We start from the raw sequence: 72,089 nt of genomic DNA, 5'->3' as shown, positions 1-72,089 counted from the left end.
GAATTAGTCATAGACATCACAACCAGAAGAAAAGAGGCGGCTGTCCATTCATCCAAAACTGTTTTTAAGATCATGATTACTTCCATCTCATGAGCAGATGAAGCAAGAAGAGTGCAAAGACCTGGACCACACAGGACAAGGGAAAGAAATGCCCCAAGACAGAACCATTGGAGCCACTTGTGTTCGTAAAGGAACAAGCCTGCAATCCTAGGAATGTTTGATCATTCCTCCAATGATAGAAGCCTCCCAGGATATGAAAATTACCTGTTAGAAAGGATTCATGTTTGTAATACATTCTACCAGACACTACAGCCTTTAAAACATAGTCCTTGTTCAAGGGAAGGGTGTAAGCCCTCTCCAGGTTGCTTGTGTTCTATGGCCATCTCTGGTAAAGTTGGTCAACAGATCGAATCATCTTTCTAGAATTTTTCCAGCAAAGCACACACACACACACACACACACACACACACACACACACACACACACACACACACACATGGAGATGGGTAGAGAATTTAGTGTAAAAAGTATAATTTGATCAGGTGAAAACTCTCCGTTTTTTAAATTTAGCATATAGATGATAGAAGAAGGGGTGTTTTAGAGGCCCTGTGGGATTTCACAACTCCTTGCACGTGTTTATAAAGAGTGGGTAAAACACTTCCCATCTGTTAGCTTTCCCCAAGTGCTGACAAGAACATTCCATTATCCAGCTTGAATGCACTCCCCCCCCACCCCCACACACATTTTTTCCTCAGTCTTTTCCCTATTTACTCTGAACGGGCAAGAAGCTGTTGTAGTGATTAAAGGCAAAAGGCGATGCTTGAATCTTCTAATGTGGCATTATAAGCAGAAAAAAAATCTCAGCTTCAGGTACTTAACTGATTCACCCAAGACTGCCTCCTCCTAGGACTGGTCTTGAGCTTGTGTTGTCCTCAGAGAAACTCAGACCCTGCAACAAACAGACAGATACCCTTGAGTTCTTCAGTCAGAAATGGAGGAACTATTGGTTTACAGATAATTCCACTAGGCTTCTCCCAGGAACCTAGGCCTAGCAATAGCTTACATCACCTGCCACTAGGTCTGGGCCAACCTGGCATATAAGAGGACGATCCCAGCTCTCTCTCCATCTTCGTTCTCTCTGTGTTCCCCTGTTCCTGGCCTCTCTTCCTCTCTCCTCTCTCTTTCTGTCCTTCTCTTCCCCCATCTTTCTAGGTCCCCCACCCTTCCCTTCTTACCCTCACAATAAATCTTTATTCTAGGATTGTCACATTTCTGATTCCTCAGGGAGGACATCTTGGCAGGGCCCCTGCTGAGATGCTCTCTCCCCGCTGCATTATATCAGATTATAAAGCATAACATTGGTGCCGAAAGACTTGACAGGTTCTCCCAGTGTTAATTTGATACACACAGGCCAGAATCCTGGGAGCCTATCTTTGCCTGCCCTCTCCTGCTATCCCGTTCTCCACACACTGACCGATGGTGTCGGTTCCTCTGGGCATCCCTTTCTTCCACCAATGTGTTCTCTCTCTCTCCTTTCTCTCTCTCTGAAAGAAAGGAAGGAAGGAAGGAAGGAAGGAAGGAAGGAAGGGAGGGAGGGAGGGAGGGAGGGAGGGAGGGAGGGAGGGAGGGAGGGAGGGAGGAAAGGAAAGGAAAGGAAAGGAAAGAGAGAGAGAGAAAGAGAGAGAGAAAAAGAAAGAAAGAAAGAAAGAAAGAAAGAAAGAAAGAAAGAAAGAAAGAAAGAAAGAAAGAAAGAAAGAAAGAAGAAAAAACAAACAAACAAACAAACCAAAAACCCCCCCGCAACTGTCTCCAGGTAAACGGTGTCTGTCGGGCATCTGTCCTCAGTCCTCCTCCCCAATCCAGCTGGTCTGACTGTAGGGACTGCATCACACATTCCCTAGTCATGTCTGTGTCTTTGGGATACCTCAGGTACAGCCTACTCTTTCTCACTCCTGGGAATTCTGTACAATTATCACCAACAGTCGGGTAAATACAAATAAATTTGACACTCCCCATTTCTCTTGGCGGGATATGACACAACCGTTCCCTCCGATGGCTGCTCCTGAGCCAAACCACTGATCTCCTAACTTTTACAGATCGTTTGTCTAAGATACAATTCCAAACTCTACTAAAATCAGTTCTCTCAACATGACGCTGGCTCTCAGCCCACCCATGTGTACCTCCATACCCCTCTCACCTCCTACAGCTCCACACTAGGAGGGTTCTCAGATTTTATTTCTGATTTGCAAATTCTCACTACCAGAGACAAATGATTCTCAAACACCTTTTATACTCACTTAAACTCACTCTCAAAACTTTTTCCCTCCCCGAACCAGACCCAGCTCCACACTGCATGGACTCAGTGAGGTAGGGCACGCTGAAGCCGGCCATGAAACTTTCCCATTTTAATATGACCATGTAATATGAAGCAACAATTATACAACTTCTTGATCCTAACTAACTCTGTGTTTATTTTTGAAATCTCCTTTTAGACTAAGAAAATAACAAGGCTCATATTTTAAGTTGGTATGGATTTTTTGTGATAATAGAAATCCAAAGTTATATTTTTACAACATGCTGTGAATGCAGAATCAGAGCGGTTTATTCAGATTAACAGACGCTGATTTGGAATGTGTGTCTAACCATCTGTCTCCTTGCTAACACACAGCCACTGCATGCTTGTGTAAATGAATGCTGCTCCTTTCTCCCGCCGTTTGCCACAGGCTCGCTTCACCCTATGTTTTCTGGCCACTGGATCTTTGAGAATACTGTCCATGTTCTTCCATAGTGCGAATACTCAACCTTACTCCCAGACACTAAGCATTTGGGATACTTGGGCAAGCCAGAGGAGTTTGCCGGGCTCCTTGTTGACACTAGTTCTGAGCCCTGTCACTCTGCCTTCGATCCCCTTTTGCCTCTATGCCCACCCCCTCCCTGCCCTTGACAGCTCAACTGACCCAGACTCATTTAACAATCTTTTCCAAATACTCAGAGAAGCAAGATCCTCCCTGTAACACGGTGAAATCTGTGATTCTCCTTCATGACGTTTTACACAGTTTGGGTTCTTCAATTTTCTCCCTATAGTTAGTTCCTTAATATCTATAAAGATCCTGCTAGGATTCTAAAATGGCTCCCAACATCTCTATTTTGTGATAGAGAGACCCTTGTGTTAATCTTATTTCCTTGGTATGGACATGGCCTGTGGACACAATGGAGTGCCATTCCTGTAGTTATGAACTGTTCTGGGTTAAAGGTGAAAGGATCCTACAGACATAATTAGTGTTCCTAATCAGTTGACACTAAGTTAATTAAAGGAATACCAATTTGGGTGGGTACTAATTGGGTGAGCCTTTTCTTATTCTTTTTTGTTGTTTGTTTGCTTTGCTTTGATTTTTTTTTTGTTTTTTTTTTTGTTTTTTTTTTTGTTTTTTTGTTTTTTTGTTTTTTTTTTTTTTTTGAGGTCATTTCTCTGTAAGGCTTCTGTATAGTCCCAAACTCACTCTATAAAACAGACTGGCCTCGAACTCAGAGATCCACCTGCCTCTGCCTCCCAAATTCTGGGATTAAAGGCATATACCTGGCTTGGGTGAGCCCTTTAAAAGAGGACCTTCTCCTACTAACCTTTAAAAAATCAAACTGACCTGAGTTTTGTCACTACAGAAAAAACAATTTCTGTCGACAACTCAGTTTAGAGGCTGACTCAGATACCAGTTCCCTGCCGTGCAGTGATGAGGATCCCATCAGAGGTGTCGGTGATGCTGTGGTACCAGCACATCTCGCTTGGGATGCTGACAGTGCTAACACAGAGGCACATAAGCAAGCAGGATTATCAACAGAGGTTCTTCCTAGCAGCCACACTGAGTCTTGTTCTCCATGTCCTGCAGTCACAGCATACAGGGTTGATAGCATTAGGGACCTGCCGCCAAGTTCTCCTGTACAACCAGCACCAGTAGAAAGTATGGGGAGAAGAGCTCAGGGGTTTTCCTGGTCAGGAACTCGTGATGTGGTAGCTTAACAAGGACATTGAGTTTTTTATTTTTTAATTCAATTGCTTTCTGTACTGTTTCCCTCCTAGTCACAGTGCCACCTTTTATTAAATCGTCTACCTACTGGCTTTTAGGTAGAAGGAGGAGGAGGAGGGGGGAGGGGGAGGGGGAAGAGGAGAAGGAGGAGGAGGAGGAGAGAGAGAGAGAGAGAGAGAGAGAGAGAGAGAGAGAGAGAGAGAGAGAGAGAATCTTTAAAATACTCAGGGGCTAACAATCTATAATATAAACCTTTTTCAGAGAGTGAGCAGGGTCTCTGAATCACTACTATTGTCCCAAACAAATACAAACTGGCCCTGGGGTTTGGAAGCTGAAGGGATACAAATTAACAAAAGTAACAACTTTTTAATTAGCAAGAATGTGGTCCATGAATGAAGCTGTGTGAGATTTCTGAGACTTTATGAGACAATTCTGCGTAAAAAAGAATCTTGTAATCTTTGTTTCTTCACAGCACTGGTTGGTGTTGGAGTTTGCTTTCAAGCTCCTTCCAGGTATAGGAGATAGGAGTGAGTTTACTTCAGATTATCCATTACAGATGGCCATTTGTTTATATTCCTTCATGGGGAAAAAAAAAACATGTTTTTGCCACATGCGGCTTGTCCTTTTTTTATATATAAATATTTTTATTTTCTATATTCTTTGTTTACATTTCAAATGATTTCCCCTTTCCCAGATCTCCCCTCCCCATATGTCCCATAAACCTTCTTCTCTCCATACATTCTCCAATCACCTCCCTCCTTTTCTTCTGTCATTATATTCCCCTCCAATGCTAGATCAGTCCTTTCCAGGATCAGGACCCTCTCCATACTTCTTCATGGGAGTCATTTGTTATGTGATTTGTGTCTTGGGTATTCAGGGCTTCTGGGCTAATTAATATCCACTTATCAGAGATTGAATTCCATGTGTATTCTTTTGTGATTGGGTTACCTCACTTGGGATGATATTTTCCAGATCAAACCATTTGCCTAAAAATTTTGTGAATTCATTGTTTCTAATCGCTGAGTTGTATTCCATTGTGTAAATATACCACATTTTCTGTATCCATTCCTCCATTGAGGGACATCTGGGTTCTTTCCAGCTTCTGGCTATTATAAAAAAGACTGCTATGAACATAATGGAGCATGTGTCTTTATTGCATGCCGGGGAATCCTTTGGGTATATGCCCAGGAGAGGTATAGCAGGGTCCTCTGGAAATGTCATGTCCAGTTTTCTGAGGAACCGCCAGACTGATTTCCAAAGTGGTTGTACCATCTGACAGCCCCACCAGCAGTGGAGGAGTGTTCCTCTTTCTCCACATCCTCACCAACACCTGCTTTCTCCTGAGTGTTTGACCTTAGCCATTCTGACTGGTGTAAGGTGAAATCTCAGGGTTGTTTTGATTTGCATTTCCCCAATGACTAATGATGTTGAGCACTTCTTAAGGTGCCTCTCGGCCATCCGAATTTCTTCAGGTGAAAATTCTTTTTTTAGATCAGTACCCCATTTTTAATAGGGTTATTTGGTTCCCTGGGGTCTAACTTCTTGAGTTCTTTGTATATATTGGATATTAGCTCTCTATCAGATGTAGGGTTGGTGAATATCCTCTTCCAATTTGATGGTTGCCATTTTGTCCTTTTAAAGAAAGAGAACTTCAGGCCAATTTCCCTTATGAATATTGATGCAAAAATACTTAATAAAATTCTTGCCAACCAAATCCAAGAACACATCAAAACGATCATCCACCATGATCAAGTAGGCTTCATCCCAGGGATGCAGGGATGGTTCGATATAAGGAAATCCATCAATGCTATCCACTACATAAGCAAACTCAAAGAAAAAAAACATATGATCACCTCATTAGATGCAGAAAAAGCATTTGACACAATTCAGCATCCTTTCATGCTAAAAGTCTTGGAAAGAACAGGAATTCAAGGCCCATACCTAAACATTGTTAAAGCAATATACAGCAAGCTGGTAGCCAACATCAAACTAAACGGAGAGAAACGTGAAGTAATTCCACTAAAATCAGGGACTAGACAAGGTTGTCCTCTCTCTCCATATCTTTTCAATATAGTACTTGAAGTTCTAGGTAGAGCAATTATACAACATAAGGTGGTCAAGGGGATATAAATTGGAAAGGAAGAAGTCAAATTATCACTATTTGCAGATGACATGATAGTCTTCTTAAGTGACCCGAAAACCTCCACCAGAGAACTCCTACAGCTGATAAACAACTTCAGCAAAGTGGCTGGTTATAAATTCAACTCAAGCAAATCAGTTGCTTTCCTATACTCAAAGGATAAGCAGGTTGAGAAAGAAGTTAGGGAAATGACACCCTTCACAATAGCCACAAATACAATATAAAGTATCTTGGTGTGACTCTAGCCAAACAAGTGAAAGATGTATACGACAAGAACTTCAGGTCTCTGAAGAAGGAAATCGAAGAAGACCTCAGAAAATGGAAAAATCTGTCATGCTCGTGGATTGGCAGGATTAATATAGTTAAAATGGCCATCTTGCCAAAAGCGATCTACAGATTCAACGCAATCCCCATCAAAATCCCAACTCAGTTCTTCACAGAGTTAGAAAAAGCAATTCTCAAATTCATCTGGAATAACAAAAAACCCAGGATAGCTAAAACTGTTCTCAACAACAAAAGAAGTTCTGGGGGAATCAGTATCCCTGACTTCAAGCAATACTACAGAGCAATAGTGTTAAAAACTGCATGGTATTGGCACAGTGACAGACAAGTGGACCAATGGAATAGAATTGAAGATCCAGAAATGAACCCATACACCTATGGTCACTTGATCTTCGACAAAGGAGCCAAAAACATCCAGTAGAAAAAAGATAATCTTTTCAACAAATGGTGCTGGTTCAATTGGAGGTCAGCATGCAGAAGAATGCGAATTGATCCATTCTTATCTCCATGTACTGAACTTCACTCCAAGTGGATCAAGGACCTCCATGTAAAACCAGACACACTGAAACTAATAGAAAAGAAACTGGGGAATACCCTTGAGGACATGGGCACAGGGGAAAAGTTCCTGAACAGAACACCAATAGCTTATGCTCTAAGATCAAGAATTGACAAATGGGACCTCATAAAATTACAAAGTTTCTATAAGGCGGCTTGTCCTTGTGATTGTAACTCAGGTGACTCTTTTCAACCCCCAGAGTATAAATTGTCCGATGCTTTGAGTAAAGTTGGCTATTGCCTGGGCCTTCAGTCAGCCTCAGTTTTATCACCCAGATTCATACCACCAACTAGAGCAATCAACAAGCAAGATCTACTACAGCAGGAGGAGATTCCATAACAGTATCATTTGTTCAGTCAAAATAGCATTGGTACTGCAGTACAGACGGGGGCTTCTAACTTCTCTGTTGAAGAGACCTCAGATAAGTGAATAATCTCTATTCTTATTGGGGTCTCATTTGACCCAACCACACATGACTGTCTTTTCCACTTCTACCTCCTAAAAGAACTCTCCTATGGTAGTATGCAGGGTGTGTTTTGGGAACATATCCATTTAGTACACACAGCTGCAGGGAAGACATGTCACAATATGTTCAGGAGAAGTTACTGCCTAGTCCTTGAGAAAGCATAATCTAATCATCAACAATGTTCTAGCTTCATATTGATCTGTCTCAGCCTATTGGCGGTGGGACTCTTGGGGTACTGCAACAAACTGAGGTATATTCAAGTCCAGCATCCATCAAAGCCCAAGTATTGCACAAACCTGCCAAGAACCAACAGCTCCACAGTTCAACTTATGATCTCTGGTGACCTTGCACAGGGTGCCTCTGCAGGGAACATCTCCTTAGCGGCTGAGGTAATCCCCGCCACACATGACTCCCCCTCTTCATAGACGCAGGACAATGTGCAGAAGGAAAGCTCTTTTCTGTCATTCATAAGTTTGGTGAATGTTGCCTGAGCTTTAACAATGTCCAGGGGCTCATGAGAAGCACGGCCTTTGTCTTTTTGTTCATTTATTCTCTGCAGGAAACACAACTCAACACAAATTCTGCTGTACTTGATCTCAGGTGACCCATACCAGCCCTTTGTGTCTGTTTCTCTTTCGTCTCAGACCCTCTTAGTTACTTAGAACTTATAAACCCAACTTATAAGCTACTCCAAGCCACCAAATCAGCCAGAGAGACCATGCCCCACCAGGAAAGACACTAGCAACCTTCAAAGAGTTCCAGGGTTCTACTAAATTATCTTTACTCTCCAGCCAAGGCGGTCTATCTTGTCTAGTGAAGCAGGCACCAAAGGTACCTTGTCATACCACAGTTGCGCATCTTATCACCCACAGCAAGAGCCACACAACTGTCACCACAGCATGAAGCCGTGGCAGCACAGCGGAAAGTGGTCATATCAGGACTTCCCCTGGAAATGTTCTACCCTGGCTTTCCCTCAACCTTGCTGTCTGTATTATCTATCATCCCCAGAAGGAGTCCTGCAACGGCCACCAAAGCAAGGACGCAAGTCACCCCATGTCACACATAGGGAAACAGCCATATCAGTCGCCTGCAGACATTTGACACCGGTTTACCTTCTAGGAAAATATAAAGAAATGCCTTTATATCCCAGATAGTACAAACCAAGAGACAATAATAATAATAATAATCCATTCAACTTAGTGAACCAATGAATTTGTGAATTTATTGAGTTATTTCAGAAGCATGGTGTCTTAAAGGCTATTGCATCAACCAAAAGTCTCATCCTAGTGTGGATGATGACTCAAAATTGCTACATTATGGAAGAGTCTGTACCTCCAGGAAATAATTTATTGTCTTTCCATATGTTAGGTTTCTGGAGGAGGAGAAAGGATCCAAGAGAAAGGTCCTGTACAAAGTTTCCTTCAGGGGACAGGTGTATTGACCCAGCAGTAAACAGTGTGGCAGGGGTCTGGAATGAGACGCATCAGTCTTGGAAGATAACATTTGGTGTTTACACGGAAAGTTTTCTGGCGGAAATGGGGGTCCTGGACCGTGAGGAAGCAGCTTGGTTAATATGTGACTGTGCTACAGGACAGAGGTCACAAAGACTCGGGATAGGGGAGTGGGGCTGAGTTAATAGGTGACCAAAGTTAAGCTCCCGTGGACCCTGAGGTAGGGTGGGGTTGAGATCTGGCTCTTGGGAGAGTAGTGTTAGCTTTTGCAGTAGCTATGAGGAGAAAGAAGCTGCCAAGGGTGAGGCCACATCTGCAGGCTCTGTGCAGCACAACCTGGAGGGTCTGGGCTCTAACAATATAAATTCTAGAAACCTCAAACTTAACCCCACCCAAGACTATATACGATTAAAAGACAAGAGACGGGACTGGAGAAATGGCTCAGAGGTTAAAATCACCAGCTGCTCTTCCAGAGGTCCTGAGTTCAGTTCCCAGCAACCACATGGTGGCTCATAATCATCTTTAATGAGAGCTGATGTTCTCTTCTGGCCTGCTATATGGTTTAGCTAATTTTACTGCTACAACTGTGGGCCGAGGTCTTCCGTAAGCCCAGCTCGTGTGGTGAAATGGCTGGAGGAAAGAGCTCAACCAAAGGTAAACCCCCTCTGGTTTCTCTCCCCTTTTCAGTTCATCTGATGAATTTCAATTTTTTTCTCGGAAACCTCCCTGCATTGATTGAGTCTTTTAAATAATAACTCAACCTCCCTATTGCCACACGCTACCACTCCCGGCCCCTCTGGAGGACCACTTGTCCTGCCACACTGGACTCAGCTGTCAGCTGCGGAAACCCACGGACACTGGGCAAGTTACCTAAGCAGAACCCTGCAAAGTCCCAGGCCAGGCTCATGACTCAGGGGGAAGCAGTGTTTCTCCCTGAATCAGCCCCAGCCAGGCCACATCTGAAGCTTAGCGCAGTCGAGATCCTAACCACTGCCCAGCTGCCTGTGGACACACGGGCCCTGTGCTGTCTCAGCTGAGACGGGCCAGTCTGCTGATTCACTTGCACCTGGGGCTTCCTGGCTGGTCATCTGGAAAGGTACCAGCTCAAGCTTTATTTATCAAAGGCAATCTTTTAGAAGTCACCCTACATTTCTTCCAAGTGTCTGGACGCAGCGTGGAGCGTGGTTTATTTTGTTCATGTTGCAGCAGCGGTGTTGGAACTGAGGTTTGAAGCCTGTCATCCACATACAGACTGACATGAACTTTCACAGGGGAGTCACAGAGGCCTGTACGGACAAACAGGAGAAGTGACAGGGTACCAGAGACCGCCCTGTCAACTGAAGGGCACCCTGGATGTGTGTCTCTGAGCCCTCGCACTCATGTAACTTGTGAAAGGCATGTATTAAAGTGGGTGGCTTGAAGCCAGACTTGTCTGAGATGCCACAAACTAAATTTTGCCCACACTGTTTGACAGTTACAAAATATTTTGTAGGTAATGGGTCGCGCATCTTCCTGACACACCGTGAAGAAATGGAACAGTAGCTCTGTGTCACATGTGAGGAGCAAGAAGCACCAACATGATCAGGAAGAAACTGAGATCTGGGTTTGGGTGTTGGCTCCGTCACATGATGGGAAGATTAACCCTATGACCTTTATATGGATTTGTGTGAAAATTGTAGTTTGTAATTCCTTCCCCACAAAATTAGTCATTAGGATAAAAGCCAATATATGAAGCACCTTGGACTCAATATACCAATTATTCAATTTTCTTTTTCCTTTTCTTTTTCTTTTTCTTTTTCTTTTTCTTTTTCTCTTTCTTTTTCTTTTTCCTTTTGTTTTGTTTTCCCAAGACAGAGTTTCTCTGTGTCAACCTGGCTGTCCTGGAACTCACTCTGAGACTAGACTGGCTTTGAACTCAGAGATCTGCCTGCCTCTGCCTCCTGAGTGCTGGGATTAAAGGTGTGCCCACCACGCCTAGCTCACTCAATTTTCTTAAGTTAAAGACTCAATGATGTTCAGAAACATGTTCAAAGACACTCACTTTGTAGAAGAAACTGGGGCCTGAGTGATGACCTTGGCTGGAGATGCATTTGTTGACCTCTGGGGATTTGATCTTTTGACTATAAGAAAAGTGAGGTCTACCCCCACCCACCCACCCACATTCATATTCCTAGCTGACAGAGAACACTGGAAGAGATCTTTGGTTCTCTGTATCTTTGCTTCCAGTTTCCCTCTTTCTAATTTTTTCTCTGTTCCAGATGATCTTAGACCCTCTTTCTCCAGAAATCTCCTTTAGGATATATTTTAAAATTAAAATTAAAACAGCAGATTCAAACAGCACACTGAATAGGAATGATGCCTTATTAAAGAAAATTGGTCAATTATATAGGAGAAAAGATGTGACATGTATTAATATAACAGCAATTGTGTTTGATTGACAGGATTAGATGCAATTTTATTCTGATTTTAATAAGTGTGTGTGTGTGTGTGTGTGTGTGTGTGTGGTGTACACTCATGCCTGTCTGAGAATGTGCATGTAGAGACTAAAAGTTCATGTCAGATATCTTACTCTATTGCCTTCCACAGAGCCTCTTACTGAACCTAGAACTCACTGTTCTGTTTAGAATGATTGGCCAGTCAGTCCGAGGATCTGCCTGTCTCTGCCGCCTCTCGACCTCCCAGCACTAGAATTGCAGGCATGAACTGGCATACCCAGGGCTTCCCATGATCTAACTGAGGTCTCAGGCTTGCACAGCAAGCATTGTGCCCACTGAGCCACCCCTCCCTTCCTCCCTCCCCCTCTACTCTTCTGCAGTTTCCAGCCTTAGTATGGTTTCCAACAATATTTCCCAACAATGAATGTGTTTTGCTTTAGGGAGGAAATTCCTCATTCTCTGCCATGAGATTCTCTGTTGAACAAAGTCAGATCTTTTGCCTTAAAAGTATAAATTACCAGCTGCCATATTCTTGATATCTACATTCTTTGCAGGAATGTCTCCTCCATTCTGCCCTTATGAAACTGCATGGATTTCATCTTCAATATTAATCCACAGGCTTTAAGAACTTAGAGCTTTCTGAAGAGCTCCAGCAATGGAAACAGCTGTTAGCTCTTCTACCAAAGGTACTCCGACCATCACGCTGTCGCACTTAAATATAAAAAGCCTCCCAACATGGAAGAAGACATCCCTTCTGGTTGTGGTCTTGGTATGTGCCAGCTCTCTTTCACTAATGTCCACTTAAAAATGTACATCATAAACTGGGCATAGTAGCTAATCCCAGCATATGGGAGGCAGAGGCAGGCAGATCCCTGAGAGTTTGGGGCCAGCCTGGTCTATAGAGTGAGTTCCAAGACAGCCAGAGCTTCATAGTTAAGCCATCCATGTCTTGAAAAATCAAACAAATGTATATTATTTACTTATATTACATTGTGCATATATGATGTGTATATATATATATATATATATATATATATATATATATATGCATCATAGCAATCTTTTCCCGTCCTGTACATTAAGGAAACTGATATTTCAATCTCCCATAAATTTTGAGAAGATTGTTTATTCCTTGCTGAGCACTTAGACGTGTTTATGAAGTGTGAGTTCATAATCATGCCTTGGCAAATTAGCAGATTGAAGCATTGAATTTCACAAGTGCAGACCTAGAAATTTAGCCACTATTAACTGTTACTAAATGTTTTTTAACTTTTTCTCCTTTAAAGTTGGGGTAGTATTTCTCACCAAGGACATCTTTACGCCAAACTTAATATTTATATCTCCAACCATTTCAGAAGTCAGACAGTCAAATAGAAAATCAAATGTGTGAAGAGACAAAGAGTTTCTCAGATTCTCTTACTGAGTCACATTCATCCCCTTCAAAAGGAGTTGAAAGATGTTTCCCTCCAAGATTTCTCAAGATTGACTATCTTCTGTGTGACAGCTCTGTGCTGAGAGGAGTCCTATTATAAAGAAAGGAAATACAGGCTTAAAGTGAAACTGTCTGGTTAACAGCATGTGTCACTTTAGCTGTTCCCAAGGAGCCCTTTACTGCCACACAACATAGAAATAAGAACAAAGCAGCTGAGACCCAGAGTCACGGAGGGGCGTGGGGGTGGCAGATGGGGTGGCCCTTAGTGTCTGCAGGTCTCATGAAGGCAGTACTAACCTTCTGTGAGAGTTAACACTGAACCATGGTCCGTGAGAAGCTAGTGCCATAGAGAACCAGGAGGCTGTCTGACCCCTGCTCTAAAGATGTATGCGAAACCTTGCAGGGCAGTCCATCTGAGTTCCAGAATTAGTGGGCAAGTGGTGTACCAAGACAAGGTGACAGGGAGTCATCATAGAGGAACCTTTTGAGAAAACGCAGATCTGTCTGCTGACTGATTGTTCCTCCATAAGCCTCAAAAATCTATTTTTTCCAGTGAAGTTACTCCTTAAGGTTAAAAAAATAATAAAATTGATCCAAACAACCTTTTAAATAGCAGGCGTAGACGCAGGGTGGGATACAGCTTTTGCTGTTCTGTATCCACTGCTCCCTCGAAAGGCACCATTACTCAACCACCCATCAAGACCAGCACGGAACAGGCCATCCTGGAAGTTAGAAAAGGAGAGTGCTGCATGACACAGAGATGTCAGGCTGAAGAAGTCATCAAACAGGAGATGCTGTCAGCAGGAGACAGACAGACCCAGAAAACATGGTGGCCAAATTGCAAAACACTGTAGCAGAAGGAACACCAGTGGGGACGTGGAAAGAGAAACCTCCCTGCTCAGTTTAGTCTGCGTCACCAGGCAGCAGCTGCTAAGAGAGATTGCTATAGGAAGACAGAGGAGATGGCGTGTCCAAAGGCATTCTGATGGCAGCAGTGGCTCCCAACCTTCCTGATGCCACGACTCTTTAATATAGTTCCTCGTGTGACCCCCCCCAACCATAACATCATTTTCCTTGCTACTTCATAACTGTAATTTTTGTTACTGTTATGAGTCATACTGTAAATATTTGTGTTTTCCAATGGTCTTAAGGTGATCCCGGTGAAAGATTCCCCCCATACCCAACAGGATGAGAACCCCTGCCTTACAGGAAGTAGTTTATCCTACTATAGACCTATGTCATCATTGTGGCAGTGTTTCCATATGACAGTTCCTGAAAACAGCCCCCTTTACCCTTCTCCATGCATTCAAAGATGTCATCATTTCCCACTGGGTTAGTAGGATCCTCTGTCTATATCTTTACATTCTTTGATTGTATTTAGAGATATATTTATTTATATTTTATATGTATGAGTGTTTTTCTTGCCTGTATGTCTGCTCATCTTGTACATCTAGTACCAGTGAAGGTCAGAAGAAGGACTTGTATCCTCTAACCTCTGGACCTGAAGTTATAGACAGTTGTCAGCAATTATGTGGATGCCGGGAATTGAAGCCCTGGTCCTCTGGAAGACTCACAAGTGCTCTTCACTGCTGAGTCATCTTCCAGCCTCTCTTCAACTTCTTTTAAGTATCTAAGTTCAATGATAAATTTTGCCGGAAAACATCCCTGCTTTGCTGGTCTGCCTACTAAGCCATGGGTCCAGGGGAATCTAGTTAAACTTTGCTTAGTCCAGATGTTTCAGAGGGAGTCAAGAATACCAGAGAGCCAACTGGTCCTTTCAGAGTCAGAGAAAAGTTTTGGTTGGTATAGAATCTTAATGATGCCGGTTCACACTTAGCTACCATTGCCTGGTGAGATGGCTCAGTGCGCTAAAGTCCCTACTGCCAAGAATGTCAATTTGAGTTTAATACCTAGGACCAGATTGGAAAGAGGAGAAAACCAAATCCTGCAAGTTTTCCCTGACCTACACATGTATGCCAGGATACAGGTACATTTGTGCATAAGTAAATAAATGTCATTTCAATTTTCAAAAATTAGCCGCTACAGCAAACACAGGAGAAAAGGCTGAGTGTCCTTGGAAGCTCTGCTTGCTCTCACCCTCTCAGGCTGCTTCTTCCTTCAGCTGGCAGGATCTGCCCTCATCCCTGAGCCATACAGAGGATGCTGACCAACAGCGTCTTTCTCCGGCATCTTCCTTCCGAGACTCCCAAGTGACTCATCTGAGGGAGACTGGGTGCCGCAGCCGCTGTCCCGGGAATGGCTGAGTGAATGACTCACAGTTCACACTGCAGAGAAGGCAGGAAGTTGGCTCTACGTTTATTATTGGAACCAGACACTAAGGAGCTGTTTTTAAAGAGCACTTGAAAACACTTGAGCCCCAAGGAATGCTGCTTACCTACTTCGCTTCATTCTTCCTATTAAGGTTAAAGGTGACTTTGGCTTGGTTTTGGGTGGTGTGATGATAAATTAAGTGGTGAGAGATATTTGAATTTTGACATTAAACGAAAATGCACGGCACAAGTTACTAGAAGAGAGAAATAAGACCTCAAACTGATTTTGACTTAGATGTTGCTTTTGTTGTTGGGTCAGATGAGATTCATTTGGCAGGCATCTTTCATCTGGTAGTTAGGTTCCCTTCTAACACTAAGTCAACTCCATTCTTAAATAATGATGGTGATGATGGTGATGGTGGTGGTGGTGGTGGTGGTGGTGGTGGTGGTGGTGGTGATGTTTGAGGACCTGAGTTTGATCTCCAGCAAACACATGTGAAAAATAGAATGAGAAGTCCTGTGTCTGCAAACCTAGCAGTGAGGAGGAATCGACACAGTGACTCTCTGAGGCTGGATGCCCAGGCAGGTCCCAGTGAGAGACACTGTCTTTAAAAAGAAGGTGGATGGTGTCTGAGGAACAACACATGAGGCTGACTTCTGTCCTCTATATAGACAGACAGACAGACAGACAGACAGAAATAAGCTAAAATGCAATTATTATATCCTTCATTGATTTGGGTAGGAAAACTGTTCTTAGCTTATGGATTACTGTTATTTGGAGACTGCATCAGCCTTTTCGTCAGAGGATATTTCTTCTCTTTTTCTACCTGTTCAGTGTTTCTTCACACCACACCTAACACCACAGCAAGAACTCTGTCTGAAGATCAACACCATCAGCCAGCCTGCTGCCAGGTTAGCATCAAGGAGAAGGCAACCTTCAGGATGAACCTCACCCCAAGCTGTACCTTAGCTGAGATTCTGAACCCCCTTTCCCACCAAACCAGAGAACTACGGAGAAATGGACCTTTCATGTCCCCTCTCCTCTCTTTGCAGATTCACCATATACAGTAAAATGGTGAAAACCCTGTGGTCTTCAGGTTAGACCAGCAGACAATCACAGGCATTGTCAGATTGCTTTAAACCATTAACAGTTTTATAAACAATAGCTGAGGGTTATGTTTGCTCCACAGAGGTGAACTTAACATTTATAAACTATAAAACTCTCTGCCTTCACAAACGGAGAAGCTGACTTTGATCTCTCAGTGTATAAGCCAGTACCATAGAACAGCTACCCTTCCTGTCTCTGCAGGTCAGTCTACACACAATTCACCGGGCCAGAAGGTAAAGATGGCCCTTTCAGCCTGTTCGTAATTTGAAATAAAAGCAGAGACAATTTAGCAAAAAAGATGTTGGCATTTTTAATTCTCCATTTTCCATGCTCAAAGATGCTGACTTATTTAAGGTATCTAGCCACATATCTCCCCACCAATAAAAAACATAGTTCACCAAGATTTTGTATAAATCAGCTCCTGGGTGTATTCTCCTTTCTCCTACTAAGTATGACCCTTATTCTCCTCCATTGTTCTTAGATGGCAAGTCATAAAGTGACTGTGTTATCAAAGGAACCTCAGACACCCAGCGTTGACCTTCCCTTCATCCCTTCCTCTTGGAACTCTGTAACTAGGTAGACGCAATCTGACACACAGCTCTTCTCTGGGAAGACGCCGCCTGGTACCTTTTTCCTTATAGAGATGCATCTGCATGCTGACAAGAATTCTCACCTTCTGAAACCAGTAATTTGGACATTGCCTTTAAAAGAAAAGGAGAGGCATCCTGAAGTATAAATATTCTAGGGGTTTTCTGACAGCCTGGAAGGCTGATAAAGGAAATATGTCGAGGTTGGAAAGTCCTGACAGGGTGGACAAAAATGCTGAGCCTGCCATTTTTCCTTCACTTAAGGCGCCAAAAGTCACCCGGGGAATGAGACCCACACTGGAGACGATACCACGCAGTTCCCAGGCCACTCTCGGAGTTACCCTCCTCACCGCCACCCCTTAACTTCTCCCTCTTTGCATAAAGCTGCTCTCCACCATCTCCTGCTTCTGAATCCTTTCCCAAGTCAATGTGAAAGTTTCCAGGAGGAAAAAAAAACCACTGGGAACTCAGTTTAAAGGCTTTTCCATCTGAGCAGGGAGCAAGCAGGGAAAGCCAATGATTGCGGCTCCTTTTCGAAGAAGGCGCACAAAAAGACGGTTTCCAGCTTCAGTGACTGGACACAGGGAGGGAAATGTATAACTTGGGAGTTAGAAAGGGGAAGAGCGTTCCAAGACTTAACTATCATTGTTCACAAGGGCAGTCTGACCCACTGGCATTGGAAAGAACCTCTTATCCCCAGAGATTTAAATGGTACTGGGACAAAGGCTACCATGGATGCCTGAACTCCCGATGCTATTTCTCAGTTTGAGCATGGCTAGGTTGCCAGAGATGCAAGATTTGCTGGCTTGGTGGGAGTCATCTTTATAATAGTTCTCAACAGTCTGGGGAGACCTGGCCCAGCTATCGGAGGTGATTGTATTACCAGTCTCCCGAAAGAAAAAAGAGGCCATTTAGCTCTCCAGCAGCAGACTTTCCCCAGCAGTGATATTACATTAGAAAACAATTTTAGAAATTAAAGGTGAAACCAAAAAGAAAAAAGAAGGGGGAAAAAACGACCAAAAAAAAAGTTACATTGCACAGGAAATCCCTGCCAATTCCAGTGACTAGTTACAGAGAAGCACATTTAAAGAGAGTGTTTCTAGCTCCTTCCTGACAGCTTTCCTGTGGTGGATGCAATGCCCATGTCAGATGATTTCTGTATTAGACTTTCAAATCACATCTGGAAATGTAATCTCCAAGAAATACACAGTCTCCTCTCTGCTCAGAGACTTTCTGAGTTGCAGCTTTAAAGGGATGTAGAAAGGGAAGATACAATTCTCTGTTTTCCACACCCACAAGGTGTGTTTCCCTCTGGTGTTTTCCCCTCACACAGCTCCCTCAGTAGCACCACAGACAAACACAGGAATGAAATGAAGACCTATTGAGGATGATAAGGAGATCATGGAAATAGGCACCACGGGCCACGGGAATCGTGTCCCTCACCTCACATCCTGGTAGATGAAAACACTTCTCATAGCATCAGGAGCTTCGAGGGAACTTGCTGGGACACCCCGCCTCGTCCACCCCTTATCCACACCCACCCAGGACAAATGTCTGGGGTAGGCTTGGTGCAGAGGCTCCACGCAGTGCTGCCTTCCCGGTTCTGTGCCTGGCCCAAGCATGGTCCTCCAAGGAGGAAAAGCAGCTGTTTTCACACGCGAGATGGATGCAGGGAGGGAGAGCTAGGCTTTGAAAGAGAAGACCGGAGAGGAGTCAATGATGCCCTGCTAAAGACACCATGATTTCCCCAACGGCATTTTTATTTAATGATAATGAAATCTGTTCTCGATGCAATTTCCTCCTAACAGCCAACTTGCGCTGTGAGCTGTCTTGGCACGAGCAATACGGAAAGCGGTTGTGGGGTGAAAGTCACTGAATGCAATCTTTCCTCGTGGCTTTTTCTCTAAGCAGTGACAAGTTTTCACGGAACAGTTGCGAACGTAAGCAGGTGACACTTCAGATTAATGCCTTAACAGGGGCAGCAAAAATCTGACAAAGAACTTGTCAGAAAATGTAAGAGGCTCTGAAACAAATTATTTATTCCCTGAGAATCCTGCACGAGTCAGCCACAACAGGATAATAAGGTTTGACCAGAAAGAATGCAGGAGGGAAACACTAGGAAGAATATCTTGTTTGTTTTCTCTGCAATTTTCTACTAACTGGTTACCAGGAAGCATGCTGCCTGTAGGAATATAGACTCTGACGTGGTATTAGGTGTCTTAGCCTCAGCTTATGCACCTCCGGTCTATCTGCCTGCTCTTAGGAGACTGGGAGGGAGCGCCAGGGGCATGTATGCCTGTATGGTCAATGCCGAGACAGAGGCATGGCACCCCACTGCATGCTACGTGTGGATGCAGAGGGACTGGGCAAGCAGCCGTGCCTGAAGAGAGCCTCAGTAGGCAGGGAGCGTGCAGACAGAGTGAAGTCTTACAAACCACCACACTGAACAAAGGAGCGCGGCTCACTCAGCCGATGACAAAGATGCTAATTGGGGGAAGGAAGGCAAACCCCAAAAGAAAAATGGGCTATTTGGTACAAAAGGTAGGTTGAATACAGAGAGCCTTTGCTTCCTGGTTATCATTACCAGGGCAGATCATACCAGCCACAAGGTCCTGCTCAAGTCTCCCTCCTCAGTTCTGGCCACTCACCCTACCCTAGGAAATCTGGAAATAAGAGGTCCTGGTCCTTGGCAAGGGAAGCTCTGGTCTTCCTTCTCCTTTATTAGTCAATGCATTGGCTGCGTTCTGGGATAGAGTCTCAGAACAAATGGCTCACAAGACTGGCTTCTTAACTTTGCTGTGTAGGGCTAGGGTAGGGCCATACACTATGGCCTATCCATTCTGGATTGAGGGCAAAGAAATCTCTGGTTCCGTGCCCTTGAAGCACCAGACCCACCAAAGGAACTGGTCATTCTACTGCCACAAGAGCGACTTTCTCACAACACATCTATCCGGGAGCATGGCTGTAAGCCATTTTAGAGAGTTTCTTCTCCAGCTACCCATGAGGACTCTCTTTCTTCTGCTTCTGCCCCTTCTCTGCTTATATCTCACACCCCAGTCATGATGAGAAAACCAAACAGAAATGCTTTCCTGTGCAAAATGAATGAGGCCATTAAAATAAGATAAATGAAGCTGCATTCAGCTGCAAAATTTAGCTTTAGAGGCTCTATTATCTACCTTAGCAGTACCTATCAATGCTGAATTTTGGATCCCAGCCTTACCTACTGTATAAATATGGCTACACGCACGTTCCTTGGGTCAAAGTCTAGTCTGCCCTGGCAATGTGAAGAGATGACAAATCACTTTCAATTTGTCCTGAGGTTTCAACAGGGACTTGGAATTGATTAACAGCTGCATTTTCGATCTTACTGCAGGCCAGTTTCTGAAAACAGTGCAATTTTTGTTTAAAAAGAAAAAAAAAACAGGCGCATTTTAAAGTGCTGAACGCATAGGAGAGACTTGAAGACTTACCTCCCACAGGATTCTCATTGTCTGAACAAGCCGTCAGTCTCCGCAGCCGCCGCTTGTTCAGACATTTATTCTGAGAGTGTGGGGACCAGGGAGGTATTAGCAGATGAACATAGCAAAATCTATTACCTGTCTTTTGAGTTATTAGTGTTAATGGTGAAATGTGCACAGCAGAGGTTGTCTGGGTCAGCTGTCAATTACCGAAGTCTGGGAGGACAGGCCCTAAGGCTAATAGAGGCTCAGCAGTCAGCTAGGACTGTGACAGCCCAGAGAAGTCACTGAAGGAATTTTGCCTATTTGTCAATAAGATGCTGAAATAGTGTCCTGCTTTCTTACTCTTCAAACCCAGATTCTACATATAGTCATATCGCTACCTGAGATGAGCTCTGTGTATGCATGCTCTTGTGTCCACGCCATCTGAGACCATCACAAGGATGGCCGCCCTGACAAGGCCATCTCCTTCATTGACGACAGTGCCCGGTTTGAGCATTGACTCTCTGACCACTCTCCTGTTTGCTGGGTGACATCACTTTCCTCTTCCACTTGCCAAATTCTGTCTCTTCTTCAAGAATCTCTCCAAATAGGAACGATTCACAGACGCATACTAAATGCATAAGATCCAAACTCCTGAAAACTGAGACTGTTGCTGTCGGCCACAGTCAAGGTAAAATCCTTCCAGGTTCTTGATGTCTTATTGGAAGAATTTCATGACTTAGAAAGGGGAGATGATTACAGAAAGGGAGGATGATTCCCTTAGAAAGGGAAGAGCAAACACTGGGAGCCTAGAACTGAGGAGTAAGAAGAAAGTAGGCCGCTCTCGTGTGGCCGTGGACTATACAGCTGACGTGCACTGTGGTCTTCCCAGTATGAGAACACAGCCGAGCAAACACAATGAGCGTAAGACAGGGGACACGATGGCAGTCCCAACCAGCTTTTATTTATTTTATTTTATTTACTTACTTATTTATTTATTTTGATTTTTCAAGACAGGGTTTCTCTGTGTAGCCCTGGCTGTCCTGGAATTCACTCTTGTAGACCAAGCTGGCACTGAACTCAAAAACCCACCTGCCTCTGCCTCCCAAGTGCTGAAATTAAAGGCGTGCGCCACCACTACCCGACACCAATGTGCATTCTTTTAACTGACTGTGGCCAGGATCCCGGCAATTAAATGTTTTTGAGAAAATAGCTGCCTAAAAAGGAGAGTAGACCAGAGAACAAAAAGGAGAATCAGTAATAAGAAACTACTTTGCAGTGGTTGAGGGTGTGGCTCAGTGGTAGAGCCCTTGCTCTGAATGCTCAGAGCTCTGAGTTTGACCTGCAGTGTGAGAGTGAAGAAAAGAAGAAGGGCGGGAGGGAGGGAGGAGAGAGGGAGACTGGCAGGGCGAGAGGAAGAGAGGAAGCAGAAAGGAGGAAGGGACGGAAAGGGAAGGAGAGTAGGAGAGTGGAAGGGAGGGAGGAAGGAAGGGGTCATTTAAATTATCATTAAACCCATGATTCAAAATTAGAAGCTTTAAATGAAGGGCATCGAGCATCTGTCCTAATATTCCTTATATGGGAAATATGAATGTTGAAGAAATATGCATGAATAAATTCAGTTTAGAGCAGAAGAACAGAAACCAACTACAAAGCTGGTGGGAAGTTAGAACTGGAGACACAACACAGAAGCAGTTCATTATACAGGCTCAGTAGTATAATGAGGATTCTGGAATAGACCATGTGCTAAGGTATAGATCTCCACGAACTAACAAATGTATTCAAATTATTGGGGGGTGGGGGCTTTAAAAATAAGCACAGCCCCAGGAACAATGGAAAAAATATATCTAGCACTTAGGTCATCAGAGGCGTAGAAAAGACAAAGGGATTAGTGAAGAAAAACAATTCTAAAATTTCCCCTTATTTAACTGCGCATGGTGGTATACACCTGTAGTCCTGGCACTTGAAAGAGTGAGGAGAGAGATATAGGGAGATTGTGAGTTGACGGTCAGCATAAGCCATGCTGTAAGACACGCCTTCAAAGCAGTCAGGAAGCAAACACAAAACCTTTCCCAATCTAGTAAAAGCTATACATTCACAGACCAGAGAACGCTCCACCCCCAACAAGCCACTAAAAGACAAATACACACATCACATACATCACACACACACACACAACACACACACACACACATACCTCCAAGGATAAGAGTAATAAGAAACATTTAACAACAAAATAGTTCACCAGAAAACATAACTACAATATACTTGGTAATAAATCTTCTAAGTACATAAGCCACAACAATCTAGCACTACAGAGAGAAACAGATATTCTCAAGGTGTACATGAAGAATGCAAATGTGTGTCCCTCAGAAATCAACAGGATCAATGTGCATAAAGCTAGTCATAAGGAGACTCATCCTGAGCCACCAAATTGACCTACATCACAGTTACCAAGCCCTCGAGCCCACAGCAAGAAACACATATTTTTATTCATGGACTATTCATTAAGACAAACCACAACCTCAACCTCAAAAACATTTAAAATATTTTAAATCATTTAAAGTATATTCTCTGACCACAGAGTTTTAAGAAATAAAATAGAAAGGAGCATATAAAATGCTTGAATACTTGGAAGTTAAACCCACAAGTCAAAATGGAAGTCTCAGCGGGAATCAGTATTTTGATCCAAATGGAGTGGTACGATATAAAACAGACAACATTTAAAAGGAAGCATACTCAGACTGGCAAGGTGGCTCAGTGGGCAAAGCCGCTTGCCTCCAAACCTGGCACCCTAAAGTCAGTCCCCCGGCAGGAGAGAGCCAGCCCTGGCCAACTTGTCCTTTGACCCCCACCATGGTGTGTGCATGTTCACCCTCCTCCCCAACAAAGAAGTAAATAAATGCACTTTTAAAAAAATACATTAATAGGGGAGTTTGGATAAGTAAAAGAACTCTAAAATATAGCCTCAAAAGCACATTTTTAGTCCAGAACAACTGGTAAACTATCATTTCTTTTACCAGTACGATTGTGGCTATAACCGTGTCCATCAACCCCATTTGGTGCTGGCATTCAGGGACAGATAGCTGTTGGGAGTCCGTCTTATGTCTCCTAACAATTAATGTAGCTTTGGCTTCCACCCACTACCTTCCTGTAATATGAACAACCCCATAATTAGACAATCAGAAGTATCCAAGTCTAGACATGGGTGATTGAGATTTCTGAAGGAGATGAACATCATTCCCTGTCTTGTGGACTGGAAACCACTGCTGTGCTTTATTAATTTTATCTGCTACATAACCTTATCTTGTTAAGAGCATCTTGCTTACTAGAATTTTTTTTCCTATTGTAGGCCATCCTGTTATGGATAGTCATATAGAGAGACAGTATATGAGATATGGGCAATGTTGTGCCATAAAGTGTATTCTTTAGAATGAACTGGCTGGACCTCACAGACATGTATCATGCCCTAGATAGAGAACCCAGATCTTACTCCAAAGCCGAACCAAATATGTTTCCAAGAAGATGAGTGGCTCTGTTACTTCATGTGTATGATACATTTTGTGTTGACACAGAATTTCTACAAATCTAATAAATACAAAGGACCCTCTTCTTACAATTCCCTGGTTGCTGGTGACTTGGGTTGGTTGGTTGGTTTTATTTTGCTTTGGTTTTCCTAATTTTTTAGAAATTGTTTGACAGTTTCATATATGTATGCAATAAATTTTAGTCATTTACACCCACCCCCACCTCCCCTCTGAAACTGTTCTTGTGACCTGCCTTCCTTTGCCTCCCAGGATGCTTTGCTACCTGCCCTGATCCTTTGAGCTGTCTGAAATAAACAGTAGATACTTGTTTATAGTCTCTCTGAAGCAGCATATACCAGAAGACCCCTGCTTAACCCAATAACCACTGCTCAAACGTCTCTTCTTTGGAATCATATTAATTGTAATTGACTTCTATGAACAATAAGGATTTGATGTTACTTTGTTACTTAGAGACAGTGAATTATCCTGGTAACCTGCACTGAATTGTATGTACTTTACCACCAATTAGCAATGCCACTAATGTATTTCTTTTTGGTTAACTGACAAGTAAATGTCACTCGTACCTACTTTGACATCACCACACAATTTCAATTACTGAAACTTTACAGTAAGTTTTCATGTGAGAAGCCCTTCTCATATACTTTTCTTCAAAACTGGCCCTAGATGCCTTAACACTTCTGTTATTTTGTGGGTATTTTAAAGTTAGATCATTGCATAGTCTCTATGAGATTTTTAAATTGAGAATCTTAATTGAATTTTTATAAATTTTTTTGTAAATACAACATCCTTATAATACTGTGATTCCTACAATGTTTTTTTTTCCTTTTCTACACTTAAGACTTTGCAACTTCCCATTTGAGTTACCAGAGCTAGAGACTGAGCCCACTGGATCGTGATGAGACACGTGAGACACAGTCTACCACTGAGCTACATACCCAGCCCCCACAACCTGCCTTTAAGCAGAACTTTTAGCCAAGATTTAGGTAAGCTTTTCCTAAGTTTATTCTTGCTTATTTGGTTTTTGTTTTGTTTTGTTTTGTTTTTTTTCTATTCTGAGGATTGAAACCAGGGCTTCAAGCAAATAGCAAGTTATTTTGCTATTGTATATGCAAATTTTGAAAAAAAATAGATTGTTTTTCAGTGTTTGCCAGTACTATAGAAGGCTCTGTTGTGGTGAGGAGGAGGAAGAAGAAGATCTGTCAGCCGGTTCTCACAGCCTGGCCTGTGTATCATCTGTGAATCTATGAATACTGGCAGTTTTATTTCTTCCTGTGTGTAATTGGTTCTCTTGCCTTACTGTAATGACTTAAGAAGTCTAAACAGTGTTGACTAGGGAGCCTTGAGAGCAGACATCTTGTCTCATTTGTAAATCTTAAGGAAACATTTTTTTATCTTTTCTCGTTGCAAATGTTACATCTACATTAGCCCCAGAAAGCACTCTTCATGGAAGGGATGTGAGCAGTATTTCAAGTTAGTTAGTCCATTTACCCACAGCAGAAGTGGAATTCTTATTTTTATTTTGTGATGCTTGTCTGTCCACAAAGAAGGGTTTTCATTGCTACAATATCTGAATGGTAAATTCATTTGAGGTGGGGGCGGGGGGGAGGACTTCATTTGTTTTGGTAGAATTAGAAGATGGTGAAACCTAGGGTTATTTCTTGACATCTCCTTTTAAAAAGTAATGATCTAAATTGACAAAGCTATTATGGTCTGTTGTTCATGAAATAGGTTAAAAATTAAGTGAAGACATATTGGCAGAGCAGTCAGCTTGTGTAAAATCTTACACTTTAATGATTATGGTAAAATGAAGATTAGGAAAAAAAACTAACAAGGGCTAGAAAGGTGACTCAGTGAATATAATACCAAGGGCAAAAGCAAGAAGACCACCCACATAACAACCAGGTGGGTGGAGCCTGCCAGAGACAGGAGCATCCTAGGGCTCGCTGGCCAATCAGTCTATACCAAACAGCTAGCCCCAAGTAAGAAACCCTTTCTCTGGATAGCAAGGACAGGGGCAGAGGAAATAGGGTAAAGGAAATACCGAAAGTTGATTTCTAGCCTCAAAACACACACACACACACACGCACACACACTTACACAAAGCAAATAGCCACTCTTAATTCTGTACCTATAGTTCCCAAACCTAGCTCTCTGTATTAAATCACCTTGAAAATATGTTTCTGTGATTGTTGCTTGGACTTGATTTTTTGAAACTCATATCTTTATGTATTCTTTTGAGAATGTTTTCTTTGTTTTTGCTTTTCAAGACAGCTTTTCTCAGTGTCAACTTGGCTGTCCTAGAACTTGTTGTATAAACCAGGCAGGCCTCAAATGCAGATCAGCCCGTGTCTGCTTCCCGAGCGCTGAGATTAAAGGTGTGCACCACCAGCACTCTGCTTCTTTTGGCAATTTTATACAATGTATTTTGAACACATTTGTCCCCAGATTCTCCCCTAAGCTCCTTTCTGATCCACCTTACCTCCAGTATCACTACAAACTTGGTGTCTCACTTTGTTTTAGTTGTTTGGTTTTTTGTTTGTTTGTTTGTTTGCTTGGTTTGGTTTTTATTGTTTTGAGACAAGGTTTCTCTGTGTAGCCCTGACTATCCTGGAACTGGCTCTGCAGACCAAGCTGGCCTCAAATTCAAGAGATCCACCTGCCTCTGTCTCTAAAGTACTGGGATAAAGGTGTGTGCCACCACCACCAGGCTTTTCTTTTCTTTTGTTTTCTTTTCTTTTTTCTTTTCTTTTCTTTTCTTTTAAATAACCCATGGACTCTAATTTTTGTTTTCCACACACTTCTGCATGTGGGGTTATTTACTAGAGGAATGGTTGACCTACCAGGAGCCATGGCCTTAAAGAAAACTGACTTTCCCTTCCCCCAAAGCCATTAACTAACTGTCTATAGCTCCTCAATTCAGAACTCATGAACTCCTTCCCCCTCTGTGACTGGCTTGATCTTGTGCAGGTCTTAAATGAGCAACCACAGCTGCTGTGAATTAATGCATGCAGAAGTGCTATCATGTCCAGAAGACATTCTTATATCCCAGTCCTCCCCAACATCTGGTTCTTATAATCTTTTCCCCCTCTTCATCGATGGTCCATAAGCCTTTGAGAAGGGGTATTATAGTGATCTTCCATTTATGACTATGTATTTCATGATACTTATTTTCCACGTTTTGACCAGTTGTGAGTTTCTACATTCACCACCATCCATAGTACAAAGAGTTAAGAGGATGAGATAGAGGGCATTTGATGCTGTCCATTTAGCAAAATAATAGTTGTAGGATCACCCCCAGAGACTGTGCACCCCCCAGTCCTAGGTTCCTGACAAGATTCATTACCAGCCTCAGGCTTTCTCCTATGGCAATTCAGTCCAGGAGCTGAGCCCCCATTATGCCCAGTGTCTTGCCACTCCAGGCATTATTGTAATTCACAGGCTCACAGCTGAGTAAGGCTGTGATGACTTATTTCCCTAAGCAGCCTTCCAGTCCTACGAGAGCTAGCCTGCAGGGATCAAGATTCATTAGTAATATCAACTTGATTTCTCCGTGTGCTGTGATCAATATGTGTAGTGTCTTCAACAACTGCATCTTACCATCAAGTTCTTGTAGGCAACCAAGAACAATGGTAATCACCTGTGTTGGATTCCCACTGTTCTTCATAGCCCTATGTTCTATTACCTTTCCCTTGGAGATTTTATAGAGATGTCTATGCTAGTGTTCCATTCCTGCCTGTCTGCCCAAAGTGGTTTCTATTCTCTGTCTTTGTGCCTCTCTCTCCCTCTCTCCCTCTATCTCTCCCTCCTCACTTCTTCCCTCCATTCCTCCCTTCTTCTCTCATAACCTCTATCTTAGTAATAAAAAATAATTTTTTAATATAAGTGTGTAATCAGTGAGTAATCCAGATGCTGTATTTCTTTTTCATTTTTCTTTTTTGTGCCAGATCAACTTGATTTCTTTTTTTTATTTCTTTTTTATTGGATATTTTATTTTTTTACACTTCAAATGTTATCTCCTTTCCCGCTTTCCCCTCCAGAAACCCCTATCCCATCCCTACTCCCCCTGCTTCTATGAGTGTTGCAGGAAATATTAAAACAGACTGACCTGCCAACTCTCCATGGGTTCTGATTATGCTCCTGCTGAGGACTCTCTGGAGCTGCTGGTCTCTAAGCCTGCAAACTCTCCAGCCCTGTGGGGCCATAGGGCCTCTGCCTGGCCATTTCATTTGACCATCCCTCTGTTAGGCACCTCTGTTAGGATTCCAGCTGGGAATCCTGAGTTCCTCTCGCTACCACAAAATGCCCCCCACACTCATGGTCTGCCAGCTCACCATCCAATTACCAGGTGGAAGCATAACTCTTAAGGTTTATTTAGCCAATTGGATTTATGTACATTATAGACACAATTACAAGATGTCAATACAGTAATTCCAGAGCCAATTAAAAGTGATAAGCTTTAACCCAATATTTCTAACCTTATGAAAACACCAGAAAAATATCTGAAGCCATCTTCTCTCACCTCCCCGATAACTCTGTCTCTCTGTCTTCCCCCAATTCCTAGCTCCACCCCCTAATTCCCCATCAAATCACAGACCCCCTCTGTACTGATGAAATTGGACAGGAAAATTCCTGCAACATATGAGGGTGCTCCCCCACCCACTCACCCACTCCTACCTCATGGCCCTGGCATTTCCCTATACTGGAGCATTGAGTCTTCACAGAACCAAGGGTCTCTCCTTCCACTGATGCCAGATAAGGCCATTCTCTGCTACATATGCAGCTGGAGCCGTGGGTCCCTCCATGTGTACTCTTTGGTTGGTGGTTTAGTCCCTGGGAGCTCTGGGGAGTCTGGTTGGTTGATAATGTAGTTCTTCCTATGGGGTTGCAAACCCCTTCATTTCCGTAACTCCTCCATTGGGGTCCCTGTGCTCAGTCCAATGGTTGGCTGTGAGCATCTACATCTGTATTTGTCAGGCTCTGGCAGAGCCTCTCAGGACACAACTGTATCAGGCTCCTGTCAGTAAGCACTTCTTGGCATCAGCAATAGTCCCTGGGTTTGGTGTCTATATATGGGTTGGATCCCCAGGTAGGACAGTCTCTGAATGACCTTTTCTTCAGTCTTTATTCTACACTTTGTCCCTGTATTTCCTCCTGTGAGTATTTTGTTCCCCATTCTAAGAAGGACTGAAGGATCCACACTTTGGTCTTCCTTCTTGAGCTTCACAACTGTGACTTGTATCATGGATATTCCAAGCTTTTTGTCTAATATACACTTATCAGTGAGCAAAACAGTAGCCAACATCAAACTATGTGGAGAGAAATTTGAAGCAATCCCACTAAAATCAGGGATACAACAAGGCTGTTCATTCTCTCCCAACCTATTCAATATAGTACTTGAAGTCCTAGCCAGAGTAATTAGACAACAATAGGAAGTCAAAGGGATACAAATTGGAAAGGAAGAAGTCAAAATATCATTATTTGCTGATGATATGATAATATACTTAAGTAACCCCAAAAATTCCACCAGAGAACTCATAAACCTGATAAATGATTTCAGCAAAGTGGCTGGATATAAAATTAACTCAAACAAATCAGTAGCCTTCCTCCACTCAAAAGATAAACAGGCTTGAGAAAGAAATTAGAGAAATGACACCATTTACAACAGTCAAACATAATAGAAAATTCCTTGGTGTGACTCTAACCAAGAAAGTGAAAGATCTGTATGACAAGAACTTCAAGTCTCTGAGAAAGAAATTGAAGAAGATCTCAGAAGATGGAAAGATCTCCCATTCTTATGGATTGGCAGGATTAATATAGTAAAAATAGCCATCTTGCCAAAATCAATCTATAGATTCAGTGCAATCCCCATCAAAATTCCAATTCAATTCTTCACAGAGTTCAAAAGAGCAATTTGCACATTCATTTGGAATAACCAAAAACCCAGAATAGCAAAAACTATTCTCAACAATAAAAGAACTTCTGGTAGAATCCCCATCCCTGGCCTCAAGCTGTATTACAGAACAATAATGATTAAAAACTGCATGGTATTGGTACAGAGACAAGCAGATAGATCAATGGAATAGAACTGAAGACCCAGAAATAAACCCACACACATATGGTAACTCGATCTTTAACAAAGGAGCTAAAACCATCTTGTAGAAAAAAGACAGCATTTTCAATAAATGGTGCTGGTTCAACTAGAGGCCAGCACGTAGAAGAATGCAAATTGATCCATTCTTATTTCCTTGCACAAAGCTCAAGCCCAAGTGGATCAAGAACCTCCACATAAAACCATATATACTGAATCTAACAGAAGAGAAAGTGGGGAAGAGCCTCAAACACATCAGCATAGGGGAAATTTTCCTGAACAGAATACCAATAACTTATGTGTTAAGATCAACAATTGACAAATGGGATCTCATAAAATTGTGAAGCTTCTGTAAGGCAAAGGACTGTCACTAAGACAAAATGGCAACCAACAGATTGGGAAAAGATCTTTACCAATCCTACATCCGATAGAGAGATATATATACAAAGAACTCAAGAAGTTAGACTCCAGAGAACCAAAACCCTATTTAAAAATGTGGTACAGAATATTTCTATACCTTATTCTAGTCCCCAATAACCACACAGAGAAACCAAGACTTATTTCAAGTTTCTTCCGCAATACCTGGCAGTATTGTTTATGTTAACCCCCTAAGCTAGTCTGGCCATGAGCCCATAACACTCGCACATTATTATTGATCTGGTCTTTGGGCGTCACATGTTTTTCTCTCATGGTGTCTCCTGGGATATTCTCCTCCTCATGGCCCATCTGAATCTCCCTCCCTCTCTCTCCTTCCCCTGGCTGGCAGAAGTTTCTGCCCTAGTTCCTCTTCTGACCAGCCACTGGGTAATCAGCATTTATTGACAAGACAGAGAATTAATGGTAAGAATTGTTTACATGAATTTGAGACGGAGATTCTAAATCTAAACATTACAATGCCTTGTCCAGATTGAAACATATGAGGGCAGATAAGTCAGCATTTGAATAACACAAGGGTAACCTTGACACAGTGCACAAAACCATGACACCTATGTGGTGGTACCACTTCTTAAGTGGACTCACTTATAAAAGGATGACATTACTAATAATTGACAAAGACACTCCATTTATCATGGACCCTTTTCTCCTCCCAACAGGATCCAGACAAGTAACTTTGTGATTCAGGAAAAGTCTATAGCTTCACTTACTAATATCCAAAAGCTGCAAGCAGCAGAGTCTGCTGGAAAAGAGGCCAGCGTGGCCTACAGGCCAAAAGGTCACCACCATGCCTAAGAGGAGCCCCACTGATGTGCTGACTTGGGCCCCTTGCTGGTGAACATTGGAACCCCACTGTTCCAGCCTCCCTGCCCCTCTTTACCCACTCTACTGTTCCTCTCAGTGAAATCACAAGTCTTCTTAAAGGGGAAAGGGTAGGAGCTGAACATTCATTTGAAAGACAGACCGTCAACAGCATTGCCAAGAAAAACTTACTGAATCAAAATAACAGATGGGTTAGCCTAAATAATAATACATAACTCGTGGGTGTCATGCGAAACTTCTGGAATGTCTGAGGGTTTCTGTGTTCCCTGTATGATATTTTGGCTTTCTACAGGATATCTCTCTGGCTTCTCAACATTCTCATAATTTTTCTTTGGTGACATCTAGATTTCCTGTGTGTGTGTGTGTGTGTGTGTGTGTGTGTGTGATGGTTGCCATGACTACTTCCTTTCCTTTTCCACCATTCAAACTAAACATTTAGAAAAGAACTTTCAGAGATGAGGAGAACTTGAGAGAGATCATAAGACTATTATAAATCTGTGGGCTACATACAGTGTTATAGTGGGAACTGAGATTAAGAAATACTCTCACCAGCTAAGAACAGGCAGTTTTCTTAATAGACAAAAGATTCTCACTTAAAGATATCACCTGTTGTTTTATTCTATGATTACAATTTATTTTCACAGACTGAGAAAAACACTACTAAATATTATTATTATTATTATGATGATGATGATGATGATGATGATTATTTAAAGGTTTGATGTTTACCTAATCAGGTCAAAACTAGAATGAGGAATGAGACTATGAGACACACACACACACACAGGGTAAAGTTAGTATGTACAGGAAGCACCCATGTTTGAAAGTGATTTCTAGCCGGGCGGTGGTGGCACACGCTTGTAATCCCAGCACTCTGGGAGGCAGAGGCAGGCGGATTTCTGAGTTCGAGGCCAGCCTGGTCTACAGAGTGAGTTCCTGGACAGTCACAGCTATACCGAGAAACCCTGTCTCGGAAAAGAAAGGAAGGAAGGAAGGAAGGAAGGAAGGAAGGAAGGAAGGAAGGAAGGAAGGAAGGAAGGAAGGAAGGAAGAAAGAAAGAAAGAAAGAAAGAAAGAAAGAAAGAAAGAAAGAAAGAAAGAAAGAAAGAAAGAAAGAAAGAAAGAAAGAAAGAAAGAAAGAAAGAAAGAAAGAAAGAGAAAGAAAGTGATTTCTAGTTGAGTGGCAGAAAAAGTGATGAATCAGAAAAATACTTGACAGAATACTGGATAAATATGTCTAACTCTCATAAGATGAGAAAAGAAAAAGAGGCTATTTAAGAGAGTAGTGTAGAGAGAGAGAAAGAGAGAGGGGGCAGTTTTACAGAGACAGGTTGTAGAGAGAACAAGCTAAAGACAGGAGAAGACAGACAAGGCAGGAGGAGGAGGAGTCAGAAGATTAGAGCAGATTGCCAAAGTTAGTATGAGGCCAAGCAGAACAATTCAGGGGAGAAAGAGAGGTATGGAGGGAGGGAGGGAGGAAGGAAGGGAAGGAAAGAAAGGGAAGGGGAGGAAGAGAGAGGGAGGGAGGAGAGGGAGACCGCGAGCCTTGAAAACAAGGATTATTACAGAAGAATAAAAGTTACCACCACACACACACACAATCACTTTCTAAACATCACATGTCCTCTAATGTGTCTGCTTCAGCAAAACATCCCTCACCTTGTCTGCTTCAACAAAACATCCTTTCACCTGTCTGCCCCAGCAAAACAAGATATGACATAACTGAGTTTCCAAAGAAACCACTTCACTTCAGTCTCCAACAAATCAGTCTGGTTCTCTTTCCACTGCATTAACTACTCACTCAGTGTTCTTTAAAACAAGTACAGGGCCACACCTCTAATCCAAGCACTCTGGAGGCTGAGGCAGGAGAATTAGAGTTCAAGGTCAGCCTTAGCTAAATAGCAACTTTGTCTTTAAAAAAAACATATAGAAAGAGATGAAAAAATAAATATATAAGGTACAAAAATATATTTTAAAATATATATAATTATTTCTGTTCTTGGCTATCAAAACTTGGCCTGCTGGGTATTTTTTATCATAAGTTAAATGAAGTTAAATGAAAATAATCTTTACACTTCTAAATTCACTTTATATCATGGACAATAATACCACAAACATTAAATATCGGGAAAATATTTAGAAATTGATGCTTCTTCAAAAAAATGACTGGTGCTATCTTTTAAAGAACACTTTAAATATGACTAAGTAGCTTTCTGCGTGGGCCAAGCAATTCTAGAGTGAAACAGTGAAGCTTTTAAACAATGCAAAGATGTCTCTAAAGTTTAAATAAATGTTCAACCGTGCTTACATGAGCGGATCATAAAGAAAACGGAAAGACTGTATCAGACTAGCCAAATGCATTCCACGTTCATGGTTTACTCACTGGAATGTTGTTCAAGGTTCTCTTACCAATTCCTACAGAATGTCCATATTTCTTTTTAATTTTCCCCTTTTATGTTTCCCAAGTTCACAATTCACATAAAATATCCATCGAAGCAGACAGAAAAGTGAAAAGAATGTTTTGGAGCTCTTTGGGGATTTAAATAGGTTTTTACAATAAAGCTTTGATTACTCAGAGAGGACAGGAGTGCTTAACGCTCGATAGCAGGAACAAGAAGGAGGATGTTTTCAAAGTGTCAGAGGAGACTGTGGACTCGCCAGAGAAGAAGCAATGGGGTTTCAATCCCAGAACCCTGTTGCATACCAAGCCAGCAAGCAACCAGATGACACAGGATAGGGCCACACTGGGTGGGGTGGGGGTGGGGGACAGAACTCGGAGGTTGTGGTTTCTTGAAATTTATGATGACACACAGAGTCCCATAGGACTTGCTTCATTATATTATTGTGCAATTTGGACTCAAACACAGTGAGGCAGACCCACAAGTTAAAGGTTTTCAAAGTGGCTTAAAACTCACTCTGAAATCAGGACAGAGCACCCTTCCAGGCAGTGTGACTGCAACATTGATCAACAAAAACAGAGGACCACAATACATGGTTGGCTAACAAATGGTTTCCAGGTTCACCAGGTGGGCTAGAAGCACACTGCTTCTAGAAATACACTTTCCTTCCTTGGATAGGAAACCCAATGGCTGTGTTATGTGATACAGAGTTCTCTGATGTTCCCAGTGAAAAATTTATAAAGGCTGTAGGAGGCAACATTAGGGTATTTGAGCACTTTTTAAGAAAGATCAAAGGTATTGATTTTTTTTATTTCCTTATTTTGTCTTCTTATTTAAGAGTTAGCTAGCTGCCCAGAGCATTTAGCCTTATCCAGCAGAAGACCCACTGAGAGACTTTGTTTTCATCTCAATTTTCATATTCCCGGTCTCTTGATGACTTGATTTCACATCATTTCATAATACAGGGATTAAACTGATTTGCTATAAATCTGTGGCGTATGGATGGGCAGCATAGGAAGAAGCAAGAATGGATGAGAGACAATTGTAAATATTCAAAATGTGTTCAATGGGGGCGGGTGGGTCCAAAGATGAACAGCCTCTCCTTACACTGAGTATAAATTCCATCCAGACATGTTCATTCAGTTCCTTCCCCTTGGTCTGGACCATGGATACCAACATACAATGTTCAGGCAATGGCCTAAGAATAATTCACCTACTATAGTGTCACGTGACTTCACGTAACTCCCCAGAGGTCACTTGCTGGACTAGTACATCAGCTTTTCTTTTTAAAAGCCAATACATCTCTAGAGCAGCTTCTGATACTGTCATCGTTAGCATCGGTTGTCAAGTTGACACACCTGGCAAGAGGGAACCTCAACTGAGGAGCTGACCTTGTGCTGGTTTCATGAGAGATGACCCCATGGCCTCAGATATTTGAATACTTGGCTGTTGCATGAAGTGTTAAAAAATGAATCCACCAACTCTCCGGCCCCTGCCAGGCCACATTCCCGCTCTAGTACTGGCACCAGAGGGCCACAGCACTATGTCCCAGGGGTTCCCCCTGGCTCGGTCCCACATTCCAATAACCAAATAGCTCCACCATCTTTGCGGTTTGATAACACAATACCCAGTAACCCGGTAAAAACAAGACTCAATGCTTATAGTTAGCCAATCAGATTTATATAACAATAAATTCTCAATACACAAGATACCAATACAATAATTTCAAAACCAATTGATAATGATAAAAGCTGCCACTAGATTAGACAAATTATCCCAATATTCTAACCTTTATGATATCATAACAACCCGTGGCTGGTCATAGCCATGCTGATTCATGTCCACCTCTGTCTTCCTTTCTCCCTGCTACCCCAAGACACTCCCTGTCTCTGCGACTCTTAGCTCCGCCTCCCTTTTCCCTGTCCAATCACAGGCCTCCTACTGTCCTAATGTAATTGGACCGCCCCCTGCCTGGGTGGAGCTCCCTGATCTTACCTGCATGCTTACCACCTGCTCCTGTGCTTCCTGGCCATGATGGATTCTTAAAACTCTGAAGCCATAGACCAAAATAAACTCTTCCTTAAGATGCCCTGACCATGGTGTTTTATCACAGCAACAGAAAAACAGCTAAGACAGGCTTCCATCAACTGGCCTGTGGAGGTGTCTGTGGGGTACTTTCTTGATTGCTGATTGATGTGTCAGGGTGCATCCCACTGTGGCTTGCACTATCCCTGGGCAGCTAGGCCTAGACTATATAAGAAAGGTAGTTGAGTAGGCCAGGGAAAGTCAGTAAACAGTGTTCTTCCATGGCCTCTGCTCCAGCTCTTTCCTCCAGGAACTCCTATCTTGAGTTCCTGCCATGACTTCCCTCAATGATGAAGTATAAAATGAAATAAACCCTTTCCTCTCAAGTTGTTTTTGTTCATGAGGTTTGTTATAGCAACAGAAACTAAACTAGAATCAATACCTTTCCCACAATTATTTATGTATTTATGCATTCATTCAAAGTAGTATATATTTTAAAACATATACCATGTTTAAGGTCTTAAGGAATATAGCATTGAACACAGCAAAGCCCTTGAAGTCCACTATTTAATAGTATTTATATATTGAGGAAGAACTACTTACCATTAGAATGGAATATCATAAAATTATAATGTAGTTATTGAAGGCATTCTAGCCAAAGCTGTGACCAGAGCTTGCTATAAGCTTCTCACGCTGAAGGAAACTAAAGCTTCCTAAACACTTATGAGCCAGGCACTGTGAAAATACCTCTGCCTCCTCCACGGGCAGGAAGCTGAGCTGGCTGCATTCCACGGTGTCTGGTAGAGCTTAAACTTGTATGCCGTTGGATACTGATAGAATGATAGCTTGTGGTTAAGTTTCTTCCCAGAGATCACTCAAACTATAGCAAGAGAGAGAGAAAACGGAGGAGAGGATAAAGATGGGAGAGACAGAAAAAGAAAGGAAGGAAGGAAGGAAGGAAGGAAGGAAGGAAGGAAGGAAGGAAGAAGGGAGATGAAGCAAGGGAAGGAGGAGGGAGGCAGGAAGGAAAAGGGAGAGACTGACTGAAGGTCTTTTGAAAAAGCTTAGAGTTTTGTGCATAGAGAATTTTTTTTTTCATTTAACATGGTAAAAATGGAGACTTAGGTTCAAGTTCCCATTCTTCCATTAACCTTTCTGTTCTTGTGATAATTTCAAATGTTCAGTTCATTCCTCCCAGTATTGTTGTAAAGACTTTGTTGATTTATACCTCTGTGAGCATGCATGTGTGTGTGTGTGTGTGTGTGTGTGTGTGTGTGTGTGTGTGTGTAGGCCAGAGGTTGACAACATCTATCTTTTCACTTACTGAGTCGGCTTTTCATCCAAACCTGAAACTCACCAACTCAGCAAGCCAACCAGCCAGCAGCTCCAGGGAACCTGTGTCTCCACCTCTCTAGCACAGGGATCGCGTGCATGAATGTGCCACACCAGGCATTCTACATGGATCAAACTCTGGTTTGCAGGAAGCACGCTATCAGCCAAACCATCTCCAAGGCCTTTATTTACTCTTTTAACAAATACCTAAGATGCCCCGCAGTATACCAGATACCATCCTTGCTACAGAGAATCATCTAGATTAGAGTCCTTATCTCCAGACCTCTTCCTTCTACCCTCTTCTCTCTTTGGAAGAGGAGGAATTCAGAGAGTAATCAGTCCTGCTATTTGAGGGTGGAAGATAAGGTTCAGTTTTGATAAAAGACTCTCTGGCTATCTCCAGGCCCTTCTGGACAATGTCAGGGCAGATCAAGAACTGACTCCAGCCTTCCCTTGTCAGATGGACAGCAGAGGAGAAATGTCCAGCATGTGGTCAAATCTGATTCCTACATAGGCAGCCATGGCAAGGATTCCAGATCCTGGATGAGCCAAGAGAACATCACATTATTATGTTTAAGAGGCACCTGATAGAAACATTCCAAGCTGATTTATAGCCTTAAGTAATGCTTCTTTAAGTATAAATACAATAAACATTTCAAAATCAGTAAAGGACCATTGAAACAGCTTAGTAGGTAAAGTGCTTACCACAAGCCTGGGCACCTGTGAATTTTCTGAGTTTGGGACATCTACAGAAAGGACCACAAAAGGAGCAAAGCCATTCACAAGGTCAATGGCTTCTTAAGCTAATGGCCAGAAGATATGCTAGTTTTATGTATGTATGTATGTGTGTATGTATGTATGTGTACACATGTATGCATGTGTGTATATGTATGTATATATGTACATATGTGTGTATGTATGTAAGTAAGTATTTTTGTTTTGTAAGTCCTTTTGGTATCACTCCATGTCCTCTGGGTTAGCTGAGGATGAATGACTTGCTGAATTCTCTGGAACTTTTTAGTAAGCCTAGAAACAAAGCTAGAAAGAGAAGGGGAAGGAAGGAGAGGCAAGAGAGTGAGGGAGAGAGCAAAAGGAGAGAGAGAGAGAGAGAGAGAGAGAGAGAGAGAGAGAGAGAGAGAGAGAGAGAGAGAGATCCTTCCTGAAGCCAAGGTAGTGCTAACCACATCTCCTGTCAGGAAGGTGGCTATGGTTGCCCTCCCAGTGTTACTGGTGTCTTTGTCAGTCATCCTCCTGTGGCTGGCTGTGGACCTGACCATGATGGCAGTGGAGTAGTCTTTCTTGGGAAATGACTACTTTGAATACAATGAAGTTAAATGGCTTCACACAGTTTCCTGAGGTTTTGTCTTATCAGATCCTAAAGCAGCTTTTAATTTTCAAAGGATAGCTTGTGGGAGTCAGTTCTGTCCTGCCATGTAAATTCTGGGGTTGAATTTAGGCCCTTCAGCTTGATAGTAAGTGCCTTTATCCACTGAACCACCTCACCAGCTCTATAAATTTTTGTATCCATGCCACAGGCGGCTGTGAACTGACAAATCTCACAAACCTAAGATCATATTTTTGACCTTCTAGGTAAGAATAGAATATGGCAGATTTGCATGAGGGCCACAATCTGGATCTTCGCTTTACTTCTTTCTTTCTTTTCTACTATACTGAGAAAGAAAACGCATTGACTGTATTTTGATTGGTTCAGGTTTCAAAGAGTTGATTCAGAAACGAGTCTCTTTGTTGCACACCAATCCTGGGTCTTTATCAGTACAAACAAATCAAAGCAGATTAGAGAAACATGTGGTGCCTCTTCGTAAAGGACATTGGCATTGTTCTGGTGTCAGATGCATTTGTCATAGGTTCTGCATCAGTGACACTTGGAAATACTTCCCAGGACTCTCAGAAAGCCATGATAACCAGATGTGGTTTCGTGTAGTGTCTTCACCTTCCGCATCCATCACCCACCCACCCCTCCATCTCAGCCTTCATAGGCTAGCTACACAGGAAAACAGCAGGCTCAAACCAGGCTAGGCAGAGCAGTCTTTAGAGACACAAAAGTTGTGTCCATAGCAACCATTAAATGAAGTGTTTTCCTTGTGTTGAGCTCATGAAGATCCATATTCTTAGACACAGAGCCAAAAATAATGGGCTTGCTTTTCCTGGTGTGGGAAGGACCCTGCCCTATGACCCAAGCTGCCCACACAACCACACTGAGTAAGAGACTTGTGACCTCTTGGAGGAAACATCCTGACTGAAAACAAGGAATTGTCACTTTAAATTGAAAAGTGGTTATTTTTTTTCCCTTTTTCCCTTGAGTCTTTAGTTAGTTAAAACATTTTGAAAGCTCATTGTGGTTTTAGTATAAATAACAAAACTATTATATGTAGCAGTAGGAAAGTAGTCATCATTGGTGGCTATTTTCCATCTTTCATATTGAAAATCTTAGGGGGAAAGTATTTGCATTGACATCTCTCCCTGTTGGAAATAAGATGAGAATAAATTCAAGAGACAAGTGAGAATGAAGCAGTTCCTAAGTTACAGTTCTACAGAAAGGGATGGTATCTTAGAGAAAAGGCAAAACTAACTGGCATACTGACTGGGCACAAAATTAGCTTAAAATGCCCCAATCACAATAGATTCTTCTCCTTTTCTTCTGTGGGCCAGCACTGGTCCCTTTCCTAAATTTCCCATCTTACTGGGTTAGGACAGAACCTTATCCAGTGACTAATTTCAGGCATGGGACTATCCTCTTTCTGGTCATGGACTCAGTCATATAGAAAACCTAACTTTCCAACTCTCCGTGTTCTGAGATGGACAGACGTCTCAGCCAACAGCCAGGGAAGAAAGTGTCCTATCACCTTCCAGTTGCCTCTAACTAAGATCACCTCATACTGAAAATGGACAATAGCAATCTATTATATTTCTTGTTTGTTTGTTTTGAGGCAGAGTTTCTCTGTGTATCCCTGGCTGTCCTGGAATGTGTCCTATAACCAGTTTCTACATGTAAACACAATTTGTTTGTTTAAGTTCTACACAGCAATAAAATTGAGGTGTTTCAATTTTCTCAGATGATAATGTTAGAGCTGTATCACAGGAGCTCCCCGTCCATCTTGCAGGCAGTTCCCCTGAAGAGTCTTCATTCTGTAGCCTTCCCTTCCCCAGTCCCCTCTTTCCTAGATTGTTTACAGATTATATAAGGTTAGGGACAGACCTTGTGAATCTTGTAGCTCTCTAAGCGTACTGATCCCTGTAACTTCTGTTAGCTTTCTGAACCCTGTAAATTTTCTTACTTTCCTACACTGGTTTGTTTGTTGTCGACATGTTATAATACTAGAATCATTTGAGAAAAGGGAACCTCAATTGAGAAAATTCCTCCACAAGACTGGCCTGTGGACAAGCCGATGAGGCATTTTCTTGACTGGTGATTTGTGTGTAAAGGGCCAGTCCATCGTGAATAGTGTCATCCCTGGGCAGATGGTCCTGGGATGTATAAGAAAGCAAGCCAAGCAAACCAGGAGGAGCAATTCAGTATGCAACACCCTTCCATGGCTTCTGCTTCAGTTTTTGCCTCCAGGTTCCTGTTTTAAATTCCCTCCCTCACTTCCCTGACTGATAAACTAAAACTATAAACTGAAATAAACCTTTTGTCCACCAAGTTGCTTTGTCACAGTGCTTTTCACAGCAGTAGAAACCAATCTCAAGTACTTCTGGAGTATGAGAAGCTCTTCTCCCCCTTCAATGGGATATGTTCCAATTCATAGGGCATAGCCACACAGCAAAAGGATGAATGACATTTCAGGTCACATAAATATATATAGTCACCGAGGTTATTTCATTATTTTGTCTTTTTTTTTTTAAATGCTGAGGACCGAATCCAGGGCCTTGCGCTTGCTAGGCAAGTGCGCTACCACTGAGCTAAACCCACCAAGGTTATTTCATAAAGAGGAACAGAGGTTCAGGAGAAGCACACAAGGGACAGAGAAACCAAATAACAAGAAGAATGAGTCCCCTGTGCCCCTGCCCCGCCCTCAGGAAACTTAGCTAAGGATGTGGTTGCAGGAGGAGACAGGAGTAGTTCCAGGGCCTTCCTTACTCAGACTCTTCTTTATCAGACTTTAAAGAAAGCGATTAGCGAAGACCAGATGCATCCTGAACTCTTCCCAGAGATTCCTGGGATGGGGTGAGATGAACATTTACAAGGAGGAAACAAACTGCTGAAGACAATAGAAGCCGCAGCCAACATTTACTGAGTACTTTCTAAGGCGTAGAGAGATTAGTTACATGACTTGCCAAAGCTGCATGGCTGGTAAGCTTAGATTCTTGTAGGCCAAACTCTTAAACAAACTGAGCACCGGTCACGAAGGCACTCTGTCTCCTGGGTTATAGTGAACACAGAGTCCCTGGCTAAATCTACTATAGAGCCTTCCTGGTGGGGCTGAGGCCTGATTTAACTCTGGGAGAATAAGATTATATCCTACTCAACAGATGAAGAACGGCTAGAAGTCTGGCCTTCAGTAGGGAATGACATGAACATCTTTTCTAAGCTAATAGCTAAATGGATTTAGATATCACAAGTTCTGTAGGATTAGACTTTGATACAGAAAATAGAGTTTGAATTCATGAAAAAAAGAGTCAGGTCAGATATGATGATTTTATGTTATAAAACAGAGCTTACAACTTTTTTTATTTAAAAAAAGGGAGCTCAGAGACCAACAACATCAGCATAGAATAAATTAAACAGGGTTTTGATGGATCCCTTTGATGGCAGTGTGAACGCTAAGTTGGTAAGAGGTAAGATTGGCATTAAGGTGATTGAGTAGAGACAACAGAATGAGTCAGATTAAAGAAGATGAAGATGTCGATTATGGTACCAGAGGAACATGAACAGATTTCAGGAAATCAATGTAACTCAGCAATGTAAAGACTGAGCAAACATGAAGAACAATGGTCAGGTTTCTGATAGTGGCCATTCGGGGCAGTAGTATTGTAAACAAGCAAAAACAAAACAAAAAACCCAATAATGTTGCTTTGATATAAGTTTGGGGAACTATAGTTTGAGGAGTCTAAATATCAGTAATGAGGTGTGTTTAGCAAGCTCTGAATCTTAAGGGTAAAACCCAAAGGAAAGTTCAAAGCTAGAGATCCGGGATTGAGATTCATTCATTCACTCACTGAACAAACATCAAAGCAAACAAAACAACAGCCTGTTGCTTCAAGAGCAACCGGGATCTTGTTTGTAAGTCAAGATAAGAAATTTCAACGTGCCCCGTACTTCACAATGACTGGTCAAGCAAGAGAGAAATAAGTTCCAAATTGTGGTGTATAAAGATCATTTCATCAAGAAGATGGAGATAGCCAAAGGACAGAGAAAGCACACTACAGAAAAGCAGCCCTGGAAGGGAGCTCAGAGACCAACAACATCAGCATAAGGGTGGGCAAGGGAAGGCACAGCCACAGAGGAGGCAAAGATGGAAAAACTGTGAGAGGCTCAACGGGCATCAAGGAGCAGAGTCCCAAGATAGGTGGCATGGATGTGCAGTTAAATTATGAGAAGCATGTGGTACTTCATGATAAATAAAGATGGTCTTTGTGGCTTGTTCTAGGCTATGATGGATGAAAGAGTGAATTATGGACATCAAAATCAAGTAAAATCACAGTGAGATTAGTGTTTACTGTCAAGGATCGCAGTGAAGGGTTGTTTGGATTGGGGGGCAAGGCCCTGTGGGAACACTGCTGAGGAAGTTTCTTAATCGTGATGTGTGAGGAAAGGATCCCTTCCTGGATGAGTGCTGCATCATTTCAGGGGCCAGACCCTGAGTGGCCAAAGGGAGAGATTAAGCTGAGCCCAGCATGGTTGCATCCCTCTCTCTCTGTTCCTGTCTCAGGTTTTTTCCTCTGGAAAACGCTGCCTGTTCTTACCGTTTCTCCAGCCCTTTAAGCTTTTCTGGTTTTGTTTTGTTTTGTTTTGTTTTGTTTTGTTTTGTTTTGTTTTGTTTTGTTGTTTTGTTTTTTAAAAGCTTAATTGTAATAGGGGAAAGCAGAGGACATTTTCTTTAGAATGGAAGAGTCTGATTCTTTTAATAGATCATATGGATGCATTAAAAAGTGGTTCAGAATAAAAAATAAATAAATGGGGGTCGTGATGGAGAGATGGCTCTTCTGAAGGTCCTGAGTTCAATTCCCAGCAATCACATGGTGGCTCACAACCATCCGTAATGAGTCCTGACTCCCTCTTCTGGAATGTCTGAAGACAGCTACAATGTACTCACATATAACAAATAAATAAATCTAAAAAAAAAAAAAAGATAGAAGAATGGTTAGGAGGCAGGGGAGGGGCCGTCCTTGTTTTGATGTATCTTTTTGCCTGACTTATATATTGCAATGTAAGGAAATTGTCTTTAAGGATTATTTAATGTAAATGGGGTTGAGCAAGGCAGGGCAGGCTGAATCCTGCTTTGGACAACTGTTGAGTCCAAATCTCTTCACTTACGGCCCTCCCCATGCTTGTTAAATAGTTGTGGCTTGCTTCTGTTTGAGAGCTCACAGCTGTGATGGATGTGCCGCCTGCCCTCCTGGCGACCTTACCTTCTTGAAGCCACTCAGAGCCCCAGATGCTGTGCTGTGCTCTCTGCTCTGTTCTGCTCAAACCTCCGTCCCATGACTTAAAGCATCACTGCTGTGAATTGGCTTTGGCCTGTGGTTTGGAGCGTATGACAAATGGGAAAGATGCTAACGCTTACTGCCAGGGATGTGGAAGAATTTCTTAGGAGAAAAGCAATCCAGGAGGGAGGACTCTGCTCCTCACATGCTGCTCACATCTCCAGAAGAGATGAAGGACTTTGTTAGCCTCAGGAGGACTGGCTTGGAGGGCCTGAGAGATGGGTGTGGTGACACTGGTGTGAGCAGAACCAGAGGGCCAGCAACCACTTTGGTTGGCAGAGGGAGAAACCCATCTTGCTTGTGAAGGAGAGAATAACTGGAAGCAGTGTTGTCTGTGGAAAGGAGGGAGCAGAGGTATCCAGAGGTCTTCTGATGGGGTTCTGTGGGATTCCTAGTGGTCTTCAGGAAGTTTAAATGATAACAAACCTCACCTTTACATTTTTTTTATTTGTTTGACAATACCATTTAAATCACTGTGTCAGTCTCACACTTGGTTCAGTGGAGCCCTGGAGCTGTTTAGATTTTACTCAGTAAAATTTGCTCTTCTTGGTTTGTTTTTGTTTGTTTTCTTTTCCACCTTATCCTTTCCTGTGATTTTCAGGGGCGGACATTAGAAAAGTCGAGAGCACGTGGTTGGCCCACGTGCCTGAGGAATTTCCTGAGCTCTTCCAAGCACAGAGATCAACAGTCTACATTTCGCTCACTGCAGTGTTCCAGAAAACAAGGGATTGATAGAATATCCTGGGAATATCTCCATGAAGGTCACTGGAGAAGAGCAAGTGAGAAGCTGTTCTCGAGAGCCAGGAAGAGGTGGAAAAGAGGACTCCGTTCGGGTGGGTTGGTGAGGCTGATGGATGGCGTGTTGTTCAAGACGGGATTCGTCGCAGTGAGAGAAGAAAGAAGGGTTTCACAGATCAGACCACGATCCAGAGTAGGATTACCTGAATCAGTCACCCACCTCTGCATAGATGAGGTGACTGAGAATTCCCAAAGCCAGTTCATGTCATCTGGGCAAGCTGGTGGGGACAGACAGACAAGGCTATGCACTCTTTTCCTCCCCATGATACCTTCATACCCCTGTGTCGTGAGCCCCCATGGCACAGTACCCCTTGGCAGAGTCAGGTCTCCTTCAGTAGTTCCACACTCTACTCTCTGACGATATCTCTTCTTTGCCTCAATCAGTAGACTCTCTCTTTATTCTTAACCAGGTTCCCTCAAAGTCTGAGGCCTGAGGAAAGAATTGCTGTCCCTGTGGATTAACACATCCTTATAACCCTGACATTTCAACAAATTTGTTTTTTTGTGTTGAAAACTGAGCATGGAGGGATAATCAGGGGGCACCAGCTGGCTGACTGGAAGAGCTGGTTGTCAAAACAAATATCAGATGTTTATACTTCCCAAATGATGCGATGGAGCATATATGCTCTTATAAAGCTGGTCTTTGCATATTCTCTTTCTCTCCCTCTTCTCTCTCGCTCTCCTTCTCTCTCTTCCTCTCCCTTCCTCTCATGTCCTCTATTTCCCTGTTTCTATCTCTTCACCCCTTCCTTCCACCCTTTCTCTCTGACTACTCTCTCTATCCCTTCTTTCTCTACATGTATACCCTGCCCTAGCTATACAGAACTGAATTATTGTATATTCTTTAGCATTTCCCTACAGGTTCCATATTAATTCATTCAGATGTATACATTTGCTGTGCCTTGGTTTGGGTTCAACATTTTGTAACTTATTCCATGCCTGCTTCAACAGAATGAACACCCTTGAATTGTTGACTGGAATGCTTATTGTATTTAACAGGCTAACTATTTTTCAGATCTTCTACATTACGCTGACTCTTTTTCTGTCGTACACAAATTATGGCTAGATGTGCGACAGTAAAACTTTTCACCATAATGGATTATATTATGTTTATGCAAAATTTTGCTTGCTATATTAAGTCCATCTTAGTCTATTATCCATGTTATGTCTTTTATATAAGCAAAATGCTTTATTATCATATAGTCCTCCATTCATTCTCCATAGTTCTCAGTTGTAGCATAACTTTTTTGTCTGATAATATCTTAACTATGCCAGCTACACTTTATAGTATTTTTATTATTAATGCCTTACATCCTAAAAGGCAGTGGTTTAAAGAACCGCTTCCGTATCTGTTAGGCCCTCAGTTGCTGTAGGTCAGGAATCCTGGAGAGATCTCATTGCAAAGCTCTTGGGGTTGAAGCTAAGATGCTGGCTGAGGACGCAGCCTGCTTGGAGCCTAAGGATCTGACTCACACCATTAGCTGGCAAGAGGGTGTTAATTGTTGGCAAGAGGGTAGGTACCTCCCTGCAAGGGCCTCCCTGCAGGCTCCTTCAGAATCCTCACAGCATGGTGACTGGGCTCTCCAGGAGGTCTCCTCTGCAGAAGATCAAATGGGATGTGATCTTAGCACATTGCACCTCTTCCAAGAACAAATGGGATGTAATCTTAGCACATTGTACCTCTTCCATAGGTTCCTATTGGAGAAGCCCAGGCTCAAAGTCAAAGGAAGCAGATAGTTGGATTGTGAAAGGGAAAATGTCCAAAGATTTTCTGATATGTTTCATAGCCGCTATTAACAAGTTTTGTTATTATTATTTTATTATTATTGTTGTTGTTGATGTTGTTATTATTATTATTTGATGCTTTAGCTTGCATTATACTTTTTAGAGTACCTTTTGGTTCCTTTAGGGTTCCTTTCTGGTCACCGATGTCTTTTTTTTTATTAGATATATTTTTTATTTCCATTTCAAATGATTTTCCCTTTTCTGGCCCCCCCACTCCCCGAAAGTCCCATAAGCCCCCTTCCCTCCCACTGTTCTCCCACCCACCCCTTCCCACTTCCCTGTTCTGGTTTTGCCCTATACTGCTACACTGAGTCTTTCCAGAACAAGGGGCCACTCCTCCATTCTTCTTGTACCTCATTGGGTGTGTGGATTATGTTTTGGGTATTCCAGTTTTCTAGGTTAATATCCACTTATTAGTGAGTGCATACCATGACTGATCTTTTGAGACTGGGTTACCTCACTTAGTATGATGTTCTCCAGCTCCATCCATTTGCCTAAGAATTTTATGAATTCATTGTTTCTAATGGCTGAATAGTACTCCATTGTGTATATATACCACATTTTTTGCATCCATTCTTCTGTTGAGGGATACCTGGGTTCTTTCCAGCTTCTGGCAATTATAAATAGGGCTGCTATGAACATAGTGGAACATGTATCCATATTACATGCTGGGGAATCCTCTGGGTATATGCACAGGAGTGGTAGAGCAGGATCTTCCGGAAGTGAGGTACCCAGTTTTCTGAGGAACCGCCAGGCTGATTTCCAGAGTGGTTGTACCAATTTGCAACCCCACCAGCAGTAGAGGAGTGTTCCTCTTTCTCTACATCCTCGCCAACACCTGCTGTCTCTTGAATTTTTATTTTTAGCCATTCTGACTGGTGTAAGGTGAACTCTCAGGGTTGTTTTGATTTTCATTTCCCTAATGACTAATGAAGTTGAGCATTTTTTAAGATGCTTCTCAGCCATCCGAAGTTCTTCAGGTGAAAATTCTTTGTTTAACTCTATACCCCATTTTTAATAGGGTTATTTGGTTTTCTGGGGTCTAACTTCTTGAATTCTTTGTATATATTGGATATTAGTCCTCTATCTGATGTAGGGTTGGTGAAGATCTTTTCCCAATTTGTTGGTTGCCGATTTGTCCTTTTAATGGTGTACTTTGCCTTACAGAAACTTTGTAATTTTATGAGGTCCCATTTGTCAATTCTTGATCTTAGAGCATACACTATTGGTGATCTGTTCAGAAACTTTCCCCCTGTACCGATGTCCTCAAGGGTCTTCCCCAGTTTCTTTTCTATTAGCTTCAGAGTGTCTGGCTTTATGTGGAGCAACTTGATCCATTTGGAGTTGAGCTTAGTACAAGTAGACAAGGATGTATCAATTTTCTTTTTTCTACATGCTGACCTCCAGTTGAACCAGCACCATTTGATGAAAAGGCTATCTTTTTTCCATTGGATGTTTTCAGCCCCTTTGTCGAGGATCAAGTGGCCATAGGTGTGTGGGTTCATTTCTGGATCTTCAATCCTGTTCCATTGATCCACCTGCCTGTCACTGTACCAATACCATGCAGTTTTTAACACTATTGCTCTGTAGTATTGCTTGAGGTCAGGGATACTGATTCCCCCAGAATTTCTTTTGTTGTTGAGAATAGTTTTAGCTATCCTGGGTTTTTTGTTATTCCAGATGAATTTGAAAATTGCACTTTCTAACTCTATGAAGAATTGAGTTGGGATTTTGATGGGTATTGCATTGAATCTGTATAGTGCTTTTGGCAAAATAGCCATTTTAACTATATTAATCCTGCCGGTCCATGAGCATGGGAGGTTTTCCCATTTTTTGAGGTCTTCTTCCATTTCCTTCTTCAGAGTCTTGAAGTTCTTGTCATACAGATCTTTCACATGTTTGGTAAGAGTCACCCCAAGGTACTTTATACTGTCTGTGGCTATTGTGAAGGGGGTCATTTCCCTAATTTCTTTCTCAGTCTGCTTATCCTTTGAGTATAGGAAGGCTACTGATTTGCTTGAGTTGGTTTTATAACCTGCCACTTTGCTGAAGGTGTTTATCAGCTGTAGGAGTTCTCTAGTGGAGTTTTTTGGGTCACTTAGGTAGACTATCATATCATCTGCAAATAATGATAGTTTGACTTCTTCCTTTCCAATTTGTATCCCTTTGACCTCCTTATGTTGTCTAATTGCCCAAGCTAGTACCTCAAGTACAATATTGAACAGATAAGGAGAAAGGGGGCAGCCCTGTCTAGTTCCTGATTTTAGTGGGATTGCTTCAAGTTTCTCTCCATTTAGTTTGATGCTGGTACTGGTTTGCTGTATATTGCTTTTACTATGTTTAGGTATGGGCCTTGAATTCCTGTTCTTTCCAAGACTTTAAGCATGAAAGGATGCTGAATTTTGTCAAATGCTTTTTCAGCATCCAATGAAATGACTATCTGGTTTTTTTCTTTGAGTTTGTTTATGTAGTGGATTGCATTGATGGATTTCCATATATTGAACCAACCCTGCATTCCCAGGATAAAGCCTACTTGATCATGGTGGATGATCGTTTTGATGTGTTTTTGGATTCGGTTGGCAAGAATTTTATTGAGTATTTTTGCATCGATGTTCATAAGGGAAATTGGTCTGAAGTTCTCTTTCTTTGTTGGATCTTTGTGTGGTTTTGGTATCAGTGTAATTGTGGCTTCGTAGAAGGAATTGGGGAGTGTTCCTTCTGTTTCTATTTTGTGGAATAGTTTGAAGAGTATTGGTGTTAGGTCTTCTTTGAAGGTCTGATAGAATTCTGCACTGAAACCATCTGGTCCTATGCTTTTTTTGGTTGGAAGACTTTCTATGACCCCTTCTATTTCTTTAGGGGTTATGGGACTGTTTAGATGATCTATTTGGTCCTGGTTTAATTTTGGTATTTGGTATCTGTCTAGGAAATTGTCCATTTCCTCCATATTCTCCAGTTGTGTTTAGTATAAGCTTTTGTAGTAGGATCTAATGATTTTTTGGATTTCGTCCGTTTCTGTTGTTATATCCCCCTTTTCATTTCTAATTTTGTTAATTTGGATGCTTTCTCTCTGCTCTTTGGTCAGTCTGGCTATGGGTTTATCTATCTTGTTGAGTTTCTCAAAGAACCAGCTCCTGGATTCGTTGATTCGTTGTATGGTTCTCTTTGTTTCCACTTGATTGATTTCAGCCCTGAGTTTGATGATTTCCTGTCTTCTACTCCTCCTGGGTACATTGGCTTCTTTTTGTTCAAGGGCTTTCAGGTGTGTCGTTAAGCTGCTAGTGTATGCTCTCTCCATTTTCTTTTTGGAGGCACTCAGGGCTATGAGTTTTCCTCTTAGCACTGCTTTCATTGTGTCCCAAAGATTTGGGTATGTTGTGCCTTCATTTTCATTAAATTCTAAAAAGGCTCTGATTTCTTTCTTTATTTCTTCTTTGGCCAAGGTGTCATCGAGTAGAGTATTGTTCAGCCTCCATGTGTATGTGGGCTTTCTGTTATTTTTGTTACTATTGAAAACCACTCTTACTCTATAGTGATCTGATAGGAGGCATGGGATTAGTTCGATCTTCTTATATTTGTTGAGGTCTGTCTTGTGAACAATTATATAGTCGATTCTGGAGAAGGTACCATGAGGTTCTGAGAAAAAGGTATATTCTTTTGCTTTAGGGTGAAATGTTCTGTAAATATCAGTCAAATCCAATTGGTCCAAAGCTTCAATTAGTTTTACTGTGTCCCTGTTTAGTTTCTGTTTTCCTGATCGGTCCATTGAGGAGAGTGGAATGTTGAAGTCACCCACAATTATTGTGTTAGGTGCAATGTGTGCTTTGAGCTTTAGTAAACTTTCTTTTGTGAATGAGGGTGCCCTTGCATTTGGCGCATAGATGTTCAGAATTGAAAGTTCTTCTTAGTGGATTTTTTTTTCCTTTGACCAGCAAGAAGTGTCCTTCTGTGTCTCTTTTGATGACTTTAGGTTGAAAGTCAATTTTATCTGATATTAGAATGGCTACTCTGGCTCGTTTCCCAAGACCATTTGCTTGTAGAATTGTCTTCCAGCCTTTTACTCTAAGGTAGTTTTTGTCCTTGACACTGAGGTGTGTCTCCTGTATGCAGCAAAATGTAGGGTCCTGTTTCCTTATCCAGTCTGTTAGTCTATGTCTGTTTATTGGGGAATTGAGTCCACTGATGTTAAGAGATATTAAGGAATAGTGATTATTACTTCCTTTCATTTTTGATGTTATTTTTATATTTGAGTGGTTATCTTCTTTTGGGTTTGATGAAAGAAGGTAGCTATCTTGCTTTTTCCAGGGTGTAATTTTCCTCCTTGTATTGGAGTTTTCCTCCTATTATTCTTTGCAGAGCTGGGTTTGTGGAAAGATATTGTGTAAATTTGGATTTGTCATGGAATATTTTGGTTTCTCTATCTATGGTGATTGAGAGTTTTGCTGGGTATAGTAGTCTTGGCTGACATTTTTGTTCTCTTAGAGTCTGCATGAGATCTGCCCAGGATCTTCTAGCTTTCAGGGTCTCTGGTGAGAAGTCTGGTGTGATTCTGATAGGTCTTCCTTTATATGTTATTTGACCTTTTTCTCTTACTGCCTTTAATATTCTTTCTTTGTTTAGTGCATTTGGGGTTTTGATTATTATGTGACGGGAGGTATTTCTGCTCAGGTCCAGTCTGTTTGGAGTTCTGTAGGCTTCTTGTATATACATGGGCATCTCTCTTTAAGTTGGGAAAGTTTTCTTCCATAATTTTGTTGAAGATATTTGCTGGCCCTTTCAGCTGTAAATCTTCGCTCTCATCTATACCTAAAATCCTTAGGTTTGGTCTTCTCATTGTGTCCTAGATTTCCTGAATGTTCTGGGATACAAGCTTTTTGCATTTTGCATTTTCTTTGACTGTTGAGTCAATGGTTTCTATGGTATCTTCAGCATTCTTTCTTCAATCTCTTGTATTCTGTTGTTGATATTTGCATCCATGGCCCCTGGTCTATTCTCAAGGTTTTCTATCTCCAAAGTTGTCTCCCTTTGTGATTTCTTAGTTGTTTCTACTTCTGTTTTTAGATCCAGGATGGTTTTGCTCAGTTCCTTCATTTGTTTGTTTGTGTTTTCCTTTAATTCTTTAAGAGATTTTTGTGTTTCCTCTTTCATGACTTCTGCCTGTTGACTCAAGTTCTCCTGCATTTCTTTAAGTTTTTTTTGCGTGTGTTTCTTCTTTATTGGCTTCTATCTCTTGAGCCTTACTCTCCTGAATTTCTTTAAGTGATTTTTGTGTTTCCATAATACAGGTTTCTAACTTATTCATGTTCCCTTGTATTTCTTCAAGAGATTCAATTATGTCCTTTTTGTGTTCCTCTAGTAGCATCATGAGCAGTGATTTTAAATCCAAATCTTGTTTTTCTGGTGTGTTGGGGTATCCAGGACTTGCTGTTGTTGGAGAGTTTGGTTCAGAAGCTGCCATATTGCCTAGATTTCTGTTAGTGGCGTTCCTGCGTTTGCCCTTTGCCTTCTTGTTCTCTGGCGTTAGTTGTTCTTGTCTCTGGCTGGTGTTTGAGCCTCCTGAGAGGCTCTAGCGCTATTTCTACAATACTGGATGGATGGCTTTCCCCTGCAGCAGATTGCTGATCTGCTGTCCTCCTCTTGGGGCCCTTGCAGCCCTAGTGTGCTTTGCCCCAGATTGTGTCTGTGAACCAGATGGTGCCCGTTTGCTCCTTCGGGGAGTGCTGATGGTCTATGCTGCGGGCCCTTTTCAGAGTGATGATCACTCTGCTGGGCAGCCTATCTCCTAACCGGGTTGGTGCACACAAGGCTAGCTTAGCTGCTCAGGCCCTGAGTCTAGGCAAAAGCCTGGAAGGCCAAGGTCCGAGCAAAGTTCCCCTCGGACTATGACTATTAATTGGTTCTGTCAGGTGGCCAGCATGGCGGCGTGCGCACACTCCCTGAAAGTGCCGGGAGAGTCTGCTGGGCTAACAACCTCTTAGCTGGGTTGGCACACAGATGGCCCACCGAGCAGCCCAGGTCTTGGCGGCAGTCCAGGGCCTGTCCGGCTTAGACCCCAGCTATGTTAACCTCAGGCTATGACTCTTAGCTGACTTTGCCTGCTAGGACTCTCTGGCGTCCCGTAGTCAAAATGGCACTGCGCGCGCTGGGCGGGCAAACAACGTCCTGGCTGGGTTGGCACACCAATGGCCCCCCGAGCAGCCCTGGGCCTGGGTGCAGGCCAGCTCCCGTCGGGCTTAGACCCCCCAAGATATTGGCCTTGGGTTATGTTTGCGTACCTCAGGCTGTCTGATCTCTCTGGCATCCGAGAACCAAGATGGAGGCGAGTCTCTCGTAACTGACTGGTGGGAGGCAGATTTCTGATGTGGCTTCTGTGAGGTGAAAGTGTCACCTATGTCTTTTAACTGAGCCATTTAGTCTGTCCATATTGCTTGTTGATCTCTAATCAATTAGGATTGATGGTTACCATTTTATCTTGTATCTTTTATTTCTTCATCTTTTATGGTTTTCTTTCTCCTCTTCTTTCTTGACTCCTACCCCTTTGAAATTATTATTTTCCTATATTCCAAATACTCATTCATATATTCCTCTCTACTCATTTTGAATTCTGCACTTTGCTTTCTTACAAGTTTCTTTATAAATCTAAGTATTTGTCTTTTCTTTCATACACTAAAGCAAATAAATATCTTTGTTGTGAATTTCTTTTCATTAGGCTTTTGTCTATGGGACATATTTAAGACTCTTTTTCAAAGCAAACTATACCAGGTAACACAATTTCAAGATGACTTAGATACTGAAATTACTTTTAAAATTTTTATGTAGCTAGTACAAAATGGTCTAACACATAAAGAAAATACTATGGAAACAAAGATCAGGAGTGTGAAGAAAAAACAACTGGAGATTTAAAATATTATACCGTATTGAAACTAGATTTTCAGGTTGTCTCCAATCCATACTGGATTGCTGCCCTTTGATTTCCAGCACACAGTGTAACAACAGGCAAGTAGCAAGTATTAAGCAAGTTGACTGAATTGGTGACAGGAGTAAAAATAAAATAAAACCCCAAAACTCTCATACAATGTACTAATGGTAAAACAAAACCAAACCTTGGTGTGTAAGACAAGGCGGACCAATGTGTACCGGGTGGGAATAGATGGAGCTGGCAGCCATGACAGGGTCCACGTGTGGCTTTGGTAGCCTCATCTTGCTTCTTGTTTTGTTTATCTTCTTTTTATCTGGTTGTGGTGAGGAAACCCTTTACACAAATACAACCCAACTCAGCAGTCTGAACAAAAAGAAAAAAAATTAATAATCTTAAAGACCCCCAAACACGCTTCTCTGGCTGAAGACAATGGTTCCATCCTCCCTGCCACCCCCTGCAATGGGCAACAGAGGCCAGTGCTGCTGTTCATTTGAAAGGTTTATGACAACTCATAGAAGTGGGTGTGGAATAAAAGCATATTGTGTACATCTATGATAATATCATAATGAGATCCACTGCTTTATATAGTTAACTTATATTAATATATTTTAAAGACTCCTTCTGAAGACCTCTAAATTTCCATGAATTAAATCTTATTGGGTAAAAGTGAATAAAACCAGACATTGCTTTATGTCCCTCATGACATAAAGCAAAGGCATCCTGGGAGCAGAAAGTAAAGAAACACCTCCAGATAGTATTCAACTGTCATGGGTGATGTTGTTAATCCTGTGATTCTCCAGAAAAACTGACTCCACCATTTAGGGCCAAATTTAAAGAAAGCATTTATTAAATATTAAATACTGACCAAAAGATAGACTTTGGTCAGGACCATCCCAGCTGAAATGGCCTCGAGTCATCAGCGACATGTTGTGGTGGCTAAGAAGGACAGGCCTCCATTCTTTCCCGTGGGGCTTTGTTGTTTCCCAAGAACTACAACTCCCAGCATTCCAGGAAGTTGCCTAGCTCCTGGGCAGGTGGGTCTCACAGATTGACTTGGGGGATTGCAATGTGTACAGAGGCTGAACACTTCAGGACAAAGCAAAGAGAGTTAATAGGCTGGCATATGTATCTGTTAAGCTATTTCCCACTGGAGCAAATTGAAGACTGCTTTAGATGTGGCTGAAGAGTTGACAGTTTGTTATTCCATAAACAAAAAATGGGGGAGGGTCAAGAATAGGCCAATGCCAGGATGAATTAGTAACAAACTGTCCTTGTCAAAAACAAAAACAAACAAACAAACAAAAAACCTGAGCCTTTTCCCATTTCTTGCTCTGCTCTCCTCACTCACCAGGCAGGGAACCATGCTATTGTGTGGTGGTAATACAATAATGGTACATGCAAAAAGAGCCTCGGGCAGTGAAGGAAAGGGGTGTGGCTTCCCATGCGGCCTTTCTGAAGAGGGTGACTTTGCAAAAGTGGAGAAGTTTGATGACTTCTCTCCTTTGTTGGAGTGGAGGGAGGGAGAGAGAGGTGGAGGAGAGGGAGGAGAGGGAGAGGGGAAGGGGCATAAGGAGAGGGGAGGAGGAGGAGAGGAAGAGGGAGGGGGAGGAGAGGGAGGAGAGGGAGGAGAGGGAGGAGAGGGGAAGAGGGAATGAGAGGGAGAGAAAGGGGAAGAGGGTGAGAGAGAGAGACCCAAAGCACAGCTGAGATCCCAGTTACCAAGAACACAGAAGTTCATTCTGTGAAGAATTCATTCTGAGAGCGCCCTGGCTTCTGCCTTTTAAGACCTCATCGTCATGAAAGTGTCAGGACCTTGACACAAAGAAATGGCATGTCATATTACATTGAGAAGATGAATGGAGCAGAGTTTAATAAGGTGACTATTTGAGGAATTACAGGCAGGGGGTCAGGATGCCGTAGACTAGAATTCAGTCACACAGAGCGTCCCCAGTTTTGCCACCTCCTAAAGAGAGGAACAATGGCAAGGAAAAGGAACATTTCCAGAATGTTTAAACAATTTATAAAGTAGCAACTGGCCCTTGGATTTGGCCTAACTTTGGTGCTGGGGGAAAGAGGGGGGATCTACATTTTGGTCCTGGAATAAGCCTTCCTCTCTAACCTAGGGGTATCTGTGTGTGTGTGTGTGTGTGTGTGTGTGTGTGTGTAGATGTTGAGTTGAGGCTTAGATTCTAACAAATCTGATCATAAATGTCTGAGCTGTATTTCATTTCACTGTGTTTGTTAAGGATATATTGTGTCATTGTCTCTAAACCAAGTCAGCGGCAGTATTAAAAGGATAACTAAAGCAAGAGCTCAGAGCCCACCGTAAAGGAGAGTTGACTGATTAAGCCAGGTGACTATCAAATCCTTAGAAATCAGAGATCTGCCTCTTAACCTTCTGTCTCGCCTTGGATTTTCTATTTGTTGGCTTCATTTTCAAGATATAAAACTGAGAGATGCCCTCAAATTATTCCATCTCATGCATAGATCAAATCTGCTGTGGTTGGTTGGTTGGTAGGCAGGAGTTTATTATAATATTCCTGTCCCACGGAGGGAGGAAAACAGGCAATTGCTTCTCATGTCTGAGGGCAGGACTTTCCATATTTTACCATCCAAGGGCCTTCTAGAGTACAGGCTCATGCAGTGCACTCCATCAGGATCTTTGAAAGGAATTCTTCAATGCTCTGTGGACAATAGCTCATAATGTCATCTAAGTTAAGATTATTTCATTAGCCTTTCGTCATGTGTGTGTGCATGCATGTGCAGGGAGGTATATGCAAGTATATGTGCGCGTTGGGGGGGCATATGTGTGTACATGCATGTGAAAGTCAGAGGTCAATCTCAGAAGTCATTCCTCAGGAGCTATCCATCCATCTTGTTTTAGGAACTGGCCTCTGCTAGGACCTGGTCCATGCTAATTAGGTTAGACTGCTGGTTAACAAGGCCCAGAGATACTCCTGTCTCCACTTCCTCAGTGCTGGAATTATAATCATAAATGCAGACACCATACCTGGGTTTCCCAGGGTTCTGAAGATGAAGATTATGCTTATGTATAACAAAGCCCTTTACTGACAGAGCCACCTCCCCAGTCTCTTTTCCTACCTCTCAAAAGCCTTTCAACTTTGTTTTTGTGGCGCTGAATATAAGCATCAAAGCAGTTTCCTGGCACCACATTCTGGAGGAAATCAAGTCACAGGGTGACCATAGCTATTAAATCAGATGACCACCACGGGTATTGTTCAGGATTTAATTATTCGGGGTCTAACAATATTGATTAAGCTTATATCTTCCTCAAATTCCTTATTTAACATGACAAGAGGGAGTAAAAGTAAGTTATAGTAAAAAAAAAATGAACAAAGTCTTAACTCAAGCATATTTCTTCTTTAATCGCAGGTTCTTTTTTCTCTGAGTCTCTTTTTCTCGTTGACAAAAAATCCATCACAACCATCAGTATCCCCTCTTCCATCTCCACATTTCGTATCCTCCTTTTGGCTCCAATCACTTCCTACCAAATGCAGGCTGGGGTCAGTCTTTCCTGTTGGGATGTCTCAAGGATCTCAGACACCTCCCACCTCCCATCTACAACACAGCCTCCAATACCACACTTTACCATATTTCATCCAAAGAAGCCAACCACTGTTGCAGAAAGTTATGAAATTATTATTGATAAAGCACAGAAAATAGATAATTTTAATTCTACTAACTTACTATTTTGCTTACCCAAACTGCCACACACTCCAGTTTAAACTGTGTTGCTTTCCAGGCCACTGAACAATCTGATGAAGTAGATTTAATAATATATCTAACTTCATCTGCCTTATCTTCTTGTATCATGATTTCAAAACTACATTCTCAAATGATGGTGTTCTTAGTTCTCCTAAAGACTGCTGTTGTATTTACAGCTTTGTGCCTTTTCTTGCTATCCCATAACCTTGTATATTTGTCAGCTGGAGTTATCATAATAAATGTCACTGGCCAGTGACATAACAGAGAAGATTGTATTTTCTTTCACTCCTGGGGCCTGGGTATCCAAGCTCAGGTGCCCTGGCATTGGGTTCCTCTGATCTCTCCTCTTGCTGTGCCCTTGGGCTTTCCTTTGAGCCCTTGAAAGTACACTTAGTGTCTTTTAGTGTACTGCACTCTCTTCTTCCCTAAACATACCAGTCGGCTTGGATAAAGGCTAACTGGAAATCCTCATTGTACCGTAACTACCTCTTACACACTCCCCATCTTTGAAGGTAGTCACAGCCGGCATTGCTGAAGATTAAGATTTCAATGCGGGTTTTACAAGACACAATTCAGTCTGTAGCACCTTGAAATTTCATTTATAATCTTGTTTCTTCCCTCAAAAATAACAATGTGGAAACAATGTGGCCCTCCCCTTGGCTCCCTCTATTATATTGCTTCTGGACAGAGGAATGGATTTGCCCCAAAGACAAACTTTCTGGGTTTTGGTTTCTGCATATAGATTCCCTGAGCTTGGATATCTGCAGCTGTCAATCAATTTAAGGCTGATTTCTATCTCAGGCACTGAGGCAATGCTACCCTGCAGTCCACCTCTCCCACTGACTTCTCTTCACACTCCTATACACTTTACCTCTACTCCCGTGGTTCCTAAACTTTATGCTTTACACACATATAGGTCAAGTCAAACTAAGCAGATTTAAAACATTTTAATGGGTTTATAATTTACTACAAAATAATGGTGAAAATGAAAAATAATGCCACTTGAACCTTAGGAAAAGATTAGCACCAACAAAAGAAGCTCTTCAGGGAAGCTTCTGTAGCCCTGTTGTTTATTTAATAGAAGTTTTGAACATCCATTGTTATGGGGTTTAGGACTCAGAACTTCCGGGAGCTGAGTCTTACTGATCTTTACAAGGGTGTTTACTCAATGTCTGCAAAGTGGGGTTGAAACTCAAGACTGCAAAGCCTGGCATTGCTATTCATTCTAGAGCAAGAGGAATTTAAAGTTGGTGAAGCAAGCAACTCAGGAGAGGAAGCAGAGGATAAAAGGAGGCAGCCTTAGTGAGGAACTTGAGAGGCTGCCCAGGCCGGCAGTGATGGTGATCAAATGCACAGAGGAAGGATGGTTGGGAGGACTAAGCTTGAAGCTGATCAAATCCTTGAGAAGGGAATCCTCTAGCCTGGCAAGCTTCACGTGCACTGCTGTCTTTGTGAGCTTATCAGGTGCACACAAGAAGAAAGAAAGAAAGAAAGAAAGAAAGAAAGAAAGAAAGAAAGAGAGAGAGAGAGAGAGAGAGAGAGAGAGAGAGAGAGAGAGAGAGAGAGAGAGAAAGAAAGAAAGAAAGAAAGAAAGAAAGAAAGAAAGAAAGAAAGAAAGAAAGAAAGAAAGAAAGAAAGAAAGAAAGAAAGAAAGATAGATGCCGGGCATGGTGGTGCACGCCTGTAATCCCAGCACTTAGGAGGCAGAGGCAGGAGGATTTCTGAGTTCAAGGTCAGCCTGGACTACAGAGTGAATTCCAGGACAGTCAGGGCTACACAGAGAAACCTTGTCTTGAAAAACCAAAAAGAAAAAAGAAAAAAGAAAAAGAAAGAAAGAAAGAAAGAAAGAAAGGAAGGAAGGAAGGAAGGAAGGAAGGAAGAAAGGAAGAAAGAAAGGAAGAAAGGAAGGAAGGAAGGAAGGAAGGAAGAAAGAAAGAAAGAAAGAAAGAAAGAAAGAAAGAAAGAAAGAAAGAAAGAAAGAAAGAAAGAAAGAGAAAGAAAGAAAGGAAGAAAGAGAAAGAAAGAAAGGAAGGAAGGAAGGAAGAAAGAAAGAAAGAAAGAAAGAAAGAAAGAAAGAAAGAAAGAAAGAAAGAAAGAAAGAAACAAAGAAAGAAACAAAGAAAGAAAGAAACAAAGAAAGACTCCTCTCATTGACAATTGACAGGACTGGAACTGGGGCAACTCAACTGGCCTGGTGGGGTCATTTTTTTAAAATGTAATTTATTTTTTGCATCCATGTCTGTGCAGGGGTGTCAGAAGCCCTGAAACTGGAGTTACAGATAGTTATGAGCTGCCATGTGGGTGCTGGGAATTGAACCCCAGTCATCTAGAAGAGTAGCCAGTGCTCTTAACTGCTAAGCGACCTCTCCAGCCCCAGGATGATTTTTTACATAGAGCACATAGGACAAGGTGGGAATCAGAGGTTAGCAAAAAAGTCTAGCATCCAAGAGCCTCCAAAAAAAAATTCTTAGGAAGAAATTAGACATTGTCAAAGTTTTATTATAAAGCAGTTGTCACACAAATAAGACAAACAAACAAACAAGAAGAAAAACAACAACAAACAGAGGTAAAGGTATCCAGAGTGAATATCCACTCATACCACAACTAGCTTAAGGAAGCAGCACAGTTAAAGCTCTCTCCTGCAGTCGTATCTCCCTCCTGCTCCAGTCTGGATGAACTCTCTTAGGTTTGGTACTTACTGTTCCAAAGATGCAAAATACGCTTCAACTTGATTTTTAGCAACCTTTTAAATTTTATTTGTGTGTATATGTGTTTGGGATTCATTTATGTCTGTAGAGCACTTGGGTCCCTGGTGCCTGTGGAGGCCTGAAGAAAGAACTGGATTCCCTGAGACTGAAGTTGCAAACAGTTGTGAGCCACCCCTCTGAAAGAGAAGCCAGTGTTCTTAACCACTGAACCATCTCTCCGGCCCCTCCAGCACTTTTTAATCTATGTTTAAAGATGCAAGATAATTCTGATATGTGGAGTATAAATATTTAATCCTTTTGTATACTACCAGTGCTAAGCAAATTCTTAGTACATAATAGACACAAACCATATATTCAATAAATATACATCCACAAATATATATAAACACAAGTCCATATATTATATAAGGTATTTGCATAAAAAATTGTGTAGTTATAAATGTACATATATCTTGAATATTTGTTTCCTCAGCTATTTCAGATTTGTTCAGTACTTTTATTTTAAATAATTAATCACATCAACATATTCATAAAACAGTCTCGGAACTTAAAACAATTAAATATGCAATGTACTCTGTGATTCCTTCAAAACCCACTAAGCCAATTTTCTTTTTGGCATGGGACACGCTATTATAGAATTTAAGATTAAATTTCCAATTGCTTTGGGTTTTCTGCTCAGCTGCAATTAACTCTGAGGCTCATCCTCACAGGACATGTTTTTCTCAAATCCCTCAGATACCAACTAAGTACAGAAGCAGCATTATCCACTTCTGAGGTCAGCTAAGACACTACTTTTCTTGGTAAGCATTAAATATAGCTATTAGCAGATATCACCTTTAGACTATGGGGGTGAAAGACAGAAAACACACAAAACTCATTTCCAAACTTGTCTAATGTATTTAGGAGAAAATTCCCATCTCTCTTGTGAAAGATGATGCCAGTCACCAGTAAAATATATCCGTAAACAGCACTGCAGGAAATAAGCTGTGTTTCTATCTAAGGAATCTGTACTGTGTGACTGCAGTAAAGTCAGCTGTTACTGAAGGTGACTCTCAGAGTCAGAGCTCTAAGAATCCACAAGGTACCAATACATCCAGAGGAACCCTGGAAGCCAGGCTCCAATGAAAGTGGAACTGCAATCTGCTTGCCTCCACTACAACATGGCGGCTTTACAGCCTTGCAGACTTACCCCAGTTACAAGCACTCAGAGGCTTATGAAGCATGCGAGCTTTCTGCAAGGGTCCTCGGATCCCAACAACTCTTAGTGGGCATCATCTTTCTCTATGGCTTTCCCAGAGACACTGGTGGAGGTGTAGCACCTAGTTAAAGAACAAGAAAAAAAATGAGCTGGGAGTGGGGTGGGGCTACTGTGGGGGACACACCTTTAATCCCAGTTGTTGGGAGGCAGAGGCAGGAGGATCTCTATGAGTCCAAGGCCAGCCTGCTCTTCTGAGTGAGCCAGGGCTGCACAGAGAAGCCATGTCTTGGAAAACACACACACACAGAGAGAGAGAGAGAGAGAGAGAGAGAGAGAGAGAGAGAGAGAGAGAGAGAGAGAGAGGAAGGGAGGAAGGGAGGGAGGGAGGGAAAGAATGAGCTGTGCCTCAGCTGTTCGAGGTATCTTTGAGTTTGGTGTCTCTCTTACTTTGTTCCTTCTGCTATAACTTAATACTATGAACAACAGAAGTTTGCTAACTATACTTATATACATACATACACATACATATATACATGTATACATATATACATATATGATATATATATTAAACACAGTATAAAATGAGGATGAGGATTTAAAGGTGGCATGTATATATGTGCATGTATATATACATATTCCATCCAGACAAGGATAAATTGTCTGCAGGAGCTGGAATGAGAGATACTAGTAGGTAAATAGACAAAAATTACTAGTGTACAAAAGGCGAGTTAGAGGCTGAGCCTTGACAGCCAACTTCAAAGTAAACAACATGGTTGTATAAGAAAGAAGGCATGTGTGATGAAAGCTGGCACTGCACATGTAAGAGCTAGAGCCAACTAAAAAACGACGCCTTGCTTTTGAGATGTCTTCCTTCTCTGTGTTTCCTTGCTTGAATAATGATGCTATGTCCTTTGTATTACATTAGAACCCAAAGCTAGAGCAGCTTAGTTCTTTATCTCAGCTCCGCCTCCACCTTTAAACCCTCACCGCCCTCACTGTGCTGTGTTTAACATGGTTTCCTAGCGTTTGTTGAATGAAGTCAGGAGAGAGAATGGATGGTGTCTCATTCCTCCTCTTCCTTTGCTTGTCCCCGTGGCCCTTTTAATTTTATCTTCTGTATTATTTTCTTTTTCCTTTAACCCATCCTTCAGAGGTCCCCAAGCACAGTACCAACCATGTCATCACTTGTCAAATTAAAACTCAGAAGTCTGTGAGTTCTTACAAAAAAATGTGGGTTGCAGGCTAAAGAGATGGCCCAGTAGCCAAGAATGAATATGGTTCTTACAGAGGACCTAGGTTCGGTTCTTAGCACCCACGTTAGGTGGTTTTATCACCACCTATAACACAGTTCCAGAGGAATCAGTGCCCTCTCCTGGCTGCTCCACACCTGTGTGTGTGTGTGTGTGTGTGTGTGTGTGTGTGGTGTGTAAAAGAAAATAAATAAAACCCTTATTTAGCAGATCTTTTCTGGGGACATGGTTCTCGCTTACCTTTGCAACTTGACATCTTCAAACTTTCTTCTAGTTTTTTTGATATGCCCAATCTCATTAGCATCCTCTCATTATGTTTGAAGTTTTGCCACCATTTATTAACAAAATTAAATATGTGGAAGCATGCATAGTTTATATTGGTCCCTAGGATATGACATTTTCTATTTCCCCCTCAGTTTTCCTTCCTTCCTTCCTTCCTTCCTTCCTTCCTTCCTTCCTTCCTTCTTTTTTTCTTTTAAGATATATTACTATGTGTTAGTCAATTCAGTCTAAAACTCACTATGTAGCCAGGCTTGTCTCAAATTCTTGGTTTGCTAAATGCTGGCATTTAGGCATGCTAAAACTGTTTACCTGCTTTTCTAAGAACCTTTACCCTGCCTACCACCTACAACACCATCTCTTCCTGATACGATCCTGCATGGTTAGGAAGGCTCACTTCCTCCTCCATCCTCCATCCTCCATCCTCCATCTCTGCATCCTTCCGGGTGTCTCACTTATTAAATGGTCTACTGGACAGTGGTAGGACAGAGCCCACACAATCACATTGGCAAATACCCTAAGCGGCACTGTTAGGGATCATGAAGCATCTCAATGGCTGAAACCACCCTTTCCAGACATGAAAACCATCTTAATAATGGAAGAATAAGCCTGAGAGAAAGGGAAAACTTTGCTCCCTTGCCACAAACTTGTGTGTGGAGCGCTCACTTCCGAGAGCTGGGATCACTCTCCCGGGGATTCAAGGTGAAGTCGCTCCCTCACCTCACTGGGTCTCTGGTCACCTGCCAACTTTTGAAATTGGCAAAAGCTAGTTAGAGCCAACTAGCTCAAATCTGAAGCCTGGGGTTATGGAAAACCAAGGAAAGGGCACATTTGTCCCTGGAGATTAAAGATGGAAGAGAAGAGAGAGAAGAGGATAGAGAACTACAAGAGAAAAGCTGGGAGGAGGGAAAAGTTGGAGAAATCATATATTCCAAAGCCTTAACTTTAAGGCCAACCTTCTGGGTGGAAAAAGAGACGTGGTAGATGAAATCCCCATTCCAAGTTCTGATCTGCACTGTGTGAACTGAAGTTTCCAGAAAGGAGCGCTTGGTGGCTGGGGGTGGGGGTGGGGTGCACGTATGCATTACAGATTCCACAAAGCTGATTGACTGATTAGAACTCCCATGCTTGTGGATGGAGAGTTGGAAGACTGCAGATCCAGGGTCAAATTCTCTTAGGCTCTCTTTCGCTCCCCTATTAGCCATTCCTTGCCCACCTCTAAGTTTGATCTCACATCCCTGCAATTACCAGGTAAATCCTGGACTGTATGAGAAGACCGTTAGCTTTCACCACCCTAAAGGCTGACTAAAAACAGCATCAGGGCGCATCTGAAAGCTCTAGCAGTGCTCTCCCTGCTTCGCCTCAGGCCACCTACTGATATTTTCACCAGAGTATTTGAAAAGCACCTTGATTCATAACGTTTTCCATTCTGTAACTATAAAGCCTCATGCAACCATCGCCACATTAGAGCATGATATTTGGGCAACCTGAACCTATATTCCTGGGCCCTGGTATCTGACTCCAGCCTGAACTCCCGTGGACTGGAAAGCTGGCTTTGTGTCCACAGTTACTCCACAGGGCTTTCTCATCCTATAGTAAATTAACCACACAGTTTCCCTTCAGTTCGCTTTGTGTGTGGTCTGAGGAAGGACACCAGTCCATAGTCCCCAGCCCTGACTAGCATACAGGTCACCTGGACAAGTAGATCCAGGCAGACTCACCACCCACCCAATTATGAACTTCCAAGTGGATGCAGTGCCACGACCAGAAGACCCACAGAAGAGCTGGCCTGTGGTGCCTCCTCTTGGGGACCTTCCCTGAAAGGAAAGAGGAAAACCCTAATGAATGATGAAAATCTTTTTTATTGTGAATCTAATGTGCATGTAATGGCTCTCAAGGCCTTTCTCCTATAACTTTGTCATGAACTGACTTAAAAGAGGCCCCTGAGAGACAAAGTAACCAAGAGACAGTGTGGTGGCCTTGAGCTTGCTATGCAGAGACCCTCAAGATTTGTGGCATCTCTGAGGCCACACAGCTACTGACTCAGTGCTTGCTTGTAAAAGCACAGCTCTGAGGTTTGAAAGTGGCTTCCCCCACCGCCATCATTCTTTGTTTCACCTTTGAACTTCAGAAGGGAAAGGAATGTCTTTGTGGATTTCCTGCAAGGCATATAACAACAGCCACATTCCTTTGCAATCACCTCACTTTCTTGACTTGGGGGCTGTGGGAACTTCACTTAAAGAAACAGAATCAACAGCCATCAACAAAAAACTGCCATCAAGGAGTGCCAACTAGCCTCAGAATCTCACTTCCAGAGGTTCCCCTTTGTGGCTGAGGGTGTGCCTGAAATGGAAGCAGACATCGGAAGTTCCCAGGGTCCTTTATCAGTGTGAGCATCCCTTGAAGACACGACCCGTGTTTTCTCCTATGCCAGGAAGTCTGTGTGCTTAACAAATGTTGACCAGTTAGTTGGCTGCTAAGAGATTCTAAAAGATCTGTCAAACACAGATAGCCTCTCATGTAGCCAGGTACTTGGGGATTCCATCTCACTTCAAAGGCTGGAGGAGCTGGGGTGGGGGCAGGGAGAGGGGAACACCTTGGTAATTTTCAGTTGATGAGTGAGAGAACCCTCAACTCCTACATTATTTCTCCTTGATCCCACAACTTCAATACAAACACTGCTCATTTCTTTGTGCTTTGTTTGTGTGTGCTGTGTGTGTATGTTGGGGGCAGGGTGAAGTAGATCATTGTTCCAGCAGGGCTTGGCACAGACCTGGAACAGAGCAGGCCAGCAGTATACTGCTGAGCCATATTCCCAGATCCCTCTCTGTAAAAGGTTGGCCCTGGAAACATCACACAGAGGATAACTAAACTCAGTGTAGTTAATAAGAATTTATGTATCTTCCTTCTCCTTGAGCTTCATGCGGTCTGTGCTCGAGAAAGGACCCAAGGAGCTGAAGGGGTTTCTAACCCCATAGAAGGAACAACACTATGAACCTTAGAGCACCCAGGGACTAAACCATCAACCAAAGAGTACCCTGGAGGGACCCATGGCCCCAGCCGCATATGTAGCAGAGGATGGCCACCAGCAAAATAAAGATAACTCACACTCCCGGGATGTCTGTGAGAATTTAGATAATACCTGAATTTTGCACAGACTTTCACACGTGCTCAAGACTTGATGAGAGACACTGTCATGGCCACTCTCTGTCTTCTGGATTTATTATTGTTAATACAATGACCTTTGAAAACTGACCTGAGAAGTTTGCGATGGTTTGAGTAATTTAACTGGGTTAAATTACTTTCTCAAAACAGTTGTTCTGTCGTCTAACTGGGCTCTAAAGGACCTTTCAAAACAATTTTGCACTTGATGGGAAATGAAGGCTCCTGGGCACTGGGCGTGAGGCAGGTTCAGAGGGCAGAGGCTGAGGAGATGCCCCCAGAAGGTACTGGGCAGTATCCATGAGGAAAGCTGTTAATGCACCCCCCACATCCTACAAGCATCACATCAACAAGTACCGCCACGAGCAGGCATGAGGCCTTCTGAATCCCAGCGGTGTGCAGAGGAGCAGAAAGAGCGACCTGGCGTCCTCTCTGCTACAGTCTTCTTCCTTTTCTCTACTTAGAGAGAACTACTTAGAAGCGCCATTTGAGGTCAAAACACAGAAGCTTTTAAGACGCTGCATTTCTGCAAATCCTTGAACAAATATTAACTCATTCATCATCTCCTCACCTCTGAGAGTTGAGGAAGCAGGACCTGAGTAGAGGTGGGGATGTCGTAATCCCATCTGTAAATTACAGTGCCAGCAGTGTTCATTAACAGACCTGACTGAGACTTCAGGAAACTAAATGCTCTCTTGTCCCTGCCACAGGACAAGAGGTGTTTGCACAGAAAGGGGGATCCATTAATGCTGCCCTGCGGTAAGCCAGTTGGCCATTTCATGGCTCAAAAGATAACGGCAGGGAGAAAGAGAGACGAAGGAAGTTGGGGGAGGAGAAGAAGAAGGGGGAGGAGAGGAAGGAGGGAGAGAAAAAGAAGGGGAGAGATAGGAGGAATATGAGGAGAATTCCCCTTTTCAAATTTATTATGAACTATTACTTAAACATTTTTAAGTGGGGGAAATGCTGATTGAAAGATACTCATCAACCACAAACATTTGAAAGAAGAATTCCAACGATTTCTTCTGTGTCTGCTTGAATTAAAGCATGCACAGGAAGTTGTGCAACCGGAAGTCCTCCCAAACAATGAGGATGGTGATTGATGACCAGGACAGGACTCAGAAGTGGAAACAGGAGATTGAGTAACCCCTGCACAGGACGGCCTGCCTGAGGCCACGTTCACAGCTCCTTATAAAGGGGATCCTCTGCGGGCATAGGGAAGAGAAATTAAATGGTTGAGAAAAGCTTTGGTTCCTTAGCTAGGAAGCCCTCGGTAGATTCTCTGCCCCTCACTCTCTTTCCATGAAACACACAGACCGCACTAACCTCATGCCCTTTAGACTTTGTGTCATATCGTAACTTTCTTTCTGTCCTAGACAGGTTGGAAATAAGCACGGCTCCCAAACTCCTGCCTCATTTCTTTTTTTTTTTTGTCTTTTTTTTTTATTCGATATATTTTTTATTTACATTTCAAATGATTTCCCCTTTTCTAGCCCCCCACTCCCCGAAAGTCCCATAAGCCCCCTTCTCTCCCCCTGTCCTCCCACCCACCCCTTCCCACTTCCCCGTTCTGGTTTTACCCTATACTTCTTCACTGAGTCTTTCTAGAACAAGGGGCCACTCCTCCTTTCTTCTTGTACCTCATTTGATGTATGGATTATGTTTGGGGTATTCCAGTTTTCTAGGTTAATATCCACTTATTAGTGAGTGCATACCATGAGTCACCTTTTGAGTCTGGGTTACCTCACTTAGTATGATGTTTTCTAGCTCCATCCATTTGCCTAAGAATTTCATGAATTCATTGTTTCTAATGGCTGAATAGTACTCCATTGTGTAGATATACCACATTTTTTGCATCCACTCTTCTGTTGAGGGATACCTGGGTTCTTTCCAGCATCTGGCAATTATAAATAGGGCTGCTATGAACATAGTAGAGCATGTATCCTTATTACATGGTGGGGAATCCTCTGGGAATCTCTCCCTGTCTCTGTCCCTCTCCCTCTCCCTTCCTCCCTCTCCCCCTCCTCTTCCCCTCTCCTCCCTCCCTTCTTCTTTCTCCCTTTCCCTCTCCCTCTCCTTCTCCCTCTCCCCCTCCTCTCCCTTCCTCCCTCTCCCTTTCTCTCTCTCTCTCTCTCTCTCTCTCTCTCTCTCTCTCTCTCTCTCTTTCTCTCTCTCTCTTTCTTGGTCTCTGATCTCTGTCTCTTTCTCATTCCTGCTTCTGTTCGTACTTTGCACACAATGTGCATAGAGAGAGAATCACATCACTCTTGTTAAGGATCCTCCTGGACACTGAGCACCACCACATTTAATGTGACCTCAGTAAGGACAGTGAATGGCAGGCCCCATTAGTCTGTCCTTCAGAGCCACCACTGGAAGTCACTTCAGAAGCCACAGCAAAATGTAAGGTTGCTGTCACTGACTCTCTTTCTTCTTAAATGAAAATCTCCCGCCCTGGACATTCAGGAGAACTAATAATTTACCTTTTTTTAAAGATATTATAAGCGCTCAACATTCTTGTTGCTATGGTAGTGTCAGGTGAGATTTTGCTTCTTCTGAATTAGAAAGTATCATAGGAATAACAGGCTAAATATCCAAGATTTTGTGCTTTCTTGAGACTTAAAAGTTGTGGATCATTCTAACAAAATAAATTCCAGATTGTTCTAATTCATATATTTCAAAGTTGCATCAATCTGCTCTTAAATAATTACTTTGATGCTCCAGGGAAGTTTGATATTTTTTTTTAAAAAAATAAGTTACTGAATCACCAGGCATAGTAGCACCTACCTTTAATCCTAGCATTTAGGCAAAAGCAGAATTCCAGGACTGTGTAGAGAGACATAAATTAATTAATTAATTAGTTAATTAATTAAATGTAAGTTATTATGGAGTTTTCTCTTGAAATTATAAGTTGGACTCGAGGGTTAAGAACACTGGTAGCTCTTCCAGAGGACCTGAGTTCCATTGCTAGCACCTACATGGTGGCTCACAACTGCATAAACTCCGGTCCCCTCTTCTGGTTTCTGGTGGGCACAGCAAGCATGTGGTGCATCAATATGCTGGCAAAACTCTCATATACATAAAACGAAAAGGGAAAACCAAAATCTCAAAAATTTCGAGAAAAAGTAAAAGAAGGCAAGTTTATCCAAAACTAATAGCCCTTGGATACCAAATGCCTGGGCAGCCTCATGCCTGTGGCAAATTAGGTTTCAATATGGCCAAGATGACTGTTACCGCAGTGTTCCAGCTGCTGCACCCCGCTACCGCGCCTCTGTCCGCCCACCCCTACTTCTTCAGGGTGGCGAGGGCCAGAAGACGCTGATCTCATGTGTCCTCCGAGCACGTTACTCATGAATGCCCTGCCCTCTCAGCTCCCACACACTCTCATACTTTCTGTGAAATGAGGCATTATGTGTATTTTTTTAGCCAACACCCAAAATGCTTCAAGGATACTAAGCAATGGCTTCCCAAGGGTCAAAGGACCCACAAAACGCTCTCAGAAGACCAAGACATCAGATCAAAAGAGAAAAGAGCTACTCTTCAAAGTGGACGGCACTCACACCATTTTATATATGGCCTCCTTCCCTGGCATTGCCTAGGAAACCCTCTTTAGCCCTCACTCAGGCGGGGGACCTATCCTTGGTTAAGAACAGAGCTCACAAATACAGCCCTTTTGATACCCTTGTTGATATGACATCAGCCCAGATCTATATCAGAACCTGACCCTAGAGCTGCCAAATCCATTCTAAAACTAGCATTCATTTGACTTCTGGGGCAGATAAGGTTGCATTGGAAGATCATTTGGCCCCTTTAAAAATATAACAGTTTAGTGTTGCTTTCCTAGAAGTCTAGACTAGCAAATTGACCAGTTCTCCAAGGGGGGAAAAAAAAGATTTTTGTATTTATGCCTTAAAAGATATTTATCTATATTAAACATACAGTCTTTGGAACAAAGAGAACAGTTTCCTCTTTTCTGTAATGTTAGGCATCATCATTATTTTAAAAGATAATCTTGTTCACCCTCTACCAGATGACTGCTCCCTCAATAGTTTTCAAAGCATTTTCTTTCAAAAAGAAAGCTGGGGTCTGGGGATAGAGTAATCCGTGTCTTCTCTCCCACCCCTTTTCTGGCTGTGAGAAAATCGTGTGCCTAAGAACTTACACCTCGTTTCCTATAATTCAATCAAGTTTAAACAACAACACCAACAACAACAAAAACCCAAAAACAAACAAAAACGTGTATTTCTGGGGAACAGACCACAACATGAAAGGGAAAATGGCTGTGGGGTGTTTGAAAATCCACTAGGCCAGCGTTTGTCTGGAAGGAGCTGAGGGAGGGAAGGAGGGTTCTCCTTTGTGGGTTTTCTCTTTCAAGTGTCACTTCTGTTCCCTGGTATCAGGAAGCACAGTAGACATTTGTCACCAGCAGCTCTTTGGAGATTCCAATGTTCCTCCCCCCACCCCAGGGACTTTGGACATGTAAGAATCAGATTTTTTTTCCCAAATCTGCAAAATTTTTGTACGTTGTTTATCAGTCACGAGAGAGACTGTGAAGACAGACTTTGGGAACTGGTTCCAACAGTTCATAAATCAGACCTAAATGAATAGGGTGGGCTCCTCTTTCTGACAGTTCCCCAAACCTCTCCCTTATGATCTCTTTACTGGAGCAGAATGTTATGTGACTAAGATCTGGGGGTCTAATGGAGTCAGGGTGCTTTGGGTCACTCAATGTAATTTGTTTTTTCTGGCCACATCATGAAAGAGAATTGCGTTCTACTCTCTGCTACATTTATACGATACCATCATCTCTTTGATATTGTCAAGGGTTTTATGCCAGGCTGCATAGCATTGCTGATAACAAAATTCTTTAGAAAAGAAAAAAGAAATCTTTTTTTTTTAAGCCATTTTTTCACACATCAAATAACAGCAGCTGAAATCAGCTGGAGTTTGTTCTTGACTGGCCAGAGAGAGTAAAATGTGCTTTTCATATGCAATTTCTAGGAAGCCCTGGAAACATAATACAAAATATTCTAACCCCCTCTGCTCTGGAACTGACAGAATCTATGTGACTATTTTCAAAAGTCATATTTGGCATACTAACTAAAGAGTATCATCACACAAACACTCTAAAGGGTGACCCATACTTTTGCTTTTGACTTAATATATTATCAGTGGTCAGAGCACAATGACTGGTTCTCTGGGAAAAGAACGTTTTGGGGTTTTCTTTTGTTTTGTTTTGTTTTAATTGTTGTTTGGTTTTGATTTGTTTTTCGAGACAGGATTTCTCTGTGTAGCCCTGGCTGTCCTGGAACTCACTCTGTAGACCAGGTTGGCCTCAAACTCACAGAGAAATGCCTGCTTTCTGCCTCCCCAGTGCTGAGGTCAAAGGTATGCTCCAGTGTTCTTAACCTTAGGGAGGACATAAAGCCAGAAGCTTGGAAGGACCTAGCACAATCCTGAGTTACAATCAGGCAGATACCACAGAGATGATCAGAGCCAAGCTTTGAAATGCAACCAGCTCCCCAATGCCAACTAAGAGAATGGTATTTCCTAGCTGCACCATCACAGAAAAGCCTCGCCAAAGCTGGAATACGAGTTAATGACTAATAAGATGCCCAAGTTCTGGTGTCTCGGTCCACACTGTGAACTGACATTGGTCAGTGTTGTTAACTTGACACTGAGCTCAAAATCACATCATTTCCTTAAGGAACAATTGCCAGATCCTCCGCACTACACAGTAAGCCTCCTCTCTGAGGACAATGGATACAGAATTACTTGATATTATTAAGGAGGATTTGAGCTGCCGTATTCACGCTATACCTGAATATTAAGAAGGGACAGACATACAATGGACTCTCCATGGTATATGCCTGTCTGCCATATTAACACTCTTTATATAATCTGGATTTACCATAGATCAAGATGTTTGGAGACAGTCTAGGTTATCAAGAGATTCAAGCCCAATTTAGCTACATGTTATACCAGTGACCAGAACCCATGCTTCCTGACAGAGAAATGTTTGATTCCATTAATGACTTTCAATATATTTCTCTGGAATCTCACTCTCTAAGACCCATCTCATCTTGTGTGAGACAGCTTCACAATGCTCTTGGCCTCTCGGTGTGATAAAACAGCATCATCTGTTCACATTATGTTTTTAAGGCAAATTTAGCATCCTGGAGCCTTGTTGAGTGATTTATTTGGCCCTTAGGGGGCTTCTCCTGAAAGTGCTGAATGCCACCCTGACATTTCACTTCAGACTTGCTGCCACTGACACTGCAAGTAGGATTTATTTATGACTAGAGGGTTTCTCCCATTAAAACACAGTGTGTGCTGCCTCCACCTACCCACTCCCAGGAAGAAAGGGGGCTGAAGAAGGCAGACTCTTTTGCCTAAGGAAGGCAATTCCTACCAGGGAGAACTTTCAAATGAAGCCATCTACTTTAGCTTGTCTATCAGGAATCATCCTCAGAAGAGAGATTGAAACAGGAGAACCACACACAGGGCTTCAGGGGGGAGTAGCTAAAGCAGTAGCTGGGAGCACTTTATAACAGTTCAGGGGCTACACTTAGAGATGTAACTTGACTACTCTTGTTTCCGGTTGTCACTATCAAACAACACAAGGTCTGGAGGTTCTCAGAGCTCTCCAAGAGAAGACCAAAGAACCAGCAAGTCTTAAGATTTTTATGCCAGCCACAAATTTGATAAAATGGGACATAATATACAAATAATGCCTTTAGTGTGAAGTTGTTTGTTTTGGTTGTCCC

The sequence above is a fragment of the Apodemus sylvaticus genome, chromosome 9 (genome assembly GCF_947179515.1).
Source record: "Apodemus sylvaticus chromosome 9, mApoSyl1.1, whole genome shotgun sequence".
Classification (NCBI taxonomy): domain Eukaryota; kingdom Metazoa; phylum Chordata; class Mammalia; order Rodentia; family Muridae; genus Apodemus; species Apodemus sylvaticus.
The sequence above is the reverse complement of the archived record's forward strand: the minus strand, read 5'-3'. Positions refer to the sequence as shown.